The sequence below is a fragment of the Stegostoma tigrinum genome, chromosome 18 (assembly GCF_030684315.1).
Source record: "Stegostoma tigrinum isolate sSteTig4 chromosome 18, sSteTig4.hap1, whole genome shotgun sequence".
Classification (NCBI taxonomy): domain Eukaryota; kingdom Metazoa; phylum Chordata; class Chondrichthyes; order Orectolobiformes; family Stegostomatidae; genus Stegostoma; species Stegostoma tigrinum.
The window spans coordinates 11,633,301-11,684,722 of record NC_081371.1 but is presented as its reverse complement, the minus strand read 5'-3'; the positions used below and the strand labels follow the sequence as shown (position 1 = coordinate 11,684,722).

General features: G+C 40.3%; 1 protein-coding gene across 7 annotated transcripts; it reads left to right on the top strand.

Moving 5' to 3' along the window:
* The first annotated feature begins 8,095 nt into the window (after window positions 1-8,095).
* fam3c (FAM3 metabolism regulating signaling molecule C) lies at window positions 8,096-50,290 on the top strand. 7 transcript variants are annotated; one of them, XM_059652320.1, is made up of 11 exons: window positions 8,114-8,218; window positions 25,439-25,521; window positions 28,527-28,582; window positions 34,688-34,792; window positions 36,824-36,853; window positions 39,061-39,184; window positions 42,586-42,644; window positions 43,112-43,162; window positions 44,991-45,075; window positions 47,248-47,374; window positions 48,395-50,290. In XM_059652320.1, exons 3-11 carry the CDS (start codon window positions 28,570-28,572, stop codon window positions 48,482-48,484), a joined length of 684 nt encoding a protein of 227 aa, XP_059508303.1. In that variant the 5' UTR covers window positions 8,114-8,218; window positions 25,439-25,521; window positions 28,527-28,569; the 3' UTR covers window positions 48,485-50,290. The 7 variants fall into 7 exon arrangements, with proteins under 7 accessions (XP_048404616.1, XP_048404615.1, XP_059508303.1 ...); XM_059652321.1 differs by having other exon boundaries at window positions 8,204-8,222; XM_048548658.2 differs by lacking the exon at window positions 25,439-25,521 and having other exon boundaries at window positions 8,097-8,218.
* Window positions 50,291-51,422: the final 1,132 nt, after the last annotated feature.

Here is a 51,422-nt window from a genome sequence, read left to right as displayed (position 1 = left end):
TTTCAGATTTTTGGATCATTGGGATATCTTCCAAGACAGGTGGGATCTGTACAAAAAGAATGGATTGCATCTTAACTGAAGGGGCATCAGCATTCTGGTGGGGAGGTTTACTAGGGTAACACAGGTGGACTTAAACTAATAAGGCAGGGGAGTGGGAACCAAAGCAGTAGGTTAGAATGTCAGCAGAAGGTAGAGGATAATAGGATAAATGGGCAGGGTCAGTCTAACTACCATGGTAAGGGGATGAATCATAAAAGATCAAAATGTGAATTGAAAGTTGGAGTAGGTGATAGAGATGAGGCTTCGTGTTATCAGTGATGAATAAGGATGGAGAGTGTGGAAAGTGTAGTGCTAAAGAAATTATTGTCAGAGAAAGACAAATCTGTAGAATTTATTTAAAAACCATGCACCTAATTGCATGCAGTATTTGGAATAAAGTTGATGAGCTGACAGCACAAAGAGAGACAAATGAGTACAGCTTGGCAGGGATGACTAAAACCTGGCTACAGGAGGATCAGGACTGGGAATTAAATATTCAAGGGTACTCAGTATTCTGAATGGATAGACAGGAAGGCGCAGCAGATGATGTTGCTCCAATGGTTAAGGATGATACCAGGACTGTATTAAGAAATGATATTGGCACGAGAATCAAAACGTTGGATCAATCTGCTTGGAAATAAAAAGAAAGGGAAGAAACTCCTTTCTAGGAGTAATTTACAGGCCACCGAACAGCACTTATGAAATAGGGCTTAATATAAACCAGAAAATAACGAGGGTTTGCGAGAAGGGTACAATTGTAATTGTGGGTGATTTTAAACATGCATATTGATTGCATTAATCAACTCAGCAAAGGCAGCCTGAAGGAATAGTTCATAATGTATGAGGGATTGTTTCTTGCAGCAATATGTAATAGAGCCACCCAGACAACTGGCTACTTGAGAGTTGGTATTATGTGATAAGGAAGGATTGATAAATGGTCTTGTAGTTGAGCATCCTTTTGGAAGGAGTGACCACGACACGCAAGAGTTCCAAATTCTGACTGAAAGAGAGAAGACTGATTAACATACAAGAGTTTTAGCATTGGGCAAAGGTAATTATACAGGCCCGAGGAAGGAGTTGACCCAAGTGGACTAGGCAAAAATATGAAAGTGCAGTTGAAGAACAGTGGTAAATGCTTAGATACTGAATACCTCTCAGCTTCTGAGAGGAAGAGGAATTGTAAAAAGGTGAAAAATCATCCATGGCTTAACAAGGAAGTAAAGGATAGCATAACGGCAAAAACTGAAGCATATCATACTGCAAAAGTTAGTGGCACACTGGAGGCTTGGGAGAAATTTAATCATCAGCAAAGGGTTACTAAAAACAAAATCGTAAGAGCAAAGATGAACTACAAAAGCAAACTAGTAGAAAACATAAGAACTGGTACCAAAAGCTTCTTTAAGTATGTAAAAAGGAAGAAAATAATGAAAGTAAATGTTGGCCCTTTAGAGGACAAAAATGACAAGGCAATATTGGGAAACTCCGAAATGGCAGATGCACTAAATGAAAATTTTGTCTCTATTTTCACAGTGGAAGATAATAATTTCTTCCCAAAAACTGCAGTTTCTACACAGGAAGTTGGTGAAATTACAATAATTAGGGAGAAGTTATTAAGTGAGCAGATGGGATTTAAAGGCAGATAAGTGCCCAGGGCCTGATGGCCTACACCCTAGGGTATTAAAGGAGTTTGCAGCAGAGTTGATGAGTGCATTAGTTATGATATTCCAAAATTCCCTGAGTTGTGGAAGGGTACTTGTGGATTGGAGCCATGCTAATGTGACACCCCTATTCAAAAAAGGAGATAGGTCAAAAGACCAGTTAGTTTGACATCTGTAGTGGGGGCGTTGCAAGAGTTCATTGTAAAGGAGGAGATAACTGAAGACTTGGAAAAACAAAGCTCAATTCACCAGGGTCAGCACGGCTACACAAAGGGCAAGTCGTGCTGATAAACTTGCTGGAGTTCTTTGAGGATTTAACTGGCAAGGTGGATACTGGGAATCTGTTGGAAGTGGTATATCTAGATTTCCAGAAGGCATTTGACATTATGCCACGTAAAAGACTGATCCAGAAGGTTAGATGCCAGGAGGTTAAGGGTAGAGTATTGGCCTGGATAGAGGGTTGGCTGACTGACAGAAAGCAGACGGTCAGGATAAATGAATCCTTGTCTGGATGACGAACTGTAACTAGCAGGGTGCAACAGGGTTTGGTTCTAGGACCTTAACTATTTACAATCTATATTAGTGATCTGCAAAAGCAGGGACAGACTATAACATAGCAAAATCCACAGGTTATACTAAAATAGGTAGGAAAGCAGGCAGTGATGAGAGAAAGAGTTTACAAATGGATGTTGATAGGCTAGGAGAATGGGCCAGAATCTGGCAGATGGAATTTAATGTGGATAAGTGAAAGGGTGTCCATTTTGGCTGTGGCAAATTATTACTTAAATAGGAAGCTGATACCAAGTGCATCAGTGCAGAGGGATCTGGGCACCAGAGTGAGGTTAGATCTGGTGAAGCTGGAGCCTGGGGTCCACACAGGATATTGCCTTCACTATTCTCTGCATATGTTATGTTCAATAAATCCTGTTGCTGTCCGCGCACAATAAAGTGGATCTCATTGTTGCAACTTGCACCTTAAGCAAATGAACTAGGTATTTGAACTGGACAAACATTCAATCTTAGAACATTACCTTTCAAAGTTTATGCCAATATTCATTCTCCACGTAGGCCTCCACCAATCCTATTTTGTTGAATCTAGCCATCATATCTTTCTATTCCTCTCTTCATCGATGTCCACTAAATCCAGGGCATTTTCTTTGTTGGAATCATAGTAAAAACTCTTTGCTTTGGCTCATTTAAATCCTAAAACTATGCTTGCTATGGTGATCAGAAGCTGGACTCAACATCTGCAGGTCACAGAGCAAGGGGAACAGTTGGACAGACAAAGCACTAGATGACGATCTGGCTTGAAGAGTGAATAGCTGTTAATGGAGACTGTTAGTGGCTAACAATCGGTGGTGTGTAATGGCAGGCAATGTGATTACAAGGCCTGGGGTGTGGGGAAGGGGGCTGGGACGTGGGAGACTTCAGGCCCTAAAATTATTGCACTTGATATTGAGTCCAGTGCACTGCAGGTTCCCCAAGTGGAAAATGAGGTGTTGTAGCTTCACTGGAGCTCTGCAGCAAGCCGAGACAGAAATGTTGGCCAGGGAGCAGGGTGGTGTGTTAAAGTGGCAGGCAACTGGAAGCTCTGGATCCTTTTTACAGGTAGAATGTAGGTGTTCTGTGAAGCAGTCACCCGGTCTACCCTTTTTTTCCCCCAATGTAGAGGAGACCACATTGTGAGCAGGAAATGTAGTAGACTAGATTCTGGGAAGTGCAGGTGGAGTGCTACTTCACCTGGAAGGTATGTTTGGGCCCTTGGATACTGAGGAGGAAGGAAGTAAATGGGCAGGTGTTACACCTTTGATGATTGCACAGTAAGGTGCTGTGAGGCTGTGGGGGAGTGTTGGGACTGAAGGAAGAGTGTACCAGGATGTCCAGGAGGGAACGGTCCCTGCAGAAGGCAGACAAAGGAAGGGAGGGCAGTATGTGACTGGTCGTGGCATCTTGCTGGAGCTGGTGGGAATGGTGGCAGATGATCTTCTGGATGTGGATGCTGGTGGGATGGTAGGTAAGGGCAAAGGGAACGCTATCTGCATTGTGGGAAGGAAAAGACGGTGGTGAGGGCGGAAGATGGATCGGATACAGTTGAGAGTTCTGTCAATACCACGCTGGGGTATCCTTGGTGGAGGAAGAAGGTGGACATTTCAAAGGCTCCTTTGTCAAAGGTGGCCTCATCCGAACATATGCGACGGACACAGAGGAAGTGAAAGAATGGAATGGAGCGTTTGCAGGGAGTGAGGTGCAAGGATATATAGTGTACATAGCTGTGGCAGTCAGTGAGTTTATAGTAGATTTTAGTGGCCAGTTTCTCCCTACAAAGTCTGTTATGTGGTATTTTATCAAATCCCTCTTGAAATTCAAACACACAATATTAACTGCAACACTCTCATCAACCTTCTCTTTTACTTCACCAAAGAACCCAAGTGAGTCAAATTCAATTTACATTAACAAATCCTTGCTGTGTTTCATATGTTAATCTATACACTTCCAAGTAGCAATTTATTTTGAGTCTTATAATACACATAAAAAATTCCTCACCACTGATATCAGGCTGATTGCCATTATCCTTCTTCCCTTCTTTTGAACATGAGAGCAACATTTAATTGTCCCCTGGTGTCACTCCTGTATTTAAAGAGGATTGGAAGGCTGTAGACAGAATCTTTCATAATTTCTTCTCTTATTTTACTCAGCAACCAAGAATGCATCCCATCCATAGTGTGTAACTATTCTACGTCCAATGCTGTCAGCAGTTGAATTACCTTGAATATCTAATAATATATAATTGGCCTATGTTGCTTGGTTTGGGAAGGGGTTTCCATTATGAGCTCACTGGTTAAGGGTAGATTAGCCACTAGGTAAGTAAGTGCACTGCATTTTATTAATCATGCTTCTCATGACAAGTCTGAACCAGAGGTTGATTTCCCCTGATTGACAATAAATTCTATTTCATTGCACAAGTAGGGATAGAAGACTTGTGGAAAATGTAAACTAAGTGTAAGATGCTAGGAATCTGGAATCAAAGCAAAAATTATGGCAATACTTTGGTGATTCTACCGAAATCCATGGAAAAAGAAACACTTAAGGCTGAGGCCATGATGTTCAGCTGCCAGTGGAGGCAAGTGAGGAAGGGGTTGCAAGTGGAATTTGAAAGGATGGTTCTGATGCATCCCAATTTTGAAGGGAAGGGTTGAGGACAGGGATCCAGGAATCCAATTAATGGCCAATGAATCTCTTTGAGTGGAAACTGAAGCCATACATCCGTTGGGAGAGTGACAGGCCAATCTTCAAAGCTGAAATTGCCAAATGGAAACAGTCTGGAACATGTCAGTGTACAGTTCTGAAGAAGAGATATATCAGGCTCTACTCTCTTCTCATTTGTTGGGCTATAAAACAGAAGTGAACAGAAATAAACTCTTTTGGTTAGAAATGAAACTGATGCAAATCAATATGTTCCTTTTGTGGGTCTGGCAGTATCTGTAGAGACAGAAAATGATTGATGTTTCTAATCTGAAGAAAAATTTTCAGTTTTCAATTCGGAAGAAACGTCACTGGGCTTGAAATGTTAACTCTGTTTCTCTGTCCACAGTGGCTGCCAAACCTGTTGAGTTTCTCCAGTATTTTCTGTGTTTGTTTCAGATTTCCAGCATCTGCAGTATTTTGCTTTTATTAGTGCATGGTTGCTGGGATCAAAGGGAACAGAAGTTAAAATTTGCTCTTCCTGTTGAAAGGTTTTTGATGCTGGGGGATCCAACACTGAATCATTTAGTTAACCTTTCATTTGGCTGTTTGGCCATTTTTTTGGGTCGTGCAACTCAACAAGGCTGCCTGAATGACCTGCATATGCAGAAGCTGGCAGGTTTTGTCTCCTGTGTACCTGTCAGTGCCAAGCTCAGCATGATCCCCAATTTGTGCAATGGCATTTCGAGACAACATTGCATGAGTGACCCTAATGTGGCAACAGGACGTGGGGGTTGTCCATGTGTGAGGCTCCCGGGTCCATGTGAAGACTGAGCTCACATTTCTGGCCAGTGGCCTTTTTTTCAGAGTCCAGGATCGCTGGCTTTCTGAGGCAGCACCAACCACCAGCCTCTGTCATTGGAGGATCGTGTGAATTGTCAAGATGCTAAAGTCTGGAATTCCCTCCTTAAACTTCTCCAAATCTCTGCTCCCCTTCAAAACTCTCCTTAAATCCTACCACATGTCATTATTTATCCCTAATATATCCTTACATGGCTCAGTATCAAATGTTTTGAATCATTCTGCTGAAGCGTTTTGGCATGTTTTGTGATACTAAGTGCGCTTTGGAAATGAAAGGTCTAATTGCTCCCCTCCCTAGGCAACAATCATATAAAATTAACTTACAAATACACCAAGTAATGAGAAAGGCAAATGGTATGTGCTCTTTGTTGCTGGATGTATTGAACATGTCTTACTGCAATTACTTCAAACTTTTGTGATAGTAAGATCAGGTCAATGCTCAGATAATGAACACTCAAGAGCTTTAATAAACATAACTGTATACAAAGGTTAATGGCAAGACAATTCTCTGGAACCCTGCAAACTCAAGAGCTAAATCCACGTGATCTAAAGCCTCTGCCTCGGTGGCTATTCTCAGAAAAAAGGTATATTTAACTGTTCATTCTATGTTGGTGAGACTTCATGTATAGTGATGTTCCCTCTAAGTTGTGAGATTGCATGTCTGTACAGTTGGTACATACTCCGTTGATGAGCATACTCAAGATTGAAATCAATAGATTTCTGAACAATAATTGAATAAAGGAACACGGAGACGGGACAGGTAAGTTTAATTATCGTAACGGTTCAGCCATGATCATCATGAAGAATCCAATAAGTGTTAAAAGGCCAACCCTGAGGAAGGCACAGTGGTTCAGTGGTTAGCACTGCTCCCTCACAGCATCGGGGTCCTGGGTTCGATTCCAGCCTCGGGTAATTGTCTGTGTGGAGTTTGTACATTCGCCCCATGTCTGTGTGGGTTTCCTCCAGGTGGTCTGGTTTCCTCACACAGTCCAAAGATGTGCAGGGTAGGTAGGTTGGCTGTGCTAAATAGCTCATTGTGCCCAGCAATGTTTAGGTTAGGCAGGTTAGACACAGGAAATTACGTGAATGGGTCTGAGTGCAATGCTCTTCAGTGGGGTGGTGTGGACTTGTTGGGCCAAATGGCCTGTTTCCACACTGCAAGGATTCTACAATATCAAGCCTGGACTAGTCATAAGTTAATAGGTCACATCCGAGCAGCATGTTTTCACGGACATGTCATGATTCAACATAAGTTCGAGTCTGAAACCATTATATTTCCAGGTCACATGCTGAGATGCAGTCCGAGAATGTGTCTCTTAAGTGTTTTTGACAACATCACCTTGAGAAATAACTCACAGATCAGGCTTAATGTCTCTGTTTCTATTTAAGTTGTAATGAACATCTGGTTCAGTTTTGAGGTTTTCAATGGATTAGCTGCAATAGTATTTTAGTGGTTCTGAGACTGAATTGTTTTTTAAATTTATACCATGTGGATATTGCTACTTAGGCCACTCTTCATTTTCCTGGAGATGGTGAAGATGAGCCTCTTCTGTTCTGCAGTCCTTTAGTTCGGGACACTCACAACACATTTTGGAAGGGAATTCCAGAATTTTGTCTCAGCAACAATGAAGAAAATGGTGATAAAGTTCCAAATAAGGATGGTGTGTCGACTGGGAGTGGTCAAGATTGTAGGTTTGTAAACTGTTTTTGAAGCAAGTTTGGTGAGTTGCTGCAGCGGGAATTTTCCAACTAGACAGCCCTCAACATTAACCTCAACAATTTCAGACTAGGAGCTTTTGGGAAGACCTGTTTATATATCGTTCATGGTAGGGAGGTGATAGCCTAGTGGTATTTTTGCTGGGCTGTCAATCCAGAGACACATTCTGGGGACCTGAGTTTGAATCTTGCCATATCAGATGGTGGAATTTGAATTCAATAACTATTTGCAATTAAGAATCTACTGATGACTGTGAATCCATTATTGGTTGTTGGAAAAATCCATCTGGCTCACTAATGTCCTTTAAGGAAGGAAACTGCTGTCATTACCTGGTTTGGCCTACACGTGACTCCAGACTCACAGCAATGTGGTTGTCTCTTAACTGCCCACCGCTCCCCTTCGGCAGCATAAAATCCGTTGCATCTCATTTTTTTTTCAGTTCGGAAGAACTGTCGAGTCGAAAAGTCAGTGCAACTTCCTTCTCCCCAAATACAGTCATCCCTGCTGAGCGTTTCCAAGATTTCTTGCAGGTACTGCAGATATCCACCATCTAATATTTTAACCATGTCAGTGTCTCGCCTGTGGTGTTGCCGGCGGTGGGCGGGCCGATTCTGCCTGTGACCAGCAGGTGGCGGTGCCGGTGGAGGGCAGACTTTCCTGCTGGCGTTTGTTTTCGTCAGTTGGATCTCAGCGGAAGGAGTGATCGGAGTCCGACGGGTCCACACGTATATATATATATATATACACACACACACAGAGAGTAAGTGAGTGTCTTCTGATCGTGGAATTTTGTCTAGTCGCTCCATGGAGTATGCTCCCTCCCCAAGTTTTATCCGAACTCCTGACTGTATCACTCCTAAGCCACCCTGTATTTTCCACCTTTTACCCCAGCACCGCGCCTGTTGCTGTGCTTCTTACCCCAAATCACTGCTTTGTGTTGGTGGTGATCCCTGCTCTTAAATTTGACCCACACCTGGGTTTATGCCCTATCTGGAAAGGAGATGTGTGTTTTGAACGCTGCTTGCGACAAATTGTCAGCGTACTCAGTTATATTCTAGCAAATCTAGCTGTTATGCCTAAACTTATTTGTTTGAGCATTTTCTTTTATTGCTTAGGCTTGCTCCCTACTCTTGGGTCTGTCTTCTTTCAATCACTGCCATGTAATTTTGAAACCTCAAAATCTTTGCTATTGAATTATTTCCCTTCAGAAGCAGACGTGTTCTTCCATCTGTGCCCATTTTCCTTTGGTCGCTTGCTCTGTGCTGCTCCCCATTTCTGTCTCTGACTTTCATCCACTGTGTCCTGACTATGCCTAAACAGTTTCTTTGTTTCAATGATAATGGGAACTGCAGATGCTGGAGAATCCAAGATAATAAAATGTGAGGCTGGATGAACACAGCAGGCCCAGCAGCATCTCAGGAGCACAAAAGCTGACGTTTCGGGCCTAGACCCTTCATCAGAGAGGGGGATGGGGTGAGGGCTCTGGAATAAATAGGGAGAGAGGGGGAGGTGGACCGAAGATGGAGAGAAAGGAAGATAGGTGGAGAGGAGAGTATAGGTAGGGAGGGGATAGGTCAGTCCAGAGAAGATGGACAGGTCAAGGAGGTGGGATGAGGTTAGTAGGTAGGAGATGGAGGTGTGGCTTGGGGTGGGAGGAAGGGATGGATGAGAGGAAGAACAGATTAGGGAGGCAGAGACAGGTTGGACTGGTTTTGGGATGCAGTGGGTGGAGGGGAAGAGCTGGGCTGGTTGTGTGGTGCAGTGGGGGGAGGTGACAAACTGGGCTGGTTTTGGGTTGCGGTGGGGGAAGGGGAGATTTTGAAGCTGGTGAAGTCCACATTGATACCATTGGGCTGCAGGGTTCCCAAGTGGAATATGAGTAGCTGTTCCTGCAACCTTCAGGTGGCATCATTGTGGCATTGCAGGAGGCCCGTGATGGACATGTCATCTAAAGAATGGGAGGGGGAGTGGAAATGGTTTGCGACTGGGAGGTGCAGTTGTTTATTGCAAACTGAGCAGAGGTGTTCTGCAAAGTGGTCCCCAAGCCTCTGCTTGGTTTCCCCAATGTAGAGGAAGCCACACCGGGTACAGTGGATGCAGTATACTACATTGGCAGATGTGCAGGTGAACCTCTGCTTAATATGGAAAGTCATCTTGGGGCCTGGGATAGGGGTGAGGGAGGAGGTGTGGGGACAAGTGTAGCATTTCCTGTGGTTGCAGGGGAAGGTGCCGGGTGTGGTGGGGTTGGAGGGCAGTGTGGAGCGAACAAGGGAGTCACAGAGAGAGTGGTCTCTCCGGAAAGCAGACAGGGGAGGGGATGGAAAAATGTCTTGGGTGGTGGGGTCGGATTGTAGATGGTGGAAGTGTCGGAGGATGATGCGTTGTATCCGGAGGTTGGTGGGGTGGTGTGTGAGAACGAGGGGGATCCTCTTTGGGCATTTGTGGCGGGGGCGGGGTGTGAGGGATGTGTTGCGGGAAATGCGGGAGACGCGGTCAAGGGCATTTTTGACCACTGTGGGGGGAAAGTTGCAGTCCTTGAAGAACGTGGACATCTGGGATGTGCGGGAGTGGAATGCCTCATCGTGGAGGCGGAGGAATTGGGAATAGGGGATGGAATCTTTGCAGGAGGGTGGGTGGGAGGAGGTGTATTCTAGGTAGCTGTGGGAGTCGGTGGGCTTGAAATGGACATCAGTTACAAGCTGGTTGCCTAGATAGAGACAGAGGTCCAGGAAGGTGAGGGATGTGCTGGAGATGGCCCAGGTGAACTGAAGGTTGGGGTGGAAGGTGTTGAAGTGGATGAACTGTTCAAGCTCCTCTGGGGAGCAAGAGGCGTCGCGGATACAATCATCAATGTAACGCAGGAAGAGGTGGGGTTTGGGGCCTGTGTAGGTGCGGAAGAGGGACTGTTCCACATAACCTACAAAGAGGCGGGCATAGCTGGGGCCCATGCAGGTGCCCATGGCCACCCCCTTAGTCTGCAGGAAGTGGGAGGAATCGAAAGAGAAGTTGTTGAGGGTGAGGACGAGTTCGGCTAGGCGGATGAGGGTGTCGGTGGAGGGGGACTGGTCGGACCTGCGGGACAGGAAGAAGCGGAGGGCCTTGAGGCCTACACTTGCCCCCACATCTCCTCCCTCACCCCTATCCCAGGCCCCAAGATGACTTTCCATATTAAGCAGAGGTTCACCTGCACGTCTGCCAATGTGGTATACTGCATCCACTGTACCCGGTGTGGCAACCTCTACATTGGGGAAACCAAGCGGAGGCTTGGGGACCGCTTTGCAGAACACCTCCGCTCGGTTTGCAATGAACAACTGCACCTCCCAGTCGCAAACCATTTCCACTCCCCCTCCCATTCTTTAGATGACATGTTCATCATGGGCCTCCTGCAGTGCCACAATGATGCCGCCCGAAGGTTGCAGGAACAGCAACTCATATTCCGCTTGGGAACCCTGCAGCCCAATGGTATCAATGTGGACTTCACCAGCTTCAAAATCTCCCCTTGCCCCACCGCATCCCAAAACCAGCTCAGCTCTTCCCCTCCACCCACTGCATCCCAAAACCAGTCCAACCTGTCTCTGCCTCCCTAACCTGTTCTTCGTCTCACCCATCCCTTCCTCCCACCCCAAGCCACACCTCCATCTCCTACCTACGAACCTCATTCCACCTCCTTGACCTGTCCGTCTTCCCTGGACTGACCTATCCCCTCCCTACCTCCCCACCTATACTCTCTCCACCTATCTTCTTTTCTCTCCATCTTCGGTCCGCCTCCCCCTCTCTCCCTATTTATTCCAGAACCCTCTCCCCATCCCCCTCTCTGATGAAGGGTCTAGGCCCGAAACGTCAGCTTTTGTGCTCCCGAGATGCTGCTGGGCCTGCTGTGTTCATCCAGCCTCACATTTTATTATCTTTGTTTCAATGCCAGCTTTTGTATTTACTTGCTCCTTGTCTTTCTTCCAGATTGTGACTTCACTGTTCTTTTGTAATTGTATGGACTGGTATGCCGGCTGGATAGTTCTCTGCTGTCAAATTCCATTCAAATTGTTAATTTTAGAATTGTTAACTGCAATAAATTAAGCTGAACATAATTAACCTGTAAACTACAAGAGATTTAGGGAAGAAATGGTTAAGATGAGGCAAAATACACTTGCAGCAGAAATATAGAAATCTAGTTGTATAATAAAACCTGCATAGTGCAGCCTGCATATTCATTTCATATCTTGGTGAATGTTGTTATTCTCCAGTTTGATCTGAATTCTTTCTAATATTTTAAACAGTATAGGGCAGTTACATTATTCTCATGTAATATTTTATCATTGCATTTGTTTCTTTTAGAAATTTGGAAACTCAGCCAGGATGATTTGCCCATCCTTGAGTAAATTTCCCACCTACTCTGCACCTGTCTTGCTACCCTCTGACCTCGTTTCAGCTGACTACTGCATTGCCTGGCTGTCTTCCATCTGTTCGACTCTGAGCTTTCCTGCCTGCTTGACTGAACTTCCATGTCTTGTTTTCCCTCAGCAACTGACTGCCCACCAAACTCATGATTCCCAAACAACATTGGACATCATCAGGCTGCATATTAACATAGAGTCCCTGCACACTTTACTTGAGGTGTTTGACCCTGCACCAATGACACATAGCAGGGATCACCCCTCCCACAGCAACATTGCCTTACCCTGCCCAATCCTTTGAAAGTTTGGTGTTGGTTTTATTGTTATTAAAAAGCCACACACCTTAAAGAGTTTATCGTTGTAAAACTATGTTTCAGACTTCCATTTAAAATATTTATCAATGTGTCTGCCACATTTATTAGCTTGTCTGAGATATGGCAAAGATTTTCTTTTCAGGATCCAGATCAAAAATTGTCTGTTGATGAGAGATTTCAATGTCTTGTTTTCTGTTAGTGGGCCTGGAAGGACTAAGAGTAGGCTGTTTGACTTTTGAACACCATCTTGTCATTTAACAAGATTGTGGCTAATCTTTATCCTCAAATTTATTTCTATGCAGAATCTCCATACTCCTTGATTCTCTTTATACTGAAAAACCCATCAACCTCTGTCTTGGATATTGTTCATATTCTTTTACAAGATGTTATTTTCCAGTGTTTTAAATTCTGTCCAGAAACAGATTGTCCATGTATAAGTGCACCTGCTTAATCATTTGTGAAAGCACTTTAGATAATGTCATTGTGGTAGGCACTAGATAAGTGTAAGCTTTTGATTTCTTTCAGCCAGCCCAACAGGTCATGCAAAATAAAAACTGAAAGAGCTGCAGGCGCTGTAAATTAGGAACAACAACAGAGTTACTGGAAAAGCTGAACAGACCTGGCTGCATCTGTGAAGAAAAATCACAACTGGAGGAAGTTCTGAGGAAGGGCCACCAGTTTTCCTTCACAGATGCTGCCAGACCTTCTGAGCCTTTCCAGCTACTTCTGTTTTTGCAACAGGTTATGCACTCCACCTGAGCCACTCTCACTCATCATCTCACCCTCATGGAACCACCCTCTTCCTTCATCCTACACTTATTACCACTTTGTAGAAGCATTTCTGATAGTCGGCCGAATGTAAAATGATGCTGATATAAACTGCAGCCCAGAAAGCCTCCAATGCTACTGCCTCTTCCGTGATGAGTGTCTCAGCAAGTCCCTTAGTGTCATCAAGGCCCATGGGATCTTCAAACATTCTGTTTAATCATATGATAGCATCTGCTACTGTATTATAGTCAGTCATTATTGCCATCTTCGGTTCTGCATCATCAGAGGACAATGTGAAATATTTTGTTTGAAAAATATCTTTTCTAAAAGCAAGTTAATAGTTGGCCCTCTATTATATTCACACTCTTGATGTTGCGTTTGTAATTGGGCGATAAATCATGTCAAAAGGGGAGAAGAGATTAATTTATCAGAAATCGGATCTTATTCTAATGCTAGGAGTAATTCACAGCATGTTATCGCCAGAAAAAAGACATTTTCGTTTAGGAATTTCTTCAGCATTGAAGCCATCATCTTTCATATCATATAGAAAGGTACTCTTTTTGCACGTGGTCTTTTACGTCTTTTAAATGACTTGTGTGCTCTGCAACCAGTTAATTAATTACTGTTGAAGCTGGGATGGGTGTGGGAGTGTCTGAGTTAGTTGCATTTGTTTTACAGCTAGCTTAGAGTGCTGAGGAATGCCAACAGTGTGGTTCAATTCCTGCATCGGCTGAGATTACTGGAAAAGAGTGTCCTCCTCCAACCATGAAACTCAGGTTAAACCACCATCAATTGTCTCATTTAATGATAGAGCAGCCCTATGATCCTGTAGGACGATGGTGACTAACCTTACTGCTGAATTGTAATCCTTGCTTTATGCACAAATGTAACAAGTAATTCATACACAAGGAAAATAATTGTAAAACTGTAAAAATCTAAATTTTTGTCATATCATTCGGTATTTAAAAGGGCTCTTTGACTCCATAATATGCTTTATTTTTAAACAGTTGCTTTCCAAAGCTATCTCCTGATCTTCTCGTAAAGAGAGTGAAGTTATCCTACTGGGTCTGGCACCATCTGTGAAGAGAAATCAGACCTAACGTTTCTGGTCCAGTGACCCAAACTTGGTTCTGAGGAAGTTTCACTGAACCCAAAATGTTAACTCTGATTTCTCTTCGCAGATGCTGCCAGACCTGCTAGGAAAACTTTACTGTCTTCATGAGATCAAAAGAGGTAGCCAAGGGCTTGGTGAAAGTTGTTCACAAAACAACTGAGGAAGGGTTAGTGGACACAAAATATTAACTCTGATTTTCTCTTCACTGATGCTGCCGGACCTGCTGAGCTTTTCTAGCAACTTCTATTTATGTTTCAGATTTACAGCATCTGCAATTCTTACGGTTTTTAAACTTATTCTAAATTGTTTTAATATGTGAGCCATTGCTTGGAGACTAAGCATATGATCAGAAGGGTGCAGTATATAAGTATTACTTGTGGTCCAGCTTGAACTGTTTAATCCGCTTAACCAGAGGAATAATTATAATGCAGCAGCAAAGCACGAGTTTAACTCAAATGCCTGCTGGTCAGAACTCTGTCACTTAACATTTTTTAGTGCTTAATATGATCAGGAAATACTTCATCAGCAACAGATGCTGGAGTTTGGAATTTGCTAGGAGTGCAAGTCCACAGAAACTATATAACTTTGATCCAAGTGCAATGGCCTAGTCTTAGCAGCTTCCTACATGTAATTGGTACTGTGTTTGCTAATCTTAGTACGTGAAACCACGCAATAAAAATGCAAGGCAGCTATTTCTGCATGTTTCGTTGTGGAAAATTAGATAAATAGTATTTTCTCAGTTCTGATCTTGTAACAGTGTTTATTGCCCCATCTTTGAATTTTAATAGGCCTGTTATTGTGAAGCTTACACTCAGTGGTACTTCGGCAATAAGTTATTAATCAGTTATTATTGTTTTACATGGGTGGTAGAGTATCTTTCACCAAATTGAACCAGTTTAGAGGATTGTGGGGGAGAATTGGAGCCAGGCAGGAAAGTGAGTAAAGGAAGAGGAAAGCTGTTGGTGGTGAACGGGGCAGGGGCATTGTAGGGCTTGGATAGTAGTACCAAGAATGGGAATGTACTTCACTAAATAAGAGGATCTGATATTTTAGAATGCACGCAAAAATATTTACAACAGGACATCTTTCATTTTTATAGCCTTTAACATCTTAAAATGGTGCAGGGTGCTTACCAAGTGTAATATATCTCAGTCCTGAGACACCCAAGGACAGTGATTTTAAAGGCTTGATCAGACAGAGTTTTAAGCGATTATAGTAGAATGGTGAGCTTTAAGGAGATAAGCTCAGAGTTTATGCTGCCTAAAAAATGAAAGAATGGCTGTCAGTGGAGAGGTAAAGGAAATCAGCAATGCGTGAGACACCGAGATTGGAAGAATGCAGATTTCTTATAGGCCTAGAGGTCTTTACAAGTTAGGCCTGTGGAGGGATTTGAACACCATGAGAATTTCAAAATTTAGGCAGTGTTGGACCAAGAGCTCCTGTGGCTGAGGAAGACCATGTAATGTTCGAGAGCAGCAGAACTGGAGCAGGGAGACAATGGGCTATTTTACAGTGTAAAATTAGGTGGAAGGAATTAGTTATTGGTAAATCAGTTCAGAATATGCTGATTCTAAGATTCCTGTTTTTCTGCTGATAAAATTTGCTACATGTTCGCATTTAATCAACATTTCTCAGCTATCAGTAAATGTGGAGCTGGAAAAGCACAGCAGGTCAGACAGCATCCAAGGAGCAGGAAAGTCAATGTTTCAGGCTGAAACCTTTCTTAAGGACTGGAAAGAGGGAGGGAAGCCCAGAAATAAATAACCAGGGGGTGGGGAGGCAGGGCATGGGTGAGGGTAGATGAGATGGAGATAGTTGGATGCAGGTCACGGGTTATTGTGGTTGGTCATTGGGAACGGTAGAGCGGATAGGTGAGCAAGAAGGTGGACAGGATGGGGGTGGCGAAATTTTGAAACTGGTGAGACAGGAGGTGTTACACCTACCCCTGCAACTCCCCTGTCACCTCTGTCTGAGGTCCCATGCAATGATTCCAAATCCAAATCCAGCAGAAATTCACTGACACTTCACCCAACCTCATCTACTATATCTGTTGCTCCTGATGTGATCTCCTGCATATTGGGGAGATCAAACGCAGACTCGGGGTTTGCAAATCATCTGTGCTATGCACCAACCATTCCACTACCCCCGCCGCCCACCTCTCTCCCCCAGCCGTTTATTTCTGGGCTCCGCTTCCTGACAAATGGTTTTGGACCAAAATGTTGACTTTCCTAAACCTTGGATGCCATCTGACCTACTGTGCGTTTCCAAGTCCACATTTTTTTGACTCTAGCTTCCAGCGTCTGTAGTCCTTACTGTTTCCAGCCTTCTCAGCTGTCACAGCGATAGTTTAAATTAGTGTATTCCTCATTTCTGATTTGTACATTGTTGATTTTATTTAGGTGCTTGGTTTTTTTTGAGCAATTTCTATCATTGTTGCTTTTCTTTAATTCAGTCAGATGATGTCAATGTTGCTGGCTTAGAATGGTGATCCACTGTTAATTGGAAAAGTGATTTAAGGTTTTATCAAGTATAGGATGAAGAAGTGAAAGAATTTGCTTGCTCTTTCATGTCAGTGATTTCCAACCAATTATATATTTTGAAATATATAGTCTTTGTTGCTTTGGTAATCAGTTTGGGCACATTGTTCTTAAACAGCATTGATGAATGACCAGGATTATTTTGTTTGTCAAAGGATAAATGTTGTTTGGAGCATGGGTGATCTTTACTGGTTCCCTTAGAAGAATGCCATAGGACCTTGTTAAACATGCAGTGTGTTTACCATCTCATGTAAAATATTGCACTTCTGACAAGTAGTGCTGTACCAAAGCTATTGTGTTCAGTCTTTAACATGCAATTTTGCTCTGCATGCAAATATTAACTGTTGTGGCAAAGTTGACACTTTAAATTTTAATCAATGCTTTTAAAATATTTAATTATTGTGAAACAGAAATAAAATGGTCATAATTATTTGGTCTGACACTGCCCTACTAATTTCTACTGTTCTTTACCCTGCTGACATTCCATCATTCTGATCGCAGTGTCACCTGCCTTTCTTTTGGAGGCCATTCTTTGCCTATTCAACGGAAAAGCAAAGCTCTTTTTTTCTCAGTGCTGACACTAAAAGCTTATATACTGCTCAAATAACCTTTCATTTGGAAAAGTTTTCATGCTTCTCCTTAAAAGTCAGAGTTAAATTTCATAATTCAGCTCCTTTTAAGCGATAGAATATAGAACTTAGAGTAGTACAGCACAGTACAGGCCCTTCGACCCACGATGTTATGCCAACCTTTTAAAGATTAAAACCTACTGGAAGATCAAAACTAACCTGCATACCCTTATTTTGCTACTAAGAGTGGAAATCTGTTTTTGGCAAGTGGCTTAAGAACAAAATACCACTTCCTCAGTCTTTGACAGAAATCTTCGTGATGTGTATGTGGATATTTACAGATCTGATAAGTGTTTGGTTCTAATCCTCAGTTTAAACCAGTGTTCTGTCACCTTTGTTGTGTGAGGTGGTGGCGAGGCACTCATTTCAATTTCTCTCTCGCTCTAGTGGGCCGATGACCAAGTTTCACAAAGAAATATTGCCACAACAGTAAGCATGGATTTTAGAAAAAAAGTTTAAAGCAATAATCGGATCGTTTAATTGAGTAACAAAATAACTGTTAGAAAGTATCACAGCCGAGAGAGCTTTAAAAACTTTCTATCTTTTTGTGGTCAATAAGTGGATCTAGAGAGAGAAAAAGACTCTACCAAGTGTTAATTACTAGGGGAGGTGGTGAGAACCGAAGCTGTGATAAGTTGTTTTTCTAACAGTTGGGGAACTCCCAGATGGCCTTGGCTGTATGCACAAGACCGTGGCGAGCAGAAGTGAGTACCGCTCGGCCTGAGTATTCGTGCTGTTGAGCTTGCATTTGCAGGTAGCTTTTCCACAGCTGTGAGTTCAGGAAGAGAAGAATGAATGTGTACTCTGGCCCAATCCATTTAATTATCTCCCCATGCTCCCAATTATACACCCACCAATAGAGCACCCAACCCCTCATGATGGCATGTCTGACTTTCATTTGCCTTTCATTGTCTCCCTGAAAGCATCCCAGATGCCATGTTGCAGACACACCATACTGCCAGGTGAGGTCCTAGGTTAAGTTAAATTGCTCAGATCTCCAGTCACAAATACTTTCTCCTGCACTTGATGACTGGTTTGTTAGTCAGCAGTAAATGTGGGTGATAAATGGCCTTTGACTGGAACAATTGCACCTTGCAAATGCTTCCAGTTGCACTCTGCCTGTATTTTGAATGATGACACCAGGAATGTGCCTTTGTGAAGGAAATTTGGAGAAAGAATCAGTGGTTTTTGTCACTGTTCTCAAAATTTGTTGGTCTTGCAGAGCAAGGTGTTGACCCCAACTGAGTGCTTCCCAGTGGCACATTTCCATGGTCTAGACTACATGTGAAGGGATGCAGTAAAGCTTGGGGTAGCTGTTGCCAAGGTGCAGTAGGGAAAGATCACTGTCTATTTCTGCCAAAGTATAAAAGGGGCGTGTCCAGTTGCAGGACCTTCCCGATGCCTCATATTTAGGTAAATATAGTCTTACACAAGTAACAGATGTCTTTGGTTTGTTTGCTTGAAAGACTCAAATTCCAATGTTTGTTCGCTTTATGTTACTGTCCAGAACCAAACTGCTTGGCTGACTCTCTTTGTGAATAAAGTCAATCGTTTTTAAATAAAAAATAACAAGTGTCTCAGTGTCTGGACTTAACTTATAGGCTATCTGTTGGATAAGCCTTGTTTGAACAATCTGATTGTCTCAGTGCCAGCAGTGGTTGTTAGCCAGTAAAGCAGATCCTGCAAAATTGAAATGCCCCTGTCCCCGATTCCTAAATCCTTCAAGTAGTGGTAGCCTTGTTACGCTACTGTTTAACATTGTCCATGTGGTAGTTGGTTTCACTTGTCTTAACCTGGATGCTTTGTATTAGTCGCTTGAAGCCAGTGTCCTGTGTCAACTTGCCACTGTTTCAAAGTTGCAGATGCGTCTTCCAAACAACCATTACTTGCATCTCAAACATTCTCACTTTGAGAAGTTGGTGACACTGAAAGGTATTAGCCTTTCCAAACTCTGTTCATAACTGTCCTGTCTCATCCCAGTAAGTCTTGTTCCAGTAAGTCTCCTCTGTACCCTCAGCAAAGAGTCTGGTGTCAGAAATGTTTTCACTGCTATAGCTGAGGCCTCCTTAAGTTCTAGTTTTTATATCGTGTTGCTCTAATTATAAACCCATTCATTTTTAATCACCTTGCCATTTCGTTGCATGAAAACCAACCCAAAACTAATAATTCAAGTAGACCTTCAGGACCCGTTACTTCCGAGTGAAATTTTGCAAACCTTTCTGTGATACCATGAGTAGTGCCGATTTTTGTCAAATGTCACAACGCCTGGGCTGACCCCAAGTCGGCCTATCGCCAACAGGTTTCAAGAAGAAATTAGCTATAATTATAGGGCTCAAGAGTTCAATGGATGTGGGAAAGTGAAAACAGGAGTAGGATGAAGAGCCTTGATGGCCTGCTCCTGTTCTACTTTCTCATTGTCTACATCATAAAAGTCTGCTTAGTGTTCCGATTGTAAACTTCCAGGGTTTGACCTTCCTTGAATACTGTGATCTTCGTTCAGAGGATTCATGAAAAGGCATCACACCTCCACAAGAGGAATTTTGAAAAAAGCCCAGTTTATGACTGGCTGGCTGAATCAAAGTGCTTAGCATGTCACGAATGAGTGCAGGCTTTGGAAATTGCCATGGAATCCACATAACAACACATTGCTGTGACTTGCCTGACCAACTTGGACTTTGTCTGGTTATTTTACAAGATGTCATACACAGAAGAGGAAATTGCGCACTATTTTGCTTATCTTGAACCTCTGAAAAGTAGAGCTGACTTTATTCTTTATCTCTACAATAAGCCCTCCTTATGTTTATGATTGTGTAACTGAAAATCGTAACTTCAATTCTGATAATTCACATAAACTTAAGACCAGAGGTAGGTTCCTTAAGATTTTTCTTGCACAGAAAAATCAATTTGAAATATAACATCATTCATGTACAGCATTATGAATTCCTCCCTGAAATAACTTAGAGTAAAATACATCACTAAATGATGTATACTACAAAAGATATGTAATGTGCAATGCAATATTTCTTATGAAAAGAAAACCCCTTTGCAGCACCTTTATTTAATGAGGTTCCATCTTGAGGCTGAATTCAGTCACTGCAAATAGTACTGAATTGCCAGAATTGCTTGAACTGATTGATTTCTGCCATGCGATGAAGCATCCAGGATCAAAGTGCAAGTATAAGTACAGGAATAAGAAGTAGCTACGGAACAGATCTCTGGGTTTGAGGATAAGAACTACTGGGGCAAAGATTGGGGCCTATTGCCAGAAATTGAGGCTGAGATGAGGGAAGGAACAGGGCTATGGTTGGAGTAGGAAGTAGGTTGGGATTTCAGGAAGGGTGTGCGGTGATATTTTCATAGAATCATAGAGTCCCTACAGCTTGGAAACAGACCCTTTGGCCCAACAAATCCTCACTGACTCTTGGAGCATTCCACCGAGACCCATCCCCCTATAACTCCTGTCCAGTGAAGTGGCTGAAGCTATCTCACTAAATGTTTTTTGAGGCAAGGTTAGATACATTTTTGAACAGTACAGGAATTAAGGGTTTTGGTGAGTGGATGGATAAGTGGAGCTGAGTCTTAAAGATCAGCCATGATCTTATTAAATGGCGGGGCAGGCCCGAGGGGCCAGATGGCCTACTTCTGCTCCTAGTTCTTATGTTCTAACTGACCTTATCTGCACATCCCTGAACACTGTGCAATTTAGCATGGCCGATCCACCTAGCCTGCTCATTTTTGGACTGTGGGAGGAAACTGGAGCACCTGGCGGAAACCCACGCAGACACAGGGAGAATGTGTAAACTCCACACAGACAGTCCCCTGGGTTCCTGGTACTGTCAGGCAGCAGTGCTAACCACTGAGCCTCCATGCACACCAATTGTACAGCTCATCCTGTAATACTCAGGCTGCTGTTTATTTGAATATTGGGTTGAGTCTGAAATAGCGCTGGGTCCAATGTTGTGGCTTGGTGTGTGGGGAGGGCAGAATTTGGGCTAAGGTTTGGTGGTTCTATACTTGCATCTGACCTATTCTTTCTTCTACTTCTATTTTAAAGTAATTAGCTATTATTCTATGGTACATGTTCATGAAGGCGGTAGTGGAAAGTTGATGGGACAGTTCCTGCTCTGAACATTCCAGTCCAGAGAGACTTGTTTGCACTGCGTTCTGTTTGTACTTTTCAGTCACATGCTGGTCAGATTCATTCTAGTATGCAACTTAGAGGTCTGATTGTGCCTTGAAAGAAAGATTAACATTTTTTTATCCCATTGATAATATCATGTTGCAGCCAATTACATACTTTGAAACAACAACCACTGTTTTCGGAAGCATGGCAGCTAATTTGCTCACAGATGACCAGAAAAGCAGCAGTCTGGTAATGCACAGGTGACGTGTTTCAATGGTAGTTGAGTGAGTGTCTATCATAACACTGGGGAGTATACCCTTAGTCTTCCTCCAATGTTGTTGCAGACTTTGTAACTCTGCCTCCACCTGATGGTGTTAATCACCCTGGAGTCAGTTCTGAGGAAGGATCACTGGACCCGAAACGTTAACCCTGATATCTTTTTTTTCCCCCAGAGATGCTGCCAGACCAGCTGAGGTTTTTCAGCAACCTCTGTTTTTGTTCCTGATTTACAGAATCAGCAGCCCTTTCGGTTTTTACTTTGCAATGTAGTTAGTCCTGGCTAATTGGGTTTCTTATAGTTTACAGAATGTTAGATGTTGAAGCATGGATTTTTCTGGAAGGATGTGGTAGAGGGCCCTCAACAACTTTCTTTGAGATTTTTCACTGATGCGTTAACTGGGACCTAGACTTGTGAATTTAAAGTTCTTTATTCTTCCTTTGAAAATATTCAATGATGACCTTTCAGTTGGGGCTTTTAAAAGACCTTTTCTGTCATTATGGCTGGCTCTTGGTTCACATCAATGAAATGTTTTGACCATTGACAAGCTTTATAAACTATGTTTCTGTACGTGAAATCCAACTACACATCATTCTGCTGCTAGAAAAATAATTGAGAATACATCAGTGCAGCATACGCTACCCTATCAGTAATGGAATGCTCTATCTTACAAATGTTCCATCCTCGCTCAGTTGATGATTCATGTTACTATCTAACAACCAGATCTAATTGCATCAGAGGTCGGATTTCAGTTGTTTCAATTAAAGGTAGACATGCGGAACCTGATTCCCTCCATTTTGGGAATAGGAGTGACAGGATTTAACTAGATTTGTTCACATAAAGAAACACGCAGCAGAACAGTGTGTGGATATCTCATTCATCTCTCATAACTCTCAGATTTCTCTTAAGACAATGAAGGTGGCGTTTGTAAACAATCGGAGTTTCAATTTTAAGATTTACATGGTGATATCTTTTTGTTTGTTTACTTGTAAGAATCATTGCTGTGATGTAAATAGCTATGTGGTAACAACCCTATAGTTTTATAAGGCCAGCTTGATTCCATCCAACTCTTAACTTTTGATTTCGTTGCACGTTTGCAGTACACAACGTTTTCTGAATATGTTCTACGTACTACGGCATTTTTCACCTTACGTTCTTGTAAATGAGTAGGGAAATGGCATAGTTGTCTGTCGTTAGATTTTACATAACCCTTGAATGATTTGAATTAAATGACTTATAAGGGTATTCTTAGAGTAATAGAGCTGCACAGTATAGAAACAGACCCTTTGGTCCAATTCGTCCATGTCGACGAGATATCTTAAACTAATCTAGTCCAATTTGCGAGCATTAGGCCCATGTCCTTCTAAACCCTTTCCATTCGTATACCAGTCCAGATGCCCTTAAATGTTGTAATTGTACCAGCCTCCACTACTTCCTCTTGCAGTTCATTCTGTACATGCACCACTCTGCGTGAGAAAGTTGCCCCTTAGGTCCCTTTTATATCTTTCCCCTCTCACTGTTTGCCCTCTAATTTTGGATTCCTCTACCCTGGGGAAAAGACCTTTTGCCATGCACCCTATCCATGCACCTCATGATTTTAAGATTCTACAAGGTCACCGAATGGCCTCCAATGCTCAGGGGGAAAATATTCCCAGCCTATTCAGCCTCTCCGTATCACTCAATCCCTCCAACCCTGGCAACGTCCTTGTACATCTTTTCTGAACCCTTTCAAGTTTCACAACATTCTCCCTAAAATAGGGAAACTAGAATTGAATGCAATATTCCAAAAGTGATCTATCCAATGCCTGTATTGCCTCAACATGACCTCCCAACTCCCATATTCAATGAACTGACCAATTAGGGTAAGCATACTAAACGCCACCTTTGCTATCCTATCAACCTGCATCTGTACTTCCAAGGAACTATGAAACTGTACTCCAATGTCTGTTTGTTCAGCAACACGCCACAAGAACTTAGCATTAATTATATAAGCCCTGCCTTGATTTGCCTTTCCATAATGCAGCACCTCACATTTGTCTCAATTAAACTCCATCTGCCACTGCTCGGCCCATTGGCCCATATGATCAAGTTCCTGTTGTACTTTGAGGTAACCTTCTTGGCTGTGCACTATACCTCCAATTTTGGTGTAATCTGCAAACTTACTAATCATGCCACCTATGCTCCCATCTAAATTATTTATATAAGTAACAAAAAGCAGTGGACCCAGCACCGATCCTTGTGGCATACCACTGGTCACAGGCTTCCAGTCTGAAAAGCAAACCTCCACTACCACCCTGTATCTCCTACCTTCGAGTAAGTTCTTTATCCAACTGGCTAATTTTACCCGTATTCCATGTGATCTAGCCTTGCTAAGTAATGTACCATGAAACCTTTTTGAATGTCTTACTGAAGTCCATATATATCACGTCCACCACTCTGCTTTCGTCAAAACTCTTCGTTATGACTTCAAAAACATTCAATTAAGTCAGTGGGACACAATTTCCCACCTGCAAAGCCATGTTAACTACCCTTTATCAGTCTGTGCCTTTCCAAATACATGTAAATCATGTCTGTCAGTATGCCCTCCAACAACTTGCCCACCACTGATGTCAGGCTCACTGGTCTGTTGTTCCCTGGTTTTTCCTTGCTAGCTTTCTTAAATAGTGGCACCATGTTAACCAACCTGTTGCCTTTCAGCACTTTACTTGTGGCTATCGATAATACAGATATCTCAGTAAGGGCTCCAGCAGTCATTTCCCTAGCTTCCCACAGATTTCTAGGGTACACCTGATCAGCTCCCAGGAATTTATCCATCTTTGTGTTTCAAGACATCCAGCACTGCCTTCTCTGTAATATCAATATTTTTCAAGATGTTGCTGTTTATTTTCCCAAGATCTCTAGCTTTTTTATCCTCCACAGTAAACACTGATGCAAAATACTCGTTTAGTATCTCGCCCATCTCTTGTGGTTCCACACGTAGGCAGCCTTGCTGATCTTTAAGGGGCCCAGTTGTCTCCCTAGTTTGTCCCTAATGTATTTGTAGAATCCCTTTGGATTCTCCTTAACCCTATTTATCAAAGCTATGTCATATTTCCCCTTTTTGCCCTCCTGATTTCCCTCATAAGTATACTTCTACTGCCTTTGTATTGTTCTCGGGATTCACTTGATCCCTACTGTCTATACCTGACATATGGTTCCTTCTTTTTCTTTGCCAAACCTCAATTTCTATAGTCATTCTGCCTTCCCTACACTTACCAGCCTTGCCCTTTACCCTAACAGGCACATACTGTCTCTGGATTCCCGTTATCTCATTCTTGAAGGTGTCCCATTTTCCAGCCATTCGTTTACCTGTGCATATCTGTCCCCAATTAATTTTTGAAAGTTCTTGTCTAATACTGTCAAAATTGGCCCAACTCCAATTTAGAATTCTAGCTTTTAGATCCGGTCTACCCTTTTCCATCACTATTTTGAGACTAACAGAATTATTCACTGGCCCCAAAATGTACCCTCACTGACACCTCAGTCATCTGCCCTGCCTTACTTCCCAAGAGTCGGCCACGTTTTGTTCCTTCTCTAGTAGGTACGTCCACAGACTGAATCAGAAAATTTTCTTGTGCACACTTAAGTCCTTAAAACTTTGACAGCCCCAGTCTATATTTGGGAAAGTAAATCCCCTACCATTGACAATACGCAGGGAGTCAGAAGCTGAAGCCTCTGATATTCGGTTCTTTTCCACCCTGTGTTTTGACGTCCTGAATATCCAAAATGAATGCAACAAGAATCCAGGCCTCTGAATCTAATAAAGTTTAAAACTGTTTTGATTACAGGATGAAGATTTCTTGGGCCGTTGTAGAATTGCTGCAGTCTGCCTTTTCGCTATCGTTGTCGTATCGCATCTGTGCTAAACCTGGTCTGAACTAAATACCAATATTATTGGATGTTCATGGGTCAACTTAGTGTTATTAAATAGAAAAACGGGTTAATATTTCAAAGGTGGACACTCTGCTGGAACAACTTTGCTGGTCACAATTGCAGCATTAGCCTGGTTTATGTTCCACTGTATGGATTTTTCCTTTTATTTCCAACATTTTCTTAATATAAACAAAATCCTGAAAACAAGGGAATATGCGAAGAAAGGCAGGATTCTGAAGAACTAGTTCTTTTCTTGAGGTTGGAAGGACAATATTGAATGTAATTTCCCCCACACCACTTTGCTGTACACTTATTGACTCGTGGCTTTGACCACTGGGGAGAAGAGGGCATCCCAGTCAAGACTATTCCTTAATCTTATCCACTGCGCATGTATTTTTGTTTTGTGCCTGCTGACTTGGTGTCAGATTCCAGTCATCTTATGCTACCGTCATTAATGCGACACAGTTAGGCTACCAAATAATTGAAGTTTGTGAACACAGTTCACCAATGGGCGATTCATAAACATTCCAAATGACTGAATAATAAGTTTGAGAGTTTAGTGTTAGCAGCTTTGATATTTTCTCAAGAAAGATATGATTAACAGACTGGTATTGTTACTGTATCCTATATTGATGCATCAGTCATGGTAACATACAATCCTGTGTGACCACAGTAACAAACCAACTAAGTTGTCTCTTTTATATCAATACACACTTGTATTGTGTTTTAAACTAATCTTGACAGCCTGTGGACTTTACACTTGGTTGCGTTTCCAACTTCAACTATTCCTGTCCCCTTGTTTATCCTGCTTCACACAGGCATATTTAGAATCGTAGGTTCTCTACAGTGCAGAGAGGCCATTTGGCCCATCTCTGCTGACCACCTAAAGAGCATCCCACCCTTACCAAGCCCCTATCTCTGTAACCATGCATTTCCCATCGCTAATCCACCTAGCCTGCACGTCCTTGGACACAACAGGCAATTTAACATGGCCAATTCACTTTGTTGATTCCACTTTCTTTCCTCCGTTTGAAAAAGAAAGTTCATATTCCTTTTGACGTTTTTGCCAATTACCTTAAATCTAGGCTGCCCTGACATTTTGCCACTGAAAACAGTTTTTCATTATTTTAGCCTTGTTGGATCCATTCATGGCTTTGAACAGTTCTGTTCATCTCTTCAACTTTAATCATGTGTAAACTCTCAATTGAAAGGAGAACAGTTTTTCCCAGCTGTCGTTGTAAGTGATTAATTTTTCTTGTGTTGCTTAGTAATGCATATACTTTGAAATTCCTGCCCATGTATAAGTTAAACTAATCTCTCATTTCCTCAACCTGGAGACAATAAGAATTGCAGATGCTTGGAGCTGGAGCCTATAGGTGTGAGGCTGGAAAAGCACAGCAGGTCAGACAGCATCTGAGAAACAAGAAAGTCAACGTTTCGCGTCAAAATCCTTTATCAGGATAAAGGAGTTTCGACCCGCAACGTTGACTTTCCTTCACTTTTCCTCAACACGTTACACCTGCCAATAGGTCAGGAATGTTAATATGCAGATAATGTATGTTTGTGTCTGACGTTTATATGACATACAGTTTGTATCCAAAAAGACATTTTGTTGTCCCATCGATGAATCAAATACTTGAGGCATAGTCTTCCAGTCCAGTTTTATCGTGGTTGGTAGTCAGATGAGACGATTGACTATGCCACTTCATAACAAGATTTGAAGAATAATGTGTTGTCGACTCTTATCAGCATTCTTGGCAAATGAGTGTCAAATGAAAAAGGAAAGCTGAAGCACATTTGGTGTATTTTAAAGAGCTGCGCTGTTTGTGATTTTTGCACCGCAATCTTACCGGATTGTCCATTCAACAAATTTGAGACTGCATCTACATAGTTAAGATGTGGGGGGAACCATAGGAGAGTAGGAAGCAGCAATGTGCCTAAAAAAAGTGAAGGAGATAATGTTGGAAATATTCCAATCATACAATGTCTGCGGACAGTGAAACATAGTTAATGTTTCAGTTTGACCTTTCTTCTTGCTTCTGATGGCCTGACTGTTAACTCTGTTTCACAACCACATACTGCCTTACCTGCTCTGTATCTCTGACATTTATATTTTTATTTCCGGATTCCAATATCTGCCGTAATTTGCCTTTTGTTATCTGTAGCAGACAAGATGCAATGTTACATGCTACTTGGTATCAACCAGCCCTACTTTGTGGCAAGCAAAAGTGCAAGGCCAAATGAGAATGCAATATTGTGTCACTAAATAGCAACTAGCAGCACCAGATGAGGCTGAGGTAGCCACCAAGTATAGCACTTAAGCCTATGTCAAATTTTTGCTTTGTCATTAGTTTATAAAAGATGTTTTGTGAAGTCAGTCATTGTTTAAAGATGATACCAAAGTAGTAACAGTAATTGCAAAAATGCACAATTCAAGGAGAAATAGATAGCTATGAGTCATGGGAATTGTGATTTTGTTTTATTTTTACAGCCACCTAATCCAGGGTTGCTGAAACACACGTTTTGGGTGTGTGTTCTTTACATCTTTTGCGGTTCCAACAGTTGGCAAATAAAACCTGATTGGCTAATCACTGTAGAAAATCAAGTGCTATGGAGTTAAGGCAGAGATGAGATCATCAATGATGATCAAATTGCAGACCAGACTCGAGAGGCTGAATCGCCTTTCCTGCTCGTAGTCCTGATGTATGAGACTCAGTACCACTTCATACCTTACACCTGTGAAATACCACAAAAACGTTTTTTGTGTTCTTTAATCATTACTTTCACTTGACCTTTCTCAGCCTTGGTTGAGCCTTGTACTTCAAATTCTTTAACTTTGTTTTGAAGTTTCTGTTGAGGAGATGTACCTTGTTAACAATTACACATTACAAATACAGATTTAGAGTAGTTCTATTGGAATGATATTTTGAACTGTCAATATTTTGATTTTGTTTTTGTTGAAAAACATTTTCTACTTTTGCAATCAAATTTTTTCTTTTATAGACATTTCAGCTGAAGATCAGATCATAAAACTCAAGTTGGAGCAATGAGGTTATCAGGTAAGAAATAAAATCCAGAATTTGCTACATTGAATATCGTTTGCCCATCAGTGTTTGTTTGCATTGCAGTAATGTTGAGCAGTGTGGTGACTATCTGAAATTGAGTTTGGCATGCCATAGAATTACCCATCAGTACATAAATTTGGTTTTTTTTAGCCTGCAATTTGATTATTATACAGGTGACTTCTGTGAAAAATATTTTAAACAAATTATGCGTGTGCTTTAAATGTGTAAAAGACACAACATGTAGAGTGGTCTAATAATAACCTGTATTGTAATGCTTGTGGGGAGACTTATTATCTAAAGATTCTAAAGTTGAGTGTTCTAGATCCCACTGCAAATATCCTTGTCTTCAAGCATGCATATGTTAATCAGGATGGAAGTTTGAAAATTTGTTTTCAGAATTACATGGAATAACGAACTTGACGCAAGTTCATTGTATATACCAAGCCACTAAAGTTATTACTATTACTATTGCAAAGTTACCAAGATTGCCACATGAATGACTGACATGTATAGGGAGGAATTACACCGTACTGTCCCAGCAACAGCCTTGGAAGAGACGATGGGCACCTGATGGGTGATTGTAGCAATCACCATTATTTTGTGATAACTTTGTCCTAATTTTGGGTGTAGATTATTGTAAATTTGCACTCTTGAGAATGAGCCAGCTTTTAGGGTATGTTTTATTGTTCTGACCCCATCCTATTTTCACAATGATACAATTACAGTATGTAATTAATCCACTCCAGGGATGAGCTTTTTGGTTGACTGAAATAATTAAGCTATTTCAAAATTAGAACTTATTTGTTTTAGCATGTAAATCTGTAATATTTCTTAGCATGTGTGAAGTCCTTGAGCACCTGTAAGTTCCTGTTAATTCCTATGTTGAGCCTGAGAGAGATGGGAAGCAGGCATTTTAGGAAGGAAATTATGATCCTCTTTCTGAGATGAAAACATTGTTAAAGTTTAATTTCTTACTGTTTATTTTCTATCAAAATCATGCACCAAAGGGGCAAACCATTAGTACTTCCAGAGCAATCAGGAATGGGCATTAAATGATGGTCTAGCTAATGATACCCACATTCTATGCACAAATGGAAACCAGTCTGTTTGCTAGCCTAATAAGCCTAAGTCCTTTCTGTCTTACCTCAGAGCTTGGATCTTTTATTAGGAAGAATCATTCTTGGGAGTCTTTGCTGCACTGACTCCATATTACTTATCTGCCAGGGACAAGAAACAGGGATATTTCGCAACTGTGGTGTAAATTAGTCTGATCACATATCCTGTGACTCTTGTTCTATTTTTGACCATTCATTACATATTACAGACTGGGAACAGTGTCTATGGCATTGTTTATTTTCTGCACAAGCATTTGTCTACCTGTTCTATGTCCCTTTGTTTCTGTTTCCTTTAACCACCAGCCATCTAATCTGTTGTTAAAAGTTGACAGCTTTTCTTATTCACTCTGGTAGAGCCTCAAAAGTATTTAAAAAAGAGGAAAAAAATCTCTTCCTTTTCCTAAGTGTGTCTCATTTCATTTGGAAGTCTTCATAAATGCTCAAATGGTCTATCTATTCCATCATTGAATGAAACCCTCAATTTTACAATTTTTTTTCTTTGCTGGTGCGATGAAATACAAATACAACAAAACTGCCACAGCATTCTTCCAATATGTGGAACCTGAAACTGGACCCAGCCTGATAACTCAGTTCGGCAGATATTTTAGTTGGTTGCTGATTCACCAACGCCTGAAAATTCCTCCTCGATTTTCGGAGCTACACCAGTCTGTTTCTTAGTGGCTCTTTGAATGCAGAAATAGAATAAAGAATTAAAAACTGCAAAAAAATTGAAAGAAAAGTAGAAAAAGTAAAAGAGCTGTGACTAAATACTCTTATCCAAAATGAGACCAACAGTTATTCTTCTAAATAGAATTGTTATTCTGTTAGGGATAGTGGGAACTGCACATGCTGGAGAATCCAAGATAATAAAGTGTGGAGCTGGATGAACACAGCACCTCCCAGTCACGAACCATTTCAACTCCACCTCCTATTCCTTAGACGGCGTGTCCATTCTGGGCCTCCTGCAGTGCCACAATAATGCTTCCTGAAGGTTGCAGGAACAGCAATTCATATTCCGCTTGGGAACCCTGCAGCCCAATGGTATCAATGTGGATTTCACAAGCTTCAAAATCATCCCCCCCCCCATCCCCATGCATCCCAAAACCAGCCCAGCTCGCCCCCGCCTCCCTAACCTGTTCTTCGTCTCACCTATCCGCTCCTCCCACCTCAAGCTGCACCTCTATTTCCTACCTACTAACCTCATCCTGTCCCCTTGACCTGTCTGTCCTCCCCGGACTGTCCTATCCCCTCCCTACCTCCCCGCCTACACTCTCCTCTACTGGCTCCATTCCCGCCCCTTTAACTTGTCTGTCTCTGCTCCGCCTGCCATCGATCCGCCTCCTCCTCTCTCCCTATTTATTTCAGAATCCTCTCCTCCTCCCCCTTTTCTCATGAAGGGTCTTGGCCTGAAACGTCAGCTTTTGTTCTCCTAAGATGCTGCCTGACCTGCTGTGTTCATCCAGCTCCACACTTTGTTACCTTGTTATTATGTTTGCAGGTTCAGGAATATTTTTTTGTGGTTGAAAAATGTATTCAATTTATGGTGCTAATCATTTGCTATTAGTTCTCTGCTGAATGCTTTACGAAGTGGGAATGCAAAACTCTTAAAACTTCATGAAGCAATGCAAGTTCTTTTGTAAGAGTGTCTATAAGACAGAGTGACACTAAGCCACAATATGTCAGCTACATCACCGAACGTTTGGAGGAAGTTTGTCTTAAATGGAAGAGTGAGATTGAAAGGCAGAAAGGTGTGGGGAGTGAATTTCAGTGGTTGGGTTCTAGACAGATAAAAGCACAGTTACCAATTACAGCCAACTTTTGTTTGGCAATGCACAAGAGGCTCAGACATAGCTAAAGGTTGTGGGGTTTGAGCAAAATACATAGGGAGAGGCAAGTCCCTACAGGGATTTGGAAACAAGGATGAGAATTTTGAAATTATGCTTGCTTTATATCTTATAAGCAACTGAGAACGGCATGCATTTAAGTCACTGCAAGTCCCTGCCTAAAAGCTCGATGGATCTACACTGAGTCAAGGAATCAGTTCACCACTGTTCTTGAAGGCATTTTATGGATGAGCGATAAATGCTGACCTTGATGTAGGAGTCTGCATTGAATGAACAAATTGGAAAAGAAATTCCAAGGTTCCTTGGAAACTGTAGTTAGTTGTAACTAATTTAGTGTGAGATGTGGATTCATTTGTGAGTTGTTGTTAAATCAACAGTTATTTATTATTGGGGATGTTTTATCAAGCTCACTCTTAAAAATATAATTTCAATCCTTTTTTTTCAAACACAGCATCTATAAGGATGGCTAAAAAGGAAGTTACAATAAACCAGAGAATGAAAATATACACTTAAAATGCAAAATTCAAATGACTACTGAAAAACTGCTGCTGTTCATTTTTAAAATTGTTCCAGTATTATATGCAAAACCCTCAGAATCCTATTCATTTAGTATGTTCAATTGTTTATGCTCGTGCTTCAGACTTGTTCTTGATTGTATAATGGATCACTTTCGTGAGACATTTAAATAACAGAAATGCAACTAAAGAATTTTCTGTACCTGTAGTGCTTTGCGATCGTATTTGGTTCAACTTGGAGTTCTGATAGGCAAGTGGCTCATTGCTTAAATAGAAAGTGTGTTCAGGCAGGCTTTCACTGGCAACAACAATGTAACAGGTGGTTATGAATTTGACATTTTACCACACGAATTGGTTGGTAAATGAGTCAGGTTCCCAGCTTTCCTGAAATTGAGGATCCCCTCTTGAGTCCCTTCGCCAACTTCTAGGGAGATTATGATCTCAGTCGGGCACAGAACTACTGCCCTGTCTCCTCTCCTCTCCTCTCCTCTCCTACTGACCAGCAAACACATGCATGCACCGCTTCAGGTTCAGGGGTGTGATGGTTTAGGATTCCATGCAGTGCAAGAACTTCAGCAATCAGTATCAGCGTGAGCTGCTACTTGTCAATCAAAACCCCAGTGTGGTCTAGGTCTCCTTGCATGCGGACACAGCCTGTTTCGGTATCTGAGGAGTTGTAACAGGTGCTGATCATCGACAAACATCCCCATTTCTGATCTGCCTTTGGAAGAGAGATTATTGAACCAACTGGAGATAGTTGGGCATAGTACACTACGTTGAGGAGCTTCTGCAGTGCTGTGGAGGAATGGAAGTAAAGAATGATCAACTATAGCTAAAGTTGTTTCTTCTGGGGCTCTTCCGTAAGTCCCTTTGTGGCTGATAAGCCTGATTCTGGAGCCTCATCTCTGACCATATATTTAGCATGTGTTGCCAGGGGCTGTTGTCAAGAAATTGTGTTCTGTCATGCACAAGGTTCCTCCAAGTTGTTTTGTTCTGAATGAGGGTCTCCCATATGCTGACATCTATATTGCATTTCTTGAAGGAAACTTTTAGATAGATTTTAAAATTCTTCCTGTCTTCCTCACATTTGAACGCCTTGAGCTGAGCTAAAATGATTTGCTTTGGTAGTCGTTCCTGAGGCATCCTAAGCACATGGCCAACCCAGTGGAGCTGGTTTTGGATGATTATGGCCCCAGTGCTGCTACTGTTAGCTGCTTCAAAGACACTGATGTTAGTACAACCATTCTCCCAGCTGATGCAGAGAATCCATCTCAAACAAAATTGATGGTACTTCTCAGGAGTCTTGAGGTGGTGTCTGTCAGTAGTCCAGGTTTTAGAGGCACACAGAAGAGTCAGAAGAATGACTGACTGCCCTGTACACTAGGAATTTGATATCAGCTTGGATATCATGGTTGTTGACACTTTCATTCTTGGGTATCTAAAGGTGGAACCCACAGATTGGATGTGATGTTAAATCTCGGAATAAATGTCAGCTTTAGATGAGAATCTTCCCAGGTGAGGAAGTGTTCTGCATTTGGGAGAATTTCTGAGTTGATCTTAATGCCCGGGTGGATTCAAACTTGACCTAGAATGGTTTGGTAAAGGATTTGAGGCTGAGACCAATTCTTCAGTATGCTTCCACGGAGGCATTAAGTAAGGCTTGAAGATTCTTTTCCAAGAAAGCAGAGATGACATTGTCATCTGCAGACTGAATTGCCACAAGTGAGGTCGGTGTCATTTTCTTAGTAGCTTTCAATTAGTTGAGATTGAAAACTTCTCAATCAATCCTCTAGACAATGCCCACAAACACTGGGAGCCTTGTTCTTGACAAAATGAAGAATGGTGGCAATGAAGATGGAGAGAAGGATGGCAGTGATGTCATGCTTGTGAATAAACAGTGGTAGCTCATTAGCTTTCTGAGCCCACAATTGGCTCTGATTTCCTTAGTTGTTCTTTGTAACTCTACCTTTTGCTATTTGATGAGTTCTCTTTGCCTCACCGATGATGTTCTACTAAGAACAGAGAGAATTTTCTCTTGTTGACAAGGTATTGGATGATGTGGACACTTGTCGAAAGAGCCTTGGTGTTTCCTGGTCTTGTAATCAATGGTTTATTCACAGCATGCGATGGAGGCTGTCTTTAGCTCTTTCCAGATTTCATTTGCTCCATTAAAATGAAAATTTTGGTGAAAACATGGTTGGAAGTTTGTCTTTTTGGCCATATCACTTGAATGGATTTGAAAAAAGCAAAAGCAAAGCTGATTTTAATACCGATATGCAAGAATGTTACTGAATTTGAAATTACTGCCATTAGACCTGAGAAGACCATTCAGGTGGTCATTTAATTCCAACAGTTTCGTATTATGTTTGTGAGCAGTGTGCAAATGAGTTTTTTTCTGGATCTCTTTCGGTATTATTCATACATTTCTGATTGAAATGCTTTGATCATGTTTCACAGCATCTCAATTGTGGCAAGATCATGAGCACGCCCAAAGGCCATATTTTCAATGATGCTGCGGTTGTGTAATGTGTTTTAAAATGTTGCAATTTAGTCAGCTTGATTTTGACTTTACTTGAGGATCCTACAACTGAATTACAAATTGAAAGTGTTTTCTTTATTTTTCAGGTTCCATAAAGTTTATGGTAGCTGGTATTGTGTTTTTGCTTGTGGGTTATTTCACACTGCAAATATTTGAAATCAAAATAGATGCAAATTTGGGAGCAATACTTGGTAAGTATTATTTTTTATGCGCGCTCATGCACATGCGCACACACGGAAGTGTTGCAATTCCAGTGTTCAGATCCCAGACAAGACTCCAAATTAGGTTCTGGCTTTTGATTAAAACCTAAATTCAATCAGACCTATTCAGAGACCAGTATTTTTTCTATTGTTTAAAGTCAATGTAATTTGAAATTCCGATTACTTACTAAAAGAAATATGCTGCAGGATTCTAGCTTTTTAGTCAGACTAAATGTGGTGTATAAAAATCAGCAAAGCCAGCAATCTATAACATCTGTTTTCTACATTAGATAGTCATGAATTAATAGGCAATGCGTGGTTGAACACACTAAACTGTATATTAGATGGCAAATGCAACCAAGACACATCCTACGTATTTCTCACCAAACCATTCAAAAACTGGTGGACAGAGTCACAAAATTTCTTCATAATTATGTGTCCCTCATGAAGGTTTTTACTATTCTCTTTGAAAGAAGAAGCCTATTGATTTTCCTCAAAACCCACCCTAACTTAGATTGCCTTGATAACTGGTCATGACCTTATTGACCAATCTTCTCCTGTTCCAGCATCCTGCTTTATTTGTGTGGCTGTGGTCCAATACCTGATCACTGGGGCATAATTCCAGCTCTCTAGCTGATGGCTTCCTTTCAAATCCACTGAACTGATAGGCACCCTATGGTTCCACTGAGCCCAGGTTGCTCATACAGCTACCAAATGGCTTCCCTGATCTCAACAATAAAGATGCAGCCAGTGGCAGCACTACAGCTGCATAGAGCCTTTTCTCTGCTATTGCTTGATTTTGCTTGTTTTCTTAATTGTTGTTCACTGATTCTCAAACTGTTTCTTATGGCCTAGTTAAAACTTTCCAACAGCATCTTGATCCTGTTGTAGAAAGAATCAAACGTAGCAACTGTAGATTACTCCAACGTTTTCCATGTTACAATCTCTAACAAGCTGTCATTATTCACAGCTGCTAAGTTGAAGAACACAGATGCAAAGATTGATTTTTAATCAGCGTAAAATGGGGTGTGAAGTTTTGAACAGAATGTGGAAGTAGTAAATTGGTTTCACTGAAAGTGTAAAACTCTTAAACTGGAAGTCAGTTGTAAGATGAAATTGCACGTGCTGCTGAGTGTTTACTTGTGAATTCAGCCTTGACAATGATTACATTTTTGCTTTTTCTTTAGATAAGTGTTTAGGTAAGTTTGCCTCCTTTTCATTTCCCCTTTCCGTACCATTATCTGAAAAGGAAATATACAAGGCTAAGGGATGAAGACGGGAATGGCACACTGCAGGTTGAGAGCCAGTGCTGGCACGACTGGCCTAACAGCTTTGGTTGTGGCTGGCAACCTCGACAGGTTAACAGTTTAATTACTCAAGTCCAGTGAACTGTAGAATCCTCTGCAAGCAATTGCTTCCAGACATTAGAGATCAGGCAGAGACTCATCCCTGTAATGTTAATCTCCCTTCCTCCCTAATCCCTATGGTCAAAATATTACATGCAACATTGTTTTATTTGTTTACTGAACATTAAACCAGAATCTATTGCTCATTCCCAGTTGTCTTTGAGCAAGTGTGTTCAGTTGTCTTTTTGAAATGCTGCAGCCTTACGGGGTGTAGATACACCCAGAACACTATTTGGAAGGGTTTATAATTGGCAGAGTTGGAAAGCCTGTCATTTTAAGCAGAGACCACATATACTTCTGAGTTTGGTTGACTCTGGTTTGAAATTGCATATCACCTGTAACTTAGAAGTGGAAGAAAATAGTGAGAACAATAATAGTAGACTTTAGCTGCATCATGTTTTTTTCACATTATTGGGCATCCAAAATTTTTGCAGGTGTAAGGACCTCTTGTTGTAAAGCTTCATTCCAAATTGATAGAAACTTTGATTAAAAATGATTTGAATAAACAATTTAAAATATTTAGAATCAAATTTCAAAATGTAAGCTTATAGAACATATCTTCATAATAGTAAACTAATCATATAGCTAACAACCATTTAATTTTTTAATTTTGTAGCCAGATCACAAGCTGAAGTAGAAGTAAAACGTAAGTTTCCACTTCAAAATAATGCTAATAAATGACAGAAAAATGAAAACTTGCAACAGCAAATTGCTTATCTCAGAATGAAAATGTGAATTTGATTCAGTTATCTAATGCTGCGCCTTAAGTTGTGTGTGTATTAGGAAAGCTTTTCTGGAGTGTTCTGCAGCAGCCTTAATGCTTTACTTGAATCCAGCTTGCAGCGCAAATGAAGTACATTGATCTATACTGCACATACTAATTCAGTTCTCAATTGGCTTACTTCCTTTCAAAGCATGTAACCATGCATGTGCCTTTAAAGTGTTGTGGTATTAAGTGATCGTGCAGGTTCAAAAGTAACAGAATTCCCTGTTACAGAAAGGTGGAATTTTTCGAATAGAAAGATTGAACTTTGTCACTTCAATATGTGGCCTGCAATGACTTGACTTAAAGCACAGGATTTCATCAGTTTACAAATATCTGACTGATGAAAGCTTGCACTTTTGAATGCAATCCCATACAGGGGTGTAATGTTAAACATCTGAAAAACGAAAGTTTCTTGTACTTAGAAATGACAATTTTGTATTGTCCTGCATTGTGTTCTAACTTGTGAATGGCCTCAAGAATGGAATCCATTTGCAATCTGGGGACTACCTGTATAGGGCCTTTCATCATCCACCTCGACAATGCTGCATTAACAGCTCCATGTTGCCAAGAGACTTTTTGAGCTGAGATTTGTTTCTTCAATCTTAAATGACCTTGGGTAGCCGTACAATGTGTAAAGCTACTAATCTACAACTCCCGGTCCACACTCCTCAATTACCCAACAACTCCATCCTTTCTTTTTTCAGTGTTGCTTCCCTTGCAAGCACAGTAGATTTAGCAATAGTCCTCTGGCTTCACTGTTCAAGCCCCAAACACACCTTCAAGGTCAAACTGTAATTTGTATATTTTTAACTTACTATACTGTATTTGGGAAGATGTTGACCATATTGGTAGACAATCTGGACACCCAGGTAATGTTCTGGGTACCTGGGTTTAAATCCCACTGTGGCAGATTTTGAAGTTTGAATCCAATAAAATCTGGAATTAAGAGTCCAGTAGTGACCATGAAACTATTGCTGATTAATGGAAAAATCACATCTGGTTCACAAATGTCCTTCAGGGAAGGAAACTGGTCTACATGTGACTCCAGCCACAGCAATGTGGTCGATTGGGCAGTTAGGGTTGGGAAATAAATGTTGACCTAGTCAATGGCGCCCACATCCCATGAATGAATTTTTTTTTAAAAAATCGGTCCTTGTGATACAGTCTGTAGACGTTAGCAAGACCGAATGTGGATTGAGTGACGACCTTGCGGAACGCCCTCCATACAGTCGACAAGCATGCCCCTGAGTTTCTGGTTCCTGACCATTTAGATTATTCCTTTGCTTTCATGCTGACATCTCTGTCCTCAAATTAGTATTGCAGTGAATCTCATTGTAAGATTGAGGAGTAGAACATTATCTTTTGATTAGGCATTTTGACATCCATCTGAACTTGGCATTGAGTTCACCAATTAGGATGATATTCACTGACCTCATATTGTTTCCCAATTTTCCCTTGCCAGCTTTATTTTGTTTTCTTTGCTTTGCTTTTTGCACAGCAACCATTCATTATTCTGCTGTTCACAACTTCTGGACACATTTTTGACTCTTGTCCCATTACTAATTCCTTTAACTCCGCCTGCCTATTATTTGGTGATTGAATGCTTCCAATCAACTCCACTCACTAACAGCTCCCCCCCACCCCCAAACCTGTCCTCAACAATGCCATTTCTGAATTTTCCTTTTTGTCCTTTTTCAACCTTAGGCTATTTGACATGTTGAAAGTGCATTGCATTTTTAATTTTCCCCAGTTTGGATAATGTGTCGCTGACCTGAAAATATGTCTGTATCTGTCCAAAGAACTGATTTTTGATTCTGTTATTTCCAGCATTTTCTTGTTTTCACTACTGATTTTCTGCAAAAGTAGTACTTCATTCTTGTAACTTGTAAAGCTAAGTTTATGACCAAATCTACTTGGCTTCTATCTTAGTTGAATGGCTTTGTGATGGAGAAAGGAATGAAAAACATATAATCCTTGATTGCAAATCAGTCACTTTCTTTGCTTTATTATAATCTGATAATTTGGTCATTTGTGTTTGTGGATAAGAAAGCCTTGTTTTTTAAACTGTTTTTAAAATTTTGTCACAGCAACGAAGCCACCAAAGTACAAATGTGGTCTTGCAAAGCCCTGCCCTGAGAAGCATTTTGCATTTAAAATGGCAAGTGGAGCAGCAAATGTTGTTGGACCCAAAATCTGTGTTGAAGACAAAATGTAAGCCTTGATTTACTTCTGCTCTGGAATTGCACTGAAGATGTGTTTCAATGTTTTGTACCTTTTGAAGTTTAGTCTATTAAGTCATTCTCTTGTCCATTCATTTTCATTCCTGTGATATCAAGCTGTTGTGCAGCCTTGGCGCTAGAGTGTAGATTATATAAATTCAGCCCTTTATTCATAGATACAATGAAGATTGAAGGACAATCTGATACAGGTAGTCAAATTGTTAAAATAATTCAATTGAATAGATACAGTTGAAAAGTTTTTATTTTATGAGAATCAAGAATGAGGATTATAAAATTGGAGCTTGACCATTTGTGATTGAGATCAGGAAGTATTCTGACAAAAGATAGTGGAAATATGGAATTCTGTCTCTCAAAAGACTCTGAATGGTGGCACAAATAGTGCTTAAGCCTAAAACTGTTGAGCTTTTAAAAAAGTGTTATGAAGAGATATTGAGCCAAGATAGGTAAACAATTGAGATGACCATACAATTAGTTTACGGGTGATTGTAAAAACAGCTGAATGGACTCCTTTCATTTGTCCTTTGGGAATTAGGCACTTAAATGGCAGTTAAGAAAGTGTAGAGCTGGATGAACACAGCAGGCCAAGCAGCATCTTAGGAGCACAAAAGCTGATGTTTTGGGCCTAGACCCTTCATCAGAAAAGGCAGTTGTTTGGCTTAACGGTTTCTTTTAATTCCTGGTATTAACAACTTGATAGCCTATTTCTTGATTAGCCACCCAACTGATCTTTTGAAGGTTCTTGGCTTTACGTGACACTAGACCTGTGAGTCTGACAACGGTGGTGGGTAGGTTCTTTGAGGCAATCCTGAAAGGTAGGATCTATGTGCATTTGGAAAGGCAAGAAATAATTACGGAGAATCAGTATGGTTTTGTTGGAGAGCAATCATGTCTGTCAGCTTGATTGAGTTTTTTGAGGTAGTAACCAAGAAAATTGACAGCAGAGCAGTAATCGTTGATTACTTGGACTTTAGTAAAGTCTTTGACAGCGTTTCTCATTGTAGACTAATTAGTAAATTTCGATCATGTGGGATTCATCGTGAGCTTGCCAGTTGATACAAACTTGGCTTAACAGCAGGAGGTCTAGAGTTAGTTTTTTTTTGGATAGGTCTGTGACCAGTGGTGTTCCACAAGAAACGGTGCTGGGTCCACTTTTCTTTGTCATTTATATAAATAATTTACATGAGAATATAGAAGGAATTGTTGGTAAGTTTGAAGATGACACCAAGATTGGTGGTATAGGGGACAGTGAAGAACGTTATTGAAAATTGCAAACAGATCTTTATGAATTGGGTCAATGGGCTGAAGAGTGGCAGGTGGAGTTTAATTTGGATAAATGTGAAGTATTGCATTTTGACACCACAAACAAGGGCAGGATCTATACAATTAAAAGTAGGGTCTTGGGAAGTGTTGTAGAACAGAGACCCAGGCATTCAGGTACATAAGTCTTTCAAGTTTGCATCATGTAGTCAGGGTGGTTAGTTTGGCATTTAGCACACTTGCATTCATTGTTTAGACCATCTAAGTGCAGGAGTTGGGATGTTATGTTGAGGTTGTACAGGACATTGCCTCTTCTGGAGTAGTGTGTCCCATTTTGGATGCCCTGTTATAAGAAGGATATTATTAAACTGGAGAAAGTTCAGAATAGATTTACCAGGATTTTGCTGGGAATAGAGGGTTTGGGTTATAAGGAGATGGTGGATAAGATGGGATGTTTTTCACTGGAACGTAGGCGGTTGAGGATTGGCCTTATAGAGGCTTATAAAATCATAAGGGGTATAAATAAGGTGAATAGCAGATGTCTTTTCCCTGGAGTGAGGTATTTCAAGACAAGGGGCATATTTTAAGGTGAGAGGAGAAAAATTTTTAGGAAAGTCATGAAGGACATTTTCTTTTTTAAAACATAGTGGTTTGTGCGTGGAATGAGCTTCCAGAGGAATTGGTGGATGCAAGTAGTTATTCAAATTTTTTTTAAAAAGTTATAAGTACATGAATGAGAAATGTTTTTTGAGTTATGTGGGCCAAGCGTGGGCAGTTGGGACCGGTTTAGTTTGTGATTATGTTCGGCATGGACCTGTTAGACTAAAGGGTCTGTTTCTGTGCTGTATGATTCTATGACTCTGTAACCTCTTCATGGTTCTATCCAAACACTTTTTTGTTCTGGAGCTTTCAACTAAAGCCCTTACACTGAATTAAGCTATTTCCTAACATTTCAGAACTCTCTCTTGGAGAAAGTGTTTTATACATCAACATTCTGAGGAAGGGTCACCGGACCCGAAACGTTAACTGTTTTCTCCTCCACAGATGCTGCCAGACCTGCTGAGCTTTTCCAGCAACTTTGTTTTTGTTCCTGATTTACAGCACCCACAGTTCTTTTGGTTCTTAACTTCTTTGAGGGCTCCTGTGAACTGAAGAAGCTAACAAGCTTTTACTTCTAAGCAGAAACAAATCCTGATCTTCTAACTGAATGCAAGCTTATGCGCTTCAATGTTTACTCTGTCCACTCAAAACTCAGCATGCAAACAAATTTCCATTATTACCCCAGGAAGTGTGTCTCTCACTGGTTCAAAAAAAAGGCTCCAGAAATACTGACATTAATAATTCAAACCCGTCATACACACGGATCGAAACTATATGACACTCGTTATATACAAAAATATATATATATAATTTTCCTAGAATTTGCCCAGCGCGGCATCTGGTTCTTGAGCATTCTTGGCACTGCAAAGCTAAGGATTTGTTTGATCCACAGTACCAATATTTGTCATCTTGAGAAGCAAAATGCCTCTTTGGGAGGAAGCAGGGCTAAAAGTAATTTTGTTGCGATAGTAATCAAAATTAAATTCAGTGATGAGAGTGATAGGTAAGTGTAAAATACGTGTCTTTGAAGGATAAACTTTATAAATGATCAATTATCGTAAGTAAAATACTGCTTCTGATACATCATTTTCAGGTAAAATTTAATCATTGCCATTTAAATGCAAAAGAATGTCTGTCAGAACATTATGGAACCAGTTTCTGCTCTATTCTTCATTTTGACCACGGTGTGTCAGACAGTGCTATGCTGGTGTTTTACTGAATGACACTTGTGCTACGGATGTGACAGTAGACTGGTTGATTCACGTGCACTTTCAGAACAAACCAAGAACACTACTCACCATGCAAAATGATGAGCTCAGGTTGAGCAGAAAGATTCATTAAAGTTGAAGCATATATTGAAACATAATCTACCTAAACAAAAACAAAAATTCTAGGACTAGTGATATGTCAACACAATACCTGCAAGTCCCCTTTATTACCTGTGAGCCTTCAGAACTGGAGCAAACATGAAAACAAATCTTTACAAATCTGATAAAATTGTTCATTATGTTCCAGAATAATGAGTGGTGTTAAAAATAATGTTGGTCGGGGAATGAATATTGCTACAATAGATGGTAAGTGAACTTACCCAGTTTGATCAATTTCTTCATTAGTTATTAAAATTACTTCATTCAGAATATCTTTTTTCTGTTATATTTGTGAGTTGGATAGCTCAATCTATTTGCTTTCAGGAAATTTGCTTCCTTTATCTGCTTGTTTTTTTCATTTTGGTTACATTTCAAACTTTGTGTATAACTCAGCTGTATATAAACAGTGATTCATAATTGTTTAATATTATTCACAACTTACAGATTTTCTAAAAGATCAAGGGCGGAATGTTTAGCTGGAGAAGGAATATCAACGTTTTTTGTCTTGTTAAAAAATGTTTTGTTTCAATTAGATCTTTTTCTATTTATTAACATGGCCATTTTTGACATTATGATCAAGTACAGTTTGTGTCTCTTTGTTCATTTTTCTCTTGAACTTTTCTATATTGCTTTAGTACCTTATGATTTCACACCTTTTTTGTGGTTGTCCACAGGCAAACTCGGTAACGTATTGGAAACTAAAGTTTTTGACCTGTGGAGTGGAGGTACGCAGTTTACGTTTTGCACTTTTTAAAAGCGTTCTCTTTCCTTATTGAAGATCAGTCCTCAACTCTAGATATTCACGTGAAATGATCCAGTGTATATAAACTAGTCTGTTCAAAGAAGTACCAAGGATCACTCATTAAAATGGCAAATAAGGCCATAAAACTGAGGAACTGAAGTGGGCCACTTAACCCATTCAATCTGATCCGTCACTCAATGAAATAATAACTGATATAATCTTCAATTCCACCTTACTGCCTTTTCCCTATAACCCTGTATCCCCTTACTGATTAAAAATATGTCTCAGCCGTGAATATACTTAAAGGTAGCTATAGTAGTAAAGATTGCGGAAACTGACAGTTTGGTTGTTCAAGTTTCGAGCAATTCCTGTAAACCAGACTGCTGATTGTAGAACTGGACAAGTTCTAGTGTGATGGCTGCTTGTTCCCACGCTGGTGAGTTTTTGTACATTTTTTAAATGCATTGTTGCATGTCATACATGTTTAGCTTCCATATGTGATCTCATATTGTTGCAATCTGGTCCAGTAACATTGAAGGAAGAAATCTGAATGTCCTGCAATTAAATGGCAGAACTGTGCCACCAAGGTTTCAGGCTTTTAAATAAAACCACACTTTTAAAAATTAATGTATTATTAAGTTAGTACTGTAGACTGTAATGATGAATATTGTAAACACAGTTTTACAAATTACTTCTCCGATATTAGAATTAGCTCATGAGCTAGAGAATCCAGTAAGTTAACTGAGTCAGCGCTAATCTAGGTTCTTTCCATTGAGTGTGTATGCAACTATCTTGAAGAGCTCCAACTAGTTGAATTGCTGATGAAAATGCGGTTGTTGAGTGAGATTGTTTTTTGCTTTTCAGACTAAACACAAGTTTCATTGCCGAAATCGGACTTCTGCAGGGAGGGAGGCATTTAGACATGCCTAGAGCTGCTTCCTCTTTTGCTACTATCAGCCAATGACAAACAGCTGAATAGTTGAAAGTGATTCAAACAAACCGGAAACTTTAGTCATGTGAATGGGGTTATGGGTTAGCCACTTGTTTAACAGTGTAGAGCTGGAGGAACACAACAGGCCAGGCAGCGTCAGAGGAGCAGGAAAGTTGACATTTTGGGTTGGGACCATCTTCAGAAAACATCACCTTTCCTGCTCCTCTGCTGCCTGGTTTGCTGTGTTTCTCCAGTTCCACGGTGTTGTCCCTGACTGCAGCATTTGTGGTTCTTGCTATCTCTGACTTGTCTAACAGGTTGGGTTTTGATATACTGGCCACAACCTATTGTGACAGACAAATATCAGAGTTAAGATGCAATCAACACACCTGCATTCAGTGGCCTCCTTTATTCCAAAGTGGCTGAAGTAGATGTTTTCTCTACTAGTCTTTTACTTTGGCTTGGCTGAAATGCTCATAAAGTGCAAGAATGGTTGTATCCCAGAAGGCATTGAGTCTACTTTTGTCCTAGTAATTCCTTTAAATTTCTCAAAGCAGACAGCTTCTTTCGTCTATATTTAACAGCAGGCGATTTAAAATGTCTGCAAGAGTTCAGTTTAAGAAAATTCAAGTAGGAGAATACAGTTTTTTAAAAAAATATCAGTCTACCTGTTTTCTTGGCATTACACAAATTACCTACTGAATTGCTGCCACTTGAAGCCTGTATGGTTTACCAGTCTGTGGATGTTCACTGTCTTTTACCACTCTGAGTGTGATTTGTTTTAAATGCTATACTGCAAATGACAGATAAATATTTGGATCCATATGGCTAAAAGCAGATACAGTGAATATTGATCTGAAGACTTTTCTCTTCTCCACAGATGTAAAACCTTTCAATGATTTCCTGAAGTCCTTGCAGGATGGAACAGTAGTGTTAATGGCTACTTACGATGATAGTGCAACCAAGTTAGTGATTACCTGCTCCTTTATCAATTAATGTGTTTGTCAATTTAGTCAGTGTTTTAAATTAAAGTTGTACTGGTGTGAAAAAGTAACTTGTCAAATCAACCATTTTCCAAATTTTCACTAGAGCTCGTTCGCTCGCTCTCGTATTACTTGGGACTATGTTTTTCATGAAAAAGGAAAAAATCCAAAGTTAACATGCATGCATATTTTATGTAACATATGTTTAAATTTTGTAAACGATCTTTGTGATATGGAGGTTCACAAACTTTAAAGAAAATATTGATTATTTGCTGTATTGTGTTACTGTACACCTGTTTGTGGTGGAAGGGGTAAAGGAATAAGTTGCAGTGGGAAATATGTTTAAAGATTGGGCAACAGCAAAGACATTTACTTTTGGTCAAGAAGTGATTTAAAAGAGACGACTACAAATATATTTCTCCTGGCCTGTGTGCAGTGATCTAGATGGTAACGATCCCATGCTGAGAGCCTTACCTGATGTTTCTCCTGTGCTGCCCACCCAGACAAATATTTCTGACCATGTGTGAAAGGGAGCAACCCCTCCCCCATACTCCATTCTGTGTCTAAATGATATTCAAGACAATTTTAATTTACAATGCTGTATATTTGAAATTTATCTTCATGTAGAAGGGCTGTAGTTATGAGTGTAATTTGGCACAGTACAGCAGCTCAGTGGTTAGCACTGCTGCCTCACAGTGCCAGGATTCTGGGTTTGATTCTACCCTCCAGCAACTGTCTGTGGAAAGTTTACACATTGTCCCGTGTCGGCATAAGGTTTCCTCTGGGTGCTCCAGTTTCCTCCCACAGTCCAAAAAGGCTAGGTGGATTGGCCATGCTAAAGTGCCCATAGTGTCCAGGGACGTGCAGACTAGGTGGTTTAACTATGGGAAATAGAGTTACATGGATAGAGTAAGGATGTGGGTGTTGGTGTTGGTGTTGGTGGGGTGCGCTTTGGAGGGTTGGTGTGGACTCGATGGGCTGAATGATCTGCATTCACGCTGCAAGGATTCTATGATTCTAGAATCCCGGTATCATTATAAATGCACAAAACTTTATTTAGAAATCCATTCAATGTTGTGGTTCTCTGGTATTTTGCGTATATTTTTTCTTTACATCAACAGATACGGGCTTCACTTTCTAAGTTAGCGTTTATTGCCAATTCTCTTATCTTTGAGATTATGCTGAGCTGACTTCTTGAATTGCTGCAATCCGTGTGGTAGGACACCCAACGTCCTGTTAGGAAGGGCGTTCCTGGAATTTGACCTAGTAACAGTGAAGTAATGATAATGTGGTTGCAAGTCAGGATTGTGTGCTCCTCTTGTTTCTGTGTGGGAAAGGTTGCAGATTGTTTGTTTGTTTTTCAAGGAGATGTTTTCAAAGGACCCTTGGTTCCTGTGCATCTCCTAAAGGGTAGCTCTGTATTTTTTTCCATACAGACATTAAAATTTTGCAATTCAGTAACAATTTGCATTAAGCATCAGCACAAATCTCCCAGCATTGGGTATTGATGATGTACTTGGTGATTCGGCAGTATATGTTTTGCTCTGGGTGGAGTACAAGCATTCTTGTAATCATATGGTAACCTGCTTTTAAACTAAGTGTTTGCGCTCATTAGAGTTAGGGGACAGTGGTTCAGCTGCTTTTGGAGTATTGTGTGCATTTCTGATCTCTGTCCTTTAGAAAGGATGTTGTGAAACTAGAAAGGGTTCAGAAAAGATTTCCAAGGATGTTGCCAGGGTTGGAGGGTTTGAGCTGTAGGGAGATGCTGAATAGACTGGGGCTATTTTCCCTGGAGCATTGGAGGCTGAGAGGTGATCTTATAGAGATCTATAAAATCATGAGGGTCATGGATAGGGTAAGTAGGCAAGGTGTTTTCCCTGGGGTGTGAAATGCAAAACTAAAAGGTGGTGTGTATATGGAAGAGTTGCCGTAGGAAGTGGTGGTGTCTGGTACAATTACAACATTTAAAAGGCATCTGGATTGGTATATTGACCAAATGCTGCCAAATGGGACTAGATTTCTATAGTACATCTGGTCGGCATGGCTGAGTTGGACTGAAGGGTCTGTTTATGTGCTGTGTATCTCTATGATTCTATGACGTTATGAGCAAATTGTTTTCACTTGATTTTAATGGAGTCCTTTTTTTTGCTGCAGACTTAATGATGAAGCACGGAAACTTGTTAGTGACTTAGGAAGTTCGTCCATTGCAAATCTGGCCTTCAGAGACAACTGGATTTTTGTTGGTGCAAAAGGAATTCAGTCAAAGAGTCCTTTTGAACAGGTAAAATGAATGTCTCTTGTTTTCCTTTTAAAAACTGGCTGTGTAGAAATTCTCTGCAGTTTCCCCAAACTTAACTTCACTGAGTTATATTTTTTTCTATCATTAGCTGAGTTTTTTGCAGCGGCAGTTTCTTTGTTACAGCCCTAAATCATGCTGTATTGTACTGTTGCAAAATATACATACAGTTAGAATAAAATTTTTTAAGCAAATTTTCTTCAGTATTTATATCTGCACTCAGCAAAGTGTTCTGCATGCACTTTTAATTGGATTCACATTCATGAAGAGACTGCACAAGAGCAAAACCTGTTTACGTATGAGTGTAATTTGGAATATTTTTAAAGTGTTTTTTTTTTACTTTCCCAGTGAAAGGGAAGCAAATCACTGAGGAATATATTCATTCTTTATGGGGTGAAGAATGAGATGAAACACTTGACTTGAATTCTCTCTGCTCAGTAGAGCTGTCAGTAAAGTAAGGAGATCAGTGTCAGTTAAATTCCACTTGCACAGCGCTTGATCACTTTTCATGCTGATGAGAAAGGCAGAACATTAATATTTTGAGGTAAGTAATTGTTTGGGAATAAACCTAGGATCGCAAATGATATTTCAGCTCAGCAGTTAAATGCTGTGCCTGGTGTGGAAGTAAGGCACAACAACATATGTTTCCCGGATTTAATCTCTAACCAGCACTGTATTTGATATTTTCCACTGCACCAATAACGGTTCAATGTTTCACCTGTATTGTTGAATGAAAAGTTATTGAGAGTTTGTGTGCTTAGTTACAGTTCATCAATCCCTACTGAATCCCTGTAAATGTTCAGGATCAGATTGATGACCTTCCTGTCCCAATTTAACAGATTGTTCTGCACTTTAGAGATTCACATAAAGAATGGCGACTTTTTGTATTTACTCAAATCAAACCAGAATCCTTTTTTGTAAAAGCAAATTAGCAGATGTGTAAACGTGACAGTTTTCATCATTGGTTTGCGTTCTGGTTCTAATGTAGATCTTTTCCACTTACAGCTCATAAAGAATAATAAAAATACAAACAAATATGAAGGCTGGCCAGAAGTTTTAGAAATGGAAGGATGTATTCCCCAGAAAAAAGTCTAAAAGCCATCTACTCGAGCAAAAATGTTATTTTGCATTTATGATTTTCTTTGTTTTGTGTTGTTTATTTCTCAAAGTCAGTTTTATTCCAAAATTACAGATTTAATTGGAAACTTAGTATCTTTGCTCAGAAATGGGAGAGTTAAGCTATTTCTCTTTAAAGTTCTTAGAGTTGGTCCAGTAATGCTTTTGCTTAAATTTTGTACAAAAAAAAGGAACCTGCTCAATCTACTAGTATCTGAATCTGGCATCGATATTTGAATGAAGAAGTAAATGTTCTTTCTTTGTAACAAGTATTTTGTTCAGCTGGTTTTTCACAAGTCTGCTTGAATTTTAAAAATGGATTCACTCTAGAATTTGTTCCAGATAAATTCCAATGAATGGGATTAAAATTAATCAGAAATTTGCTGTCAATCATGTTGTCTTAAAGGATGAATTTCAATAATTCATTGTGTTGCTGTTTGCCAGCCTGCAAAGATACAATGCATCATGGAAAATGAAATATTTTGTTGACTTTTCTTTGTACTCAATTGTTCTTAGAAATCCTTTGGGTTAAAACTGAAGTTTTGGGGCAGCATTTAGAAATGACTGTCATCAACTGGTCAATGAAAATTACAATAATAAATTATTTTTATTAAAATAGATGATCCACTAATGCATGCAAAAGATTCCGGGGCTCTAACCTTAAGTATTGTTTTCTTTGTTATTTCGTTGTAATAAGTTCTTCTTATACTTTTCTAATTGAGTGAATTTAGGTTGTGATGCAATGAACAGTAATGTTTGGGATTATTTATTTATTGAATTTTTTGTATGTTTTTTTTAAATAACCTTGTGGGAATGGAAGCAATTCAAAATAAAACATTTTGATGCTGACCACCAATAGAGCAACCTCATGTTGCTTTGACAATGAAGTACAACCTTTATAGCTATACCTTGCCATGTCAAGCAAAGCTCATTAGTTTTAGTAGATTGATTGTCAAAATTTTGTGTTTAGAATTAACATTTGACATTCTTGGAGAACACTGGTCCAAAAGTCTGCAAGAGATTTTGTCATCTAACCAAAGGGGGAAATGATTCATGCAGGAAATGCCTTTTTTAAAATCTCACGCAGCAGCAAATTCTCAAATAAGTTCTCAAACAAAAATGTGCAAAAATCTAATGACCAAAATCTAAAGACCTCAAGGTACCAATTTGAATGTCAGCATGTAATATAAATTAAAGTGTAAGAAAATGCACGCTTAATAGTAATCCTTTGTGGAATAATTTTTGTTCAGATCTAAGAACTTTTTGTTACATGAATACTTCTCCAAGACCATTTATAGAATTGGCTATTGAGAAAATCCTGTGCAGACAAATTACAACAAAGGCCATTACGCACTTTTGTAATGATGCAAACACAAGCTCCTCAATGTAAAGTGTGATTGCTTTTTTGCTTGATTCTGTTTACTTTAAAATAAATCTCCAGCCCCTGTGTACAAAATGTTAGGTACATCACTTTCTCTTGTGATTGCGAGCAAACTACTATATAATTGTGAATATTGATGAAATGATTAGAAACCAGCTCTCCATACAGAAGGCAAATGTAAATAGAGGTAAAACAAAATGTTCACTTGTGTTTTTTTGGAAGGGGCACGGAATTTTCCACTCATTTTCTAAATCGCAAGTTTTCTGCTTTTACAAATGGTAAAAGATTAGAAAAAATGTGTAAAAATTTGGCCTTCTTTATATTGTAATGAGTTTTAAAAACAACTTAAATGGAATTCAAGTTAAGAATGTAATATAGAGATAAATAAATTAATTTGAAATTTCTGTGTGCTTTACTATAACCTTTTGGAATTCAAATACACTGCAGCAATGATGCAGTGACATTGATATTACACAACTTCTCCTCCATGGAGACAACTTGTAGTTAAGTTCCTTGCTTTTCAGATATGTGTCAAATGCTTAAGTGTAGGGGGCTTCATAAATAACACAAAAATTTGTGATATGATTGAGAAAGAAGAAAACATAGGTAGGGCGATATCAATGGAGTGGGAAGGTGGTGACAACAAGTATTCAGGTTCAAACCAGAGAAGTGAGAGGTATTTAGGGAGGACAAAGAGGCAAGGAAATGCACAATGAATGGTATATCAGAGGACAGGTGGATAAAATGATTTAAGGGATAATATGGAATATTTTGCACAATGTAAGAGCAGGGAGGTTAAATTATAACTAGATAATGCATTACATCACACCTCAAGTATTGTGTACAGTTCTGATTACAATGAATGGATGAGGGGGTGACAAAAGAGATTCACAAAGATGTTGCCAGGAATTGAAAATTTTCAGCTATGAATAAATTGGATGTGCTGAGATTTCCTATTGGAAAGCGATGGTTGTGTGAAGACTCAACTAATGTATAAAAGTGAGATGATAAACACTTTATTTGAAAGGGTGGGATAGGCAGAAACCCTCCTATTTAAAATTCCTTGCACGCGTACTTGAAGTGATGCAGCCTGCACTGCTATGGCTCAGAAGATATAAGTGGGATTAGGCTTATTTTAAAGTTCAGGCGAGAAAGCACTTTTTCAGTCAGTTTAAAGACATTGTCGAATAGTTGCCTTCTGTGTCATAAATTTGCAATGCTGTTTTCTATGTCTCATGAATACAATGAACATTACAACATTATAGTTCATAGAATCATACTGTACAGAAGAGGCTGTTTGGCCATCAAGACTGTGAAAACTACTAAATCTACATTAGTCCCACTTTCCAACCCTAGACCCTTAGCCTTGAACATGAGAGCATTTCAAGTGCTCCTCCCAAGTAGTTTTTAAAATTTGGTGAGGTTTCCTAGTTCAACTACCCTCCCAGGCAGTGCATTCCAGATTCTACTACACTTTGGGTGCAAAGCAGTTTCCTTAAATCCCCTCTAAACTGCCTGCCCGTCATATTATGCCTC

What these genes read in the sequence shown, in the direction of transcription:
- fam3c (XM_048548658.2), top strand. An exon ending in TACGATGATAGTGCAACCAA is followed by an intron (nt 45,076 to 47,247) that starts GTTAGTGATTAC and finishes TTTTTGCTGCAG; the next exon opens with ACTTAATGATGAAGCACGGA. An exon ending in CAAAGAGTCCTTTTGAACAG is followed by an intron (nt 47,375 to 48,394) that starts GTAAAATGAATG and finishes TTCCACTTACAG; the next exon opens with CTCATAAAGAATAATAAAAA.